The 72,089-nt window shown below is 40.3% G+C and overlaps 5 protein-coding genes, 1 non-coding gene and 1 pseudogene across 6 annotated transcripts; 4 read left to right on the forward strand and 3 right to left on the reverse strand.

The window, feature by feature from the left end:
* Positions 1-24: 24 nt before the first annotated feature.
* On the forward strand, positions 25-990 carry LOC103122825 (olfactory receptor 52N4-like). Its single transcript, XM_007533446.2, has one exon. It carries the CDS (start codon positions 25-27, stop codon positions 988-990), a length of 966 nt encoding a protein of 321 aa, XP_007533508.1.
* Positions 991-16,449: 15,459 nt separating this feature from the next.
* On the reverse strand, positions 16,450-17,412 carry LOC103122898 (olfactory receptor 52N1-like). Its single transcript, XM_007533514.1, has one exon. It carries the CDS (start codon positions 17,410-17,412, stop codon positions 16,450-16,452), a length of 963 nt encoding a protein of 320 aa, XP_007533576.1.
* Positions 17,413-30,875: 13,463 nt separating this feature from the next.
* LOC103122826 (olfactory receptor 52N2-like) lies at positions 30,876-31,838 on the forward strand (annotated as a pseudogene).
* A 4,721-nt stretch (positions 31,839-36,559) lies between these two features.
* Positions 36,560-37,755, reverse strand: LOC103122899 (olfactory receptor 52N1-like). Its single transcript, XM_007533515.2, has one exon. It carries the CDS (start codon positions 37,673-37,675, stop codon positions 36,683-36,685), a length of 993 nt encoding a protein of 330 aa, XP_007533577.2. The 5' UTR covers positions 37,676-37,755; the 3' UTR covers positions 36,560-36,682.
* Positions 37,756-46,062: 8,307 nt separating this feature from the next.
* Positions 46,063-46,278, reverse strand: LOC132534107 (small nucleolar RNA U3). The gene has a single exon (XR_009545791.1). It is a non-coding gene; the product is annotated as a small nucleolar RNA U3 (small nucleolar RNA).
* Positions 46,279-55,963: 9,685 nt separating this feature from the next.
* Positions 55,964-56,926, forward strand: LOC103122827 (olfactory receptor 52N2). Its single transcript, XM_007533448.2, has one exon. The coding sequence runs from the start codon at positions 55,964-55,966 to the stop codon at positions 56,924-56,926; it is 963 nt and encodes a 320-aa protein (XP_007533510.2).
* A 9,191-nt stretch (positions 56,927-66,117) lies between these two features.
* Positions 66,118-67,080, forward strand: LOC132534082 (olfactory receptor 52N2-like). Its single transcript, XM_060177511.1, has one exon. The coding sequence runs from the start codon at positions 66,118-66,120 to the stop codon at positions 67,078-67,080; it is 963 nt and encodes a 320-aa protein (XP_060033494.1).
* Positions 67,081-72,089: the final 5,009 nt, after the last annotated feature.

Raw genomic sequence — 72,089 nt, forward strand, 5'->3', positions numbered from 1 at the left:
TTTCATAGTTACACCAGCTTAATCATGATAATCCTGAACCAGACAGATGTGACACCAGTCTCATTTCTTCTTAATGGGATCCCAGGGCTGGAGCATATGCACCTCTGGATTTCCTTCCCCTTCTGCTTCATGTATGTTGTGGCGATGGCGGGGAACTGTGGATTCCTCTACCTCATCGGCTGTGAGGATTCCCTGCACAGGCCCATGTATTACTTCTTGGCTATGCTGTCCTTAACGGACCTCGTCATATGCACCAGTTCGATCCCGAAAGCTCTTTGCATCTTCTGGTTTCACCTCAAGGAAATCAGCTTCAATGAGTGCCTGGTCCAGATGTTCTTCATCCACACCTTCACAGGGATGGAGTCAGGTGTGCTCATGCTCATGGCCCTGGACCGCTTTGTGGCCATCTGCTACCCTCTGCGCTACTCCACCATCCTCACCAACCCTGTCATTGCCAAGGTTGGGCTTGCCACTTTCCTGAGAGCAGTCCTGCTCATCATTCCCTTCACTGTTCTCACCAAGCGACTGCCTTACTGCAGAGGGAACATTATCCATCATACCTTCTGCGACCACATGTCCGTAGCCAAGTTATCCTGTGGGAACATCAAGGTCAATGCTATTTATGGTCTGATGGTTGCACTGCTGATTGGGGGCTTTGACATCCTGTGCATCACGGTCTCCTACACCATGATCCTCCGCACGGTGATCAGCCTCTCCTCAGCTGATGCTCGGCAGAAGGCCTTCAGCACCTGCACTGCCCACATCTGTGCCATTGTGTTCTCCTATAGCCCGGCTTTCTTTTCTTTCTTTTCCCATCGCTTTGGAGGTCACACAATTCCTCCAGCCTGTCACATCATTCTAGCCAATATTTATGTTCTCTTGCCTCCCACCATGAACCCTGTTGTTTATGGGGTGAAAACAAAACAGATACGTGACTGTGTTCTAAGGATCCTTTCAGGTTCTAAAGACATCAAATCCCAGAGCATATGAGGGGATGACTTCTGGGAGAGGAAACATACAGCAAAGATTACTGCAAGTGGTTCTTTAGGCAGAAACTGACTTTTGTTGTTGTTCTGGAAGTACTATTTCAACTCCAGTAGCAAAGTTTGTTGGTTTCTGCATTTTAAAAATCTTTCAACATCAAGTTTTGAAATTATTAAAAACTTTAATCCATTTAAAGAAACCATTCATCATTTTATACGATTCCTTCTTTGTCACATGTAGGCTGAATAACCTTAAAACAATTCTATCTGGAGCCAAGTGCTGAGCACCTGGCTGAGCACATGTGGTGCGATACTCAAAGACCCAGGTCCAGCCCCTGGTCCTCAACTGCAGTGGAAGCTTCACAGGTAGTGAAGCAGGGCTGCAGGTGTCTCTTTGTCTCCCTCTATCTCCCTCTGTCTCTCTCCCTTTCCTTCCCCCTTCCTTTCAATTTCTCACTGTCTCTATCCAATAAGTAAATACAGATAACAAAAAAAGCTAAAGAAAAAAGTCTTATTTTAAGGTATATAGATACTGTTCAGTCTTTACAGTAAATACTATAAAGAAGAATACTGTACTGTGAGATGGGCTGATACTAGTCAGGTAAGCGTTTCACGCTACAATGCCCATGTCCAGCAGAGAAGCAATTATAGAAGCCAGACCTCCCACCTTCTGCTCCCCATAAAGATCTTTGGTCCATACTCCCAGAAAGATCAAGAATAGGGAAGCTTCCAATGGAAGGAAAGTGTATGGAACTCTGGTGGTGGGAATGGTATGGAATTGTACCCCTCTCATCCCACAACCTTGTTGATCATTATTAATAGTAATAAAATACAAAATAGTAATCGTAAAGAGTATCATGCTAATTTAAAAAAAGAGCTTGTTGAAGAGCCGGGGAAACGTGTCACTGATAAGCTGCATATCTGGAAGGTTATGTAAATACTGCAGACTAGTAGGCTGCTTTTGCTATGAAACTACATTTCTTTCTCAATCTCTCTTTCTCTCTTTGTATTGATTTAATAATGATCAACAAGACCGTAGGATAAGTGGGTACAATTCCATACAGTTGCCACCACCAGAACTCTGTATCCCATCCCCTCCATTGAAAGCTTTCCCAGTCCTTATTCCTCTGGGAGTGTGGACCCAGAATCATTATGGGGTGCAGAAGGCGGAAGGTCTGGTTTCTGCGATTGCTTCTGCACTGCACATGGGCATTGGCAGGTTTATCCACACCTTCAGCCTGTTTACCTCTTTCTCTTATGGGACAGGGTTCTGGAGAGGTGCATGGAACTGCATTTCTAAATATATATCTTGAGGATTTCCACATCGCTGACATGCAGGCCATTCCCTTCAATGGTCATCTTTCCTTCAAACTACTGTGAATGACTAGTTCAATGATTAAGGCTGGTTTCCAGAAACATACTCTATTTATTATATTTTTAATTAAATAATTGGCAGCCAGAGAGGAACCTCAGCAGTAGAATTCGGTTCTTTGAAAGCATGGGGCCCCGAATTCAATCCCCAACTCTGCATATGCCAAACCGATGCTCTGGCCCTCCAAAGAGATAGACACAATGGCAGGTGTCTATCTTTCTCTCCCCCTCTCTGTCTTCCCCTCCTCTCTTGATTTCTCTCTGTCCTATACAATGACAACAGCAGCAATGGCAACAATAACAATGACAACAAGGACAAAGGCAACAACAAGGGCAACAAAATGGGAAAAGTGGCCTCCAGGAGCAGTGGATTCCTAGTGCAGGCACTGAGCCCCAGTGATAACCCTGGAAGTATTATATTATATTATATTATATTATATTATATTATATTATATTATATTATATTATATTATATTATATTATATTATATTATATAGACAGAGAAGAGTTGAGAGAGGAGGGGAAGGTAGAGAGGGAAACAGACAGAGAGACACCTGCAGCCTTGCTTTACCACTTGTGAAGTTTTCCCCCTGCAGGTGGGGACCAAGGGCTTGAACATGGGTCCTTGTGCATTGTAACATGGATGTTTAACCAGAGATGCCACTGCCTAACACCAAAATCAAAGCTTTTGTGCACCAATGAATAAACGGAAAGTGAAAAAACAATGCACAGAACAAGAGAAAACATCAGCAAATCACAAGTTTAAACTGGGTCCACTCTCCACACAATGGGTAGTAGACAGCTGACAGTGTGCTCAAAATCATTCATTTTTCCAGAAATGCATATCAAAACCACAATAAGATATCATTTCACACCTAATAAAGTGGTGAAAAATATTTTAAAATGGAATGAATCAGGTGTTGGTAAATATCTCGAGATACTGGGATATTTGTCTATTGCTGGTAGTAATGTAAGATGATTCGCTCCATGGGAAATACTGTTTGGAAGACACTTAAAAATAAAATTACCACTGTGTATATAGACCACAGCTTTCTCAGCCACTCATCTGTTGTTGGGCACCTGGGTTCCTTCCAGGTTTTAGCTATTATGAATTGTGCTGCTATGAACATAGATGTACACACATGTCTTTTTGATTGGGCATTATGGAATCTGATAACAATGACTATCTATTCTCTTCTTGAACCCTAAGACAGCAGAAACCTCACATTTCCACTATAGAGCCTATATTTTCCCCCAGTTCTAGAACCTAAGGGTGGGGTCCACTTTCCTGCATGCTTCTTTCAATTCATATCCAATAATATTGCATCTGCCAGTCACAACCTAATCAATGCAACAAGTGCTACCCCAGCATGTTTCACTTCAGACTGTATCCAGAGACTTCAGGTGTGGAATGACAACCCTCCAGCTTCATCACTCAGGTGAGACCTTTCCTTTCATAGTATTCTCTAATTCCACTCCAGGTGGTCTACTCCCCAGTAAAGTCCCCAAACCTAGATACAGTCCAGGTCCCCTGAGATAGAGCATATGTTCACACGTGTCCATAAACCAGGGAAAAATATATACCTGAAAGCAAAGTACACAAGAGTCTACAGAGAGTACCCCCCACCCCAACATTTCTTCTGCACTATTCCAGCCCTTAGGTCCATGTTTGTTCAACAATTTGTTTGGCTTTCTATATTAACTCTCTTTTCAGCCACCAGGTTCCAGATGCCAGCATGATGCCCACAGGACTTCCCTGGACTGATGACTCCACCAATGTGTCCTGGAGCTCTGCTTCCCCAGAGACACACCTTACTCGAAAAAAGACAGGCGGACTGCGAGTATGCATCGACCAGTCAATGGCCATGTTCAGATGGGAAGAAATTACAGAAGCCAGACCTTCCACCTTCAGCAATCCACAAGGACCCTGGGTCCATACTCCCAGAGATTTGGAGAATAGGAAAGCTATCAGGGGAGGGGATGGGATATGGAGATAAGGTGATGGGAATTTTCGGGAGTTGTACCCCTCCTATCCTACAGATTTGTTAATGTCTCCTTTCTTAAATAAAAAAATAAATAAATAAATAAATAAATAAATAAATAAAATTACTATATAACTTAATAATTCCACTCTTGTGCCTTTATTGACAAAATTTAAAATAAACCCTACCCAAAAACTTGTATATATGCATTATGCGTAGTGCTCATAGCCAAAAATAGAAACAACCTAACTTCTTTTAACTGCTGGAAGGATTATCAATGATGAGTTCCTCAGTTCATGACTTGGTTCATAAGATTACAGCGAACAGGAAAGCCTTCAGTCTAACAACTAGAGAAGTCCACATTGTAACCGAGCTCAAGCATGGAGACTCAAGCACCAAGAGATATAGTGGCGTAAACTCCAGTGTGAAGGCTGGAGATAGACTATCTCAGTGCAAGCAGTGACAAGATGAAAAGAATGAATTCCTCTCTTCACCTTTTGTTCTCTTCAGGTACGCAGTGCGCCAAGCAGATGTCCACACACACAGAGTAGGGTATGCTACTGAGTGTACCAATTTGAAGGCTAATGTCATCCCAAAATAATCTTTTATAATTATGTTAAACTATCACTTAGTAAGTAGAGCACTAGTGTGCTACCTGGCAGACCAGGTTGGGTTTAACAAATAGGTAAGAAAAAACTACACAACGCAACGATTGCCACCTCAGCACGCTTCACTTCAGACTGTGTCCAGAGACTTCACGTGTGGAATGACAACCCTTCAGCTTCATTACTCGGGTGAGACCTTTCCTTTCATAGTATACTCTAATTCCATCTCAGGTGGTTCACTTTCTTTTTTTTTTTTTTTTTGGCAGGGAAGCTGTATTTCTTTATTCAGGAACAACGATTCATAAACTAAGACAAACTAATCACCAAACAGAACTCTGCTATCTCTTTGCGGTGGCGCAAGCACTCTCTCTCAGGTGGTTCATTTTCTAACAAAGTCCCAAAACCTAGATATACACCAGTTTCTGTGAGAGAGAGCATATGTTCACACGTATCCATAAACTACTGCAAAATATATACCTGAAAGCAGAAGTACACTAGAGTTCGCAGTGAGTACCTCCCTAACACTTCCTCTCCACTATTCCAGCTTAGGGTCCATGATTGCTCAACAATTTGTTTGGCTTCGTATGTTAACTCTCTTTTCAGTCACCAGGTTCCAGATGTCATCAGGATGCCGGCCAGGCTTCCCTGGACTGAAGACCCCACCGATGTGTCCTGGAGCTCAGCTTCCCCAGAGACCCACCCTACTAGGGAAAGAGAGAGGCAGACTGGGAGTATGGACCGACCAGTGAATGCCCATGTTCAGCGGGGAAGCAATTACAGAAGCCAGACCTTCCACCTTCTACAACCCACAATGACCCTGGGTCCATGCTCCCAGAGGGATGGAGAATGGGAAAGCTATCGGGGGAGGGGGTGGGATATGGAGATTGGGTGGTGGGAATTGTGTGGAGTTGTACCCCTCCTACCCTATGGTTTTGTTAATTAATCCTTTCTTAAAAAAAAAAAAAAAGAAAAAAGAAAAAACTACAATAGGTGCCAGATGGCAGCACACCTGGTTGAGCACACACATCACAATGTGTAAGGACCTGGGTTCAAGCCCACAGCCCCACCTGCAGGGACATAGCTTTGCAAGTGGTGAAGCAGTGCTGCAGGTGTCTCTCTGTCTCTCTCCCTCCTTCTTCTTCTAGCGTTTGCCCTTCTTCCGTAGCCAGTCAACAGCGTCAGGTTGAGCCTGATGTAAAGTTTCGAGACCTCCTTTGAATCTGGAGAGGTGGCAGTCGTTGACTATGTGGGTCATAGTCTGTCTGGAGCCGCAGGGGCAGTTCAAGTCGTCTCTGGCTCCCCAGCGATGGAACATAGCGGCACACCGGCCATGGCCTGTTCGATAGCGATTGAGGAGGGCCCGATCATAACGTGCTAGGTCAAAGCCGGGTTGACGCTTGCAGGGGTCTGTGATGAGGTGTTTGTTCTTGACCTCAGCTGACTGCCAGCTCTGTTTCCAAGAGTCTGGAACAGAGAAGTTCAGTGTAGGCGTAGGGGACCAGATTGGGTGACGAGATGTCAAGCGTTGGACAGGGTCGCGAAGATATCCGCGTATATTGGCAGGTCCGGTCGAGCGTAGACGTGGGAAATGAACTTAGATGATGCCTCATCCCGATGAATATCTGGCGGGGCGATGTTGCTAAGAACTGGCAGCCATGGAACTGGGGTGGAACAGATGGTTCCAGAAATTATCCTCATGGAGGAATATAATTTGGAATCGACCAAGTGGACATGGGGGCTACAGAACCATACTGGGGCACAGTATTCTGCAGTGGAATAGCATAATGCCAGAGAGGATGATCGTAGTGTGGAAGCGCTCGCGCCCCATGAGGAGCTGGCTAGTCTTGCAATGATGTTATTCCTTGTACCCACCTTTGTTGCAGTTTTTATGAGATGTTTGTGAAATGACAGAGTGCGATCAAGAGTAACACCAAGATAGACTGGCTGGGCTTCATGCCAGATTCTCGTATCATCTCCCTCCTTACCACCCCCACAGCCTTGATTTCTGACTGTCTCTATCCACTAAATAAAGACAATAAAAAATTTTAAAAAGAAAAGGAAGAAAAAACTACAACAGGGGAATTTATTGCTCTCCCATCCTGGAATAAGTACTAAGCAGGCCTCCAGGATCACCAGAAGAAATCGAGGCAGAGTGTGGGGACAGAGAAAGATGCCTAGGCCACAGGCCTAAATGGGGTTTGTGGGGGAAGTGGTTTGGAATCCCTTGCTTAAGGATAGATTGGTTCATTTTTAACCCAAATGAGTGAGATTTCTGGTTAATTTCACAAGGGTTTTATCTAAGGGCCAATTCTTTGGAGATGGGAGAGAGATTTGTCACAAAGGCTTTTGGAGAGGTCCAGCAGAGAACTTGTATTTGGTGCAATTCTACTAATAGTGATCTATGGCTTCTGTGCTTCACAAAGTGCTTAGTGTCAGTTTAAGTCCTCCACAGATGAAACAAATGGAAGCAGAGGCAAAAACTACCACAGGCAACTTAGCTAAACTCCATTTATTTTTTCCCTCCAGGGTTATAGCTGAGGCTCTGTGCCTGAATCCACTGCTTCTAGCAGCCATTTTCCATCTTATCAGATAGGACATAGAGAAATTGGGGATGGTGAGAAGGAAAGAGACACCTACAGGTTTGCTTCAAGCTTGTGAAGTGTCCCTGTTGAAGGTGGGGAGCAGGGGATTGAACCTGGATCCTTGTTTTTAGTATTAAGTGCACTTAAATGGGTGTGCCACCACCCAGCCCCCACTAAACTCTCAAAACACTTCTTAGGAGACTCTTTCAAGTTGTTTAATAAGAAGTTTCGTGTTTCCAAGGTTCTATTCTCTTCTCATCGAAATATATCCTGAAAGGGGCTGGGTGGTGGCATACTTGGTTGTTCACACTTGTTACAATACACAAGGACCCAAGTTTGACCCCCTGATCCCCACCTATAGAGGGGGGGTAAGCTTTGCAAGTGGTGAAGCAGGGCTGCAGGCCTCTCTCTCTCTCATTCCCTGCCCCCCCCTCGCTCTCATCTACTTGTCAATCTCCCCGTATCCTAGGTGGAGTCTGAGGGCTTGAATTTAGGTCGCTGAGCAGATGCACTCAGCCAGGTGAGCCACCACCCAGCCCTTTCCATCCTTCCTTTTCCCTTAGAGGTTAACTCAATTGCTGTGCCAGCCTCTGTGTTTCTAATGGTCTGAAAATATTCTCTTGAGGCATGAAAAACACCCTTTCTTTTAAAAACTGTGGTTGACAATATAGTTATCAAGGAATAAGGATGTTAGGGAGCTTTGCGCATACATATATTGTGGAGTCGTGATGATTATGGACCAAGATCCTGAACAGCTGAATCAAATCATATTCAACTCTATTGTTCTACAGCAGCTAAGGTATTAAAAGACATAGTAACAGATACTAGTTAACAGGGTTTTTTTGTTGTTGTTATTGTTTTTGTTGTTTTAGGAAGTAAGAAGATAAATGTAAAGAAGTTTTAAATAGGGCAAAGGGACATAGCATAATAGTTATACAAAAAAGACTCTCTTGCCTGAGGCTCTAAAGTCCCAGGTTCAATCCCCCATGTCACCATAAACCGTAGCTGAGCAGTTTTTGGTGAGAGAGAGAGAGAGAAAGAGAGAGAGAAGAAAAATGAAGTGAGAGAAGTTTTGAATGCACATGAATTAGTTATTATTCTCTCAGAAACAGAGATTTGAGTTCTTTAATTTTACTTGAAGAGAGACCTGCAGACCTGCTTCACCGCCTGTGAAGTGACTCCCCTACAGGTGGTTTTAGCCGGAGGCCTGAACCAGGATCCTCACCCATCCTTGCACTTTCTTAACACTGAGCTACTGCCCGACTCCTGCATTCTTTCTTAGATGATCATTTTTATTTTATGTATTTATTTTTGCTGCCAGGGCTATTGTTGGGTCTGTGCACCAGCACGATTCTGCTACTTCCTGTAGACTTTTTTTTAATAGAGGATGAGAAACAGAGGAAAACAGTGAAGAAAGCTACCACAGCACAATTCTTCCATTTGTAAAGACATGCACCTGCTCTACTGTGATGAGCAGACTTGAACCCAGGTCCTCCCACATGGTAATGTGTGAACTCTAGGTGAGCTCACTCCTAGCCCCTTTATCTTATTTAAGATCAAATAGTTGCTGCGGTTCTATGAAGTTCCTTGGGTGATCTTTCATAATCCTTAGTAATTATTTCAAAATGCTGAACAATTATGATTTGTTATAACATTGAATTATACAGAGGAGACATAGTTTTACAAGAACAAAAATTGTATCATAACAAATAAAGTCCAAACTTGAGAATAGACCTTAACTAGCAAGCAATGCTTCAGAGGACATAGTTAAGTAGATCAAATAATTATGGGCTGGAAATGTATAGTTCATCTAATCATTTGACTTGTGCTGGAATATTGTCTAGCCCTGACTTATTTTGCCAATGGTGTTTTACCCAAGTAGAAAAGCTGTTTCTTATAGATCAGACCCCATGTTGCTCAAATTAGATTAATCAAGAGGAATTGTATTGTCATTCAAGAGAATCAAAAAATTTATCTTGGGTACCTATTGCTTTAGCAATAAATATAGTAATTTTCTCAAAGATTCCAGATAACATTTTATCGTGTATTCATTAAGCACAATACTTGCAAAGGAAAATGTTCTTTTAATTGTGCTTATGATCAGTTTTATACTATATTGTGTGGTGTATGCTTAAATTTATACCTAGGATTTTATTCCTTTTGTGTGATTATAAGTAACACTAGTCATAATGTAGTTAAATAATAGTACTTTAAATGTGCTTATTATATACTTTTAATTGAAAATTGAAGAAATTAGTGCTCTAATATTATATATGGCAATGTTCATACAAAAAATATAAATTATCTCCTTCAAAGTGCTAACACTTATTTACTCATTTATTTTAAAAATATTTATTTATTTATTTATTTATTCCCTTTTGTTGCCCTTGTTGGATTGTAGTTATTATTGTTGTTGTTATTGATGTCATTGTTGGACAGGACAGAGAGAAACAGAGAGAGGAGGGGAAGACAGAGAGGGGGAGAGAAAGATAGACACCTGCAGACCTGCTTCACCACCTGTGAAGCGACCCCCCTGCAGGTGAGGAGCCGGAGGCTCCAACCGGGATCCTTACGCCGGTCCTTGTGCTTTGCGCCACCTGCGCTTAACCCACTGTGCTACCTCCCGACTCCCAACACTTATTTATTTTTAAAGATTGTGGAACCAGAGCATCAGGCATATATCATTACACTCCACCCATATCCTGCTTTTCACTTAGCTAAAAAGAAGGCAGGGGGAGACACACCCCATCACCTGAATCTCCCCTGGTCCTACGACTCTCCCGTGTGGTGCTGGAATTTGAAGCTTGGCCTCGGCCACCTATGAAAGATGTGTGAAATCCCTAATAAGCTATATTTCCAGCTCCTCGTTTTTTCTTTTTTAAAATACTAGGAGTGTTAGGCAGGACCCAGAGGCCAGGTGGTGACCTACCAGGTTGAGCACACCTAAATTACCATGTATGAGGACCTGGGTTCAATCCCTTGCACTGGGAAAGTTTCAGGACTGGTGAAGTAGGTCTGCAGGTCTCTCTCTCTCTCTCTTCCCCTTTTTATTGTCCCCTTCCATCTCATTTTCTCTCTGCTCTGTCTAATAGGCAAGGAAGAAATTAAAAAAAAATAAAGCTGCCTGGAATTCATCGTTTGTTCAGGCACTGAGCCCCAACAATAACACTGATGGCAGTAAAAAAACAGCGGGGTCCAAGAAGTGATATACTCAGTAAGAGTACACAGTATTGTGTGTAAGCACCTAAGTTTATGCCCCCAGTCCCTACCTGAAACAGGAAAGCTTCAGGAAAGGTGAAGCAATGCTGTAGATGTCTCTCCTTTCTCTGTATTTCCCTCTCCCTCTCTATCTTTCACCTGTTCTATGTAAATAGGAAGAGAAGAGGGGGGAGGGTGGAAGGGAAAGAGAAAGAGAAGAAGGTAGGGAAGCAAAAAAAAATACAGAGGAAATAAAGAAAGGGAGAGAGGGAGGGAAAGAAAGAAAAGGAAGGAAGGAAGGAAGGAAGGAAGGAAGGAAGGAAGGAAGGAAGAAGGAAAGACAGAGGGAGAAGAAAGGCCACCTGGAGCAGTGGTACAGTCATACAAACACCAAGCCCTAAGGTAACACTGGCATGAAAAAAAAAAAAAGGAAAATAAACACTAAAAGCACATAAGCATTATATTAACTGTATAACTAAAGGATCATAAAACTAGAATTCTACTATATTTTATTACTACTGTTTTCATGAAATCAAATTGCGGGCACCTAAATATTACTAGCTTAACGTGTAGGCATAATAAATCAGAACTTGTGATAGATCTTACAGTGCCACCATATTGACTATCATCTTCACTTCAAAGCAAAAGTCAAGGGAAGGGGCCAGGTGGTGGTGCACCTGGTTAAGCAAACACATTACAGATGTGCAAGGACCCAGGTTCAAGCCCCGGGTCCCCACCTTCACTGGGGAAGCTTTATGAGCAGTGAAGCAGAGCTGCAGGGGTCTCTCTCTGTCTCTCCCCCCCCCTTTTTTTTTTGCCTTCCAGAGTTATTGCCGGGGTTTAGTGCCTGCACCATGAATCCACTGCTCTTGGAAGTTATTTTTTCCCCTTTTGTTGCCCTTGCTTTTTTTTCTTTTTAATATATTGTTGTTGTTATTGATGTCGTTGTTGTTGGCTAGGACAGAAAGAAATCAAGAGAGAAGAAGAGAGAGAGGAGGACAGAAAGGTAGACACCTGCAGACCTGTGAAGCAGGTAGGGAGCCGGGGGCTTGAACCGGGATCTTTATGCCGGTCCTTACACTTCATGCTACGTGCGCTTAACCCACTGCACTACCGCCCAGACTACCCGTTTCTCTCCCTTTTTATCTACCCCTTCTCGCTCAATTTCTCTCTGTCTCTATCCAATAATAAATAAATAAATTAGACATAAATTTTTAAAAATAAGGAAATTAAGCACAGGCAATGTGTTTAATATGTCTGCATGTGGGGATCACACACAAACAGGCAACACTCTCCAGTTGAGGTGATCATATCTTTTCTGTTTAAATGATGGCCTGGATTTTTTTTTATCACTTTATTGATAAAATGTTGATTACAACAATGTTCTTAAGGGACCGTCTTCAAATGGAGGACATTTGAAGACAGAAGCTTTGGTTATCATTTTTTTTGTGATTGTCCTGTCTTTATTGTTTTATTAAATTGTACAAATGAACATATTATTTACACTTAGTGAAATACACTCCTGAAATAAAATGTATATGCTTCATAAATTGTAGACAAGTAGCCTAATGGGCAAGGAAAGAAATGTTTGACAGCTGAGAGAGATCAGAGAACACAATCAGGATGTTATTTCAAATAAATATTGAAGTGTAACATCCATTCAAAAAGGTCAGACATCATCAGTGCACAACTTCACAAACTAGCATTAACTGGACACTCCCTCTGCTTTCCATTCAGGTCAAGAAATAATAACTGTAGACTTGGAGGTTTCACAAGCATTGGATTTTCAAGCATGAGGTCCTGAACACACTCCCTGACAGCACATGTGCCAAAGTGTTGTCTGGCAGGGGTAGATAGCACAATGGTTATGCAAAAAAGACTCTCATGCCTGAGTCTCCAAAGTCTTAGGTTCAATCTCCTGCACCACCATAAGCCAGAGCTAATCATTGCTCTGGTAAAAATAAATAAATACATAAATAAAACAAAATTCCAAAGTGAAGTCTATTTCTCTTATTGTTGCCTCCTCCTTTCTCTCTCGTTGATAAATAAATTAAATCTTTAAAAATAAAAAGAGCTAAATAATTGACGCACCTTCTTAACACATCTCCAACTCTGTCCAGTGACTAGCTGGACATTCATTATCTATATTTATCCTCATTTTTAGCATCTTGAATTAGTTTGTTCTAATTAAAAACTTTCAATGAGTTCATTCACACAATATATAGTACTTTGCATATTTTAATAGACTATATTGATTAATTGATTCATTCATTTTGATATTGATCAACAGAACTTTCTATATTAAGAGTATGCAGGATTGGGATAGATAGCATAATGGTTATACAAAGAGACTCTCATGCCTGAGACTCCAAAGTCCCAGGCTCTATCCCTGCGCCATTATAAACCAGAGCTGAGAAGTGCTCTGGTAAATAAATAAATAAATGAGTTATAGTAACATACATCTTCCACAACTTCTCCAGTGAGCACATATATGCACTAGTGTGCATATACCTGACAGACATGAGGGGTGAAGCAGGAGATAATTTAACTTAGTGGCTGTAGTGGTGCACAGACACCTACCACAGGGAGCTAAGAAGCTGTACCCATGTCTTAACAATATCTGTAATATGAACATGATGGCAGAAGAGGAACTAGTGGGGGTTGTATTATTATGTGGAAATGTTATGCAATTACAAACTACTGCATTTTACTGTTGACTGTAAACCATAAATCCCCCAATAAAGAAATAAAAAATAATATTTATAAACCATTATCCCCTAATAAAATTATTTTTAAAAAAGCTTGGGAAATATGAATAAACTCTAGGACTTCTAAACCAGAGAATGCCAAGACAAATAAGTATACTAGCCAGTAATTAACATGGCTTATTCTTAAAAAGATCAACCCCAGTATTAGTGATCCGAGCAGCATGACACAAAATGGTGCATATTCTCACTCAAAAAAGAACCAACTATGAAGCTGAAATGCCTATGATGGGAAATACCCTTGTGGTTGAAGATTTGAGGAACTTCCGGAGGCGGGGCTACAGAGCAGCAGTAGCTGTGTTTCTCTCCTCTCCTCTCCTGGGTCAACTAGGAATACCAAAGAAGACCACCTGAGACCACACAAAACAGGACTAGAATGACTTCAGGAACCCACAGACTCACCGTTGAGTGCAAACATGTGTGGCTTGTGGACAGAGAGAGGAGCCTAGTAAAGTGGCTGGTAACAGTCTGACAGTTTACCAGTTTAGGCATCATCTCCAGTCTGTTTCACCAACAAAAAGAAGGCTGAAGAAAGGAGAGGACTTCCCTAAGACTCACCAAATGCAACTGTGAGTCTCCATTGCTACTGCCCTCAAAAGCTGCAGCAGCAGGGGGGAGGCCCTGTGCTGACACCAGGGGACAGAGAACTAACAAGGAAACTCAGAAGAAGATATATACCTAGGTTGCCTAGCGGTGGGACTGTGAGAGTCTCTTTGCATAACCATTGGACTGTTTTCCATCTGTTTTCCATCTACACCATGCCTCGGCCTCGCGTGAGCTTAATGTGCAGCTTGGCGATACAAGAATCCGGCATGAAGCCCAGCCAGTCTATCTTGGCGTTACTCTCGATCGCACTCTGTCATTTCACGAACATCTCATAAAAACTGCAGCAAAGGTGGGCGCGAGGAATCACATCATTGCAAGACTGGCCAGCTCCTCATGGGGCGCGAGCGCTTCCACACTACGATCATCATCTCTGGCATTATGCTATTCCACTGCAGAATACTGTGCCCCAGTATGGTTCCGTAGCCCCCATGTCCACTTGGTCGATTCCAAATTATATTCCTCCATGAGGATAATTTCTGGAACCATCCGTTCCACCCCGGTTCCATGGCTTCCAGTTCTTAGCAACATCGCCCCGCCAGATATTCATCGGGATGAGGCATCATCTAAGTTCATTTCCCACGTCTACGCTCGACCGGACCTGCCAATATACGCGGATATCTTCGCCCACCCTGTCCAACGCTTGACGTCTCGTCACCCAATCTGGTCCCCTACGCCTACACTGAACTTCTCTGTTCCAGACTCTTGGAAACAGAGTTGGCAGTCAGCTGAGGTCAAGAACAAACACCTCATCACAGACCCCTGCAAGCGTCAACCCGGCTTTGACCTAGCACGTTATGATTGGGCCCTCCTCAATCGCTATCGAACAGGCCATGGCCGGTGTGCCGCTATGTTCCATCGCTGGGGAGCCAGAGATGACCCGAACTGCCCCTGCGGCTACAGACAGACTATGACCCACATAGTCAACGACTGCCACCTCTCCAGATTCAAAGGAGGTCTCGAAACTTTACATCAGGCTCAACCTGACACTGTTGACTGGCTACAGAAGAAGGGCAAACGCTAGAAGAAGAACCATTGGACTATCTCTGCCCCACCCTGCTTTATCTCTTGGTCAGGAGTCACTGATAAGCTAAGAAGCCTACTTATAGTTGAAAAGCCCTCAGGATCCCATCGCCTACAGGGAAGTAAAAGAACAAAAAAGGCTTTTAAGCCACTGAGCTCTGACTCAGGTCCAACTCAGGGATTAAAATACTATTGAAACAACTGTCAGTTTCCACACCTGTGAACCCTTTAGTTACCTAATTTAGACAAGAGTTTAATAACCAAAATATATAAAGAGCTTGCCAAACTCAACAACAAGAAAACAAATAACCCCATCCAAAAATGGGGAGAGGACATGGACAGAATATTCACCACTGAAGAGATCCAAAAGGCTGAGAAACACATGAAAAAATGCTCCAAGTCTCTGATTGTCAGAGAAATGCAAATAAAGACAACAACGAGATACCACTTCACTCCTGTGAGAATGTCATACATCAGAAAAGGTAACAGCAGCAAATGCTGGAGAGGGTGTGGGGTCAAAGGAACCCTCCTGCACTGCTGGTGGGAATGTCAATTGGTCCAACCTCTGTGGAGAGCAGTCTGGAGAACTCTCAGAAGGCTAGAAATGGATCCACCCTATATCCTGCAATTCCTCTCCTGGGGATATATCCTAAGGAACCCAACACACCCATCCAAAAATATCTGTGTACACATATGTTCTTAGCAGCACAATTTGCAATAGCCAAAACCTGGAAGCAACCCAGGTGCCCAACAACAGATGAGTGGCTGAGCAAGTTGTGGTATATATACACAATGGAATACTACTCAGCTATTAAAAATGGTGACTTCACCGTTTTCAGCTGATCTTGGATGGACCTTGAAAAATTCATGTTGAGTGAAATAAGTCAGAAACAGAGGATGAATATGGGATTCTCTCACTCTCAGGCAGAAGTAAAAACAAGATCAGAAGAGCAAACACAAGTAGAACCTGAACTGGAATTGGGAGACTCCACCAAAGTAAAAGACTCTGGGGTGTGTGTGTGTGTGTGGGGGGAGAATACAGATCCAAGAAGGATGACAGAGGACCTAGTGGGAGTTTTGTTGTTATATGGAAAACTGAGAAATGTTATGCATGTACAAACTATTGTGTTTACTATTGAAGGTAAAGCATTAATTCCTCAGTAAAGAAATTTTTTTTAAAAAAGATTTGAAGAACTTAGGATCTCAGAAAAACTGAGATTTGCCTACAAGAGCTTATCAGTAACCTTTCAAAAGAGGCAGAATTATGCAAGCCATATGAAAAGCTCTCCTAGTATCCAATCTGGCTACAGGAACTCTGACGTCTCAGATAATTCAATTTAAATGTTATGCGATATGTCCTTCCCCTTAAATAAGAACCTAATGACACTATCTCGGATCTGCTTGGTTTTTATGCCATATACAATAGGGTTCATTGTGGGAGGCATAAGAATATAAAGATTTGCCATAATAATGTGGATGTGTGGAGGGATGGTGTGTTCCCCAAAGCGATGTGTAAAGAAATTAAAGAAGGCGAGGACGTAAGTGATAGTGATGGCACAGATATGGGCAGTGCAAGTGCCAAAGGCTTTCTGTCGAGCGTCTGCTGATGACAGGCTCACCACTGTTCTAAGAATCATGGTGTAAGAGATTGCAACGCACAACATATCAAAGCCACCAATCAGCAGGGCGACCAACAAACCATAGACTCTGTTGATCTTAATATTGCCACAGGATATCTTGGCCATAGACATGTGGTCACAGTAAGTGTGGGGAATTACATTGGTCCTGCAAAATGACAGGCGTTTGGTGAGAAAAGCAAAAGGAATAACAAAGATGACACCTCTTAGGAAAGTAATGAGCCCAATCTTGGCGATGACAGGGTTGGTGAGGATGGTGGCATAGTGCAGAGGGTAGCAGATGGCCACATAGCGGTCCAGGGCCATGAGCATGAGCACCCCAGACTCCATCCCTGTGAAGGCATATGCAAAGAACATTTGGGTCAGGCAGGCATTGTATTCGATCTCCTTAAGGTTAAACCACATTATGCAGAGGGCTTTAGGAAGTGTGCTGGTGCACAGGAACACATCTGTGAAGGAAAGAAGGGCTAGGAAGATGTACATAGGTCTGTGTAGGGCTTCTTCATAACAGATGAGGTATATGAGGCCAATGTTTCCTGAAAGGGCGATACTGTACATGGTACAGAAAGGCAGAGATAGCCACAAGTGTACTTCTTCCAGCCCAGGGATGCCATTTAGTATGAAGGAAGCCGGAGATAGACTGGTGCTATTTAGAAAGGACATAATATCTACTGATAGTTCATGGTGCAGCATTCACAGAATTGTCCTGAAAGCAGGAAAAGACAATAAGTTCAAAAAGAAACTAATAGTAGGATTACCCATAACACATTGTCACATCTCCTCTGGAAAAATTGTGACAACTAATTTATGCTATGTCTTTCTTTGACATTAGGCATGAAGAAGACAGTCTGACACCATCTAGTTGGGGTGATATACCTGGATTTGTTTTAAGATGTAGCAACTTCTCCCCACGTAGTTGTCCATTTACTGACCAAATGGACAAAGATTGATTAAATATTTGTTGTATTCCATATGACCATCATCTTAATCAGAGATGTCTATTCTATCCTGAAATGTTAACATTGTGGGCTCACCTTTCAAAGTTAATTTGTCATACATAATAGAAATCCTGATGAAAAATTATATACCCCTTCAATTTACAGGAAGTTCAAATGCAGAAAATGATTTCCTATCAATGATCCCTTCTGTCAAGAGACTTATTTTATTTTATTTACTTTATCAGAAGGACAGATAGAAACTGAGAGAGAAGGGGGATAGAGAGGGAGAGAGAGGGGCCAGGTTGTGGTGCACCTGTTTGAGCGCACATGTTACAATGCTCAAGTATCTGGGTTCAGGACCTTGATCCCCACCTGCAGGGGGAAATCATCACGAGTGGTGAAGCAGGGCTGCAGGTATCTCTCTCTTCCTCTCCCTCTGTATCACCCCCTTTCCTCTCAGTTTCTGGCTGTCTGAGATAGAGATCTAATAAATAAATAAAGATAATAAAAAAAATTTTAAAGAGGGGGGTGAGAGTAGATAGCATAATGGTTATACAAAGAGACTCTTGTGCCTGAGGCTCCAAAATCCCAGATTCAGTCCCCTGCACCACCATAAACTCCCTGGATAACCAGCATATTTTTCACAGTCTTTTTTTAAAATTATCTTTATTTACTTACTGGATAGAGATAGCCAGTAATTGAGAGGGTAGGGGAAATAGGGAGGGAGAAAGAGAGAGACCTACAACACTGCTTCACCATTTCCAAAGCTTTCCCCCTACAGGTGGGGACCAGGTGCTTGAACCTGGGTCCTTGTGCACTGTAACATGTGTGTTCAAACAGGTGTGTCACTGCACCAGCTCCCTAGTCTTTTTTTTCTTTTTCTTTTTTTTTAAATCTTTTTTTCCCTTTTGTTGTCCTTGTTGTTTATCGTTGTTGTGGTTATTATTATTGTTGTTATTGTTGTTGGATAGGACAGGGAGAAATGGAGAGGGGAGGGGAAGACAGAGAGGGGGAGAGAAAGACAGACACCTGCAGACCTGCTTCACCGCCTGTGAAGCGATTCCCCTGCAGGTGGGGAGCCAGGGATCCTTAGGTCATCTCCATCAGGAACAGCATCATATACCCACTTAGGGGCTTCTACAGGACCTTGCCCTCAATGTGGAACAATGGTAGAAACTTCCCCACTCTCTAAAGGGAGGCTGGGTCAACATAATCTGATACTCAAGGAAGACGGGTCCTGAAATGAGTGCGGCCTAGAACGTTCTTAGCCGTAACCATGGAATGTGAGCTCAGAGATGCAGAGGTTACACAGGCTTCTGTGCTAAATTTGAATAGACATGGGCCCAAGGTCAGAGCAGTGGAGTTAACAGTTAACAGTATTTATATACTTTTCCATATTTGAGAGCTACTCTGTTCCTTGATCCAGCTTTCTAGTCCTATTCCCAACTCTGACATCATCTCCCCAGACAATACCTTTAGCTCCCCTGTTAGCTATCAGGCTCAGGCAAAAATTAGTAAAGTTATGTGCCCTTGGAATATACCTAAAATAGACTTCCTAGCTTCTTCCAACATTAAGACCCCAAATATCATCTGTTATATTCTTACCTTTAGGTTCCTGATTATTAAACAATTTGTTCTGCTTTATATCTTAATGTTTTCCAGTCACTAAGTTGCAGATGCCACCATGATGCCAATCTGATTTCCCTGGGCAGACAACCTCACCAATGTGTCCTGGAACCTCACCTCTCCAGAGCACTGCCCTACTAGGGAAAGATAGAAACAGGCTGGAGGTATGGATCAATCTACCAATACCCATGTCCAGTAGAGAAGCAATTACAACTGCCAGACCTTCCATCTTTTGCTCCTCATAAATATCTTTGGACCATACTCCCAGAGGGATAAAGAATAGGGAAACTTCCAGAGTGGGACATAGAACTCTGGTGGTGGGAATTGTATGAATTGTACCCCTCTTATCCCAAATCTTGTCAATCATTATTAAAGCAGTAATAAAAAATTTAAAAAACTGGTAGAACCCTGTAAAAGAATACTAAATGAACAGAGTAATTTCAGGAAAAAAAAACCGAGTTAAGTAAACTCAAGGAATTATATATGATAAGAAGGATGATAAAAACAAAGAAAAACTGTAAGAAATATTTAAAAGGTATTAGATTGTTGTAGTGAACTAAAGTAAAAGACTCGGGGGGTGGAGTGGGGGGATGGATCAACCTGCCAACATCCATGTCTAGCAGAGAAGCAATTACAGAAGCCAGACCTCCCATAAAGATCTTTGGTCCATACTCCCAGAGAGACAAAGAATAGGGAAACTTCCAGCAGAGGGGACGGGATATGGAAGTCTGGTGATGGGAATTATATGGAATTGTACCCCTCTTAAACCACAATCTTGTCAATAATTATTAAATCACTAAAAAATAAACTCTAAAAATTAAAATAAGTAAATAATATAATGTTTTTTAAAAAAAAGACTCTGGGTGGGTGGGGAGAGGGGGAGAGTTCAAGTCCTGGAACATGATGGCAAAGGGGGTTAAATTGTTATGTGGAAAATTGAGAAATGTTACACATGTATAAACTACTGTATTTTACTCTTGACTGTAAAATCATTAATCCTCCAGTAAAGCAAAAAATATATATAAAGTAAAATAAAAATAAATAAATAAATAAATAAAATAAAAAGGTATTAGAGAGAAATGACATTTAAAAAGACATAGAGGACTGTATTCCTGTGAAGGTATTCGACATCAACATTTCATATATAAATACATTATACATAAATAAACACATCTAAGAGAGTCTTTTAAATATTTTAACTGTGATATGGATGAAATATTAACTGTGATGTGCAATTGAGACAATTCCTTGAAAGGAAAAATAGACAAAAATAAATAAAATAAAATAAAAGCAGAAAATGATGAAATAAGGGTCACTGCCTTACCACAGTGTGGTCTTCTCTTTGAAGTGCCGTGGCCAACTTCCATGTCTATTATACTGAATACTTCCCTATGGAATGCTCCCCACCACAGTTATATTAGCCATGGAAATGTGACTATTCTCTCCACTGTGAAAATGAAGTGCCCAAGTATGTAGAAAGAATCTTATAGTAGGACAAATTGTGACCTCTCACAAGTTAGGAAAATAGCCTTCTAAAAGGGCATTCTTATTGTTCCTCCCTCTAGACTAGCATAACTTTTCACTCTCTCCTTTAAGAAGCAGAAGGCTCCCTCAGTTCAAATATCTGTTTACCCTGAAAGTTACGGATATTCTTCAAGAAACTGAAATCGAGTTCAGGAGTCAAATCACATTCATGTCTGTATGTGCTGCTGCTCTGCCCAAGAAATACAGGATCTTTACTGAGAGTATAGGGAGGCCATGGGGCAGGGAGAGGAAGGGACATTTATCTCTCTTTAGAGCTCTTTCTCTCAGTGTACACTGTGTGCGTGTGCGTGTGTGTGATTTTTCTGAAGCTAGGGATTTTGGAAAATGTAATTGTTACTATTGGTTTCTACTACAGTCTCAGAGGACAACTGATTTCCTATAAATATGTTTATAATCTAAGTAAACAGGGCACCTAGGAATTAGGTATCTCTAGGGCCAAGGACCCAGATTTGGCTGTTGGCAAATGTCTTAGGAATTACTTTAATCTTTAGTTGAGGAATCCTGGGAGCATACTGTTTACAGACACAACAGAGAATAAATGATGTGTGAAATCATTTGGAAATTTAGAATAGAATCTTTCTGAGAGACAGACTTGCTTTCTGGTCCTCCCACCCCCAAATTCAGCACAAAGTCATGCATTAAACTGGTACCAATAGATACTTCTGGAGGGAAAAAAAAATAATAGCACTATTCCAACAATTAAACTTTGTATGTCCCTTTGTGTCTATAGTGTCTGATAAATTTGCTTGTCAAATTTAACAATTTTCCTACAGAGTATTTAGGATCCTCCAGATATATACGAGCTCATTGTGATGTGAAATATTTTGTTTACCCTTTTCCATTTTTCCTTGTTTTATTGTCTTGGCTAGTATATCCTTGTATCTTTTTGTGCAATGTTTAATGGAAGGAGTGATAGGGACATCTTGGCTCCATCTCTGTTGACTGGATATAGTGAGGTCCACTAGAGAGGGCAAACCTGCCTTCAGTCCTGTGAAGATAATAATTTGTGCTACGGGAGTCGGGTGGTAGCACAGCAGGTTAAGTGCAGGTGGCGTGAAGCGCAAGGACTGGAGTAAGGATGCCGGTTCCAGCCCCCGGCTCCCACCTGCAGGGGAGTCGCTTCACAGGCGGTGAAGCAGGTCTGTAGATGTCTATCTTTCTCTCCCCCTCTCTGTCTTCCCCTCCTCTTTCCATTTCTCTCTGTCCTATCCAACAATGAACAACATCAACAATGGCAATAATAACTGCAACAATAAAACAACAAAGGCAACAAAAGGGAATTAATTAATTAATTAATTTTTTAAAAGAATGCTACAATGTAGAAACACAGCTATGCAATGATGAAAAAAAAAAACACTACATGGTGGACATCTAATCTTTGATAAGGGGGCCCAAAGTATTAAATGGAAGAAGGAGGCTCTATTCAATAAATGGTGCTGGAAAAACTGAGTTGAAACAAGCAGAAGAATTAAACGGAACCACCTAATCTCACCAGAAACAAAAATCAACTCCAAATGGATTAAGGACATGGATGTTAGACCAGAAACTATCAAATACTTAGAGGAAAACATTGGTGGAACACTTTCCCACCTAAACCTCAAGGACATCTTTGATGAAACAAACCCAATTGCAAGGAAGACTAAAGCAGAAACAAACCAGTGGGACTACATCAAATTGAAAAGCTTCTGCACAGCCAAAGAAACTATTAAACAAACAAAGAGACCCCCCATAGAATGGGAGATCTTCACATGCCATACATCAGACAAGAGACTAATAGCCAAAATATACAAAGAGCTCAGCAAACTCAGCAACAAAAAAGTAAATGACCCCATCCAAAAATGGGCAGAGGATATGAACAAAACATTCACTACAGAGGAGATCCAAAAGGCTAAGAAACATGAAAAATAGCTCCAGGTCGCTCATTGTAAAAGAAATGCAAATAAAGACAACACTAAGATTCCACCTCACTCCTGTGAGGATGGCATACATCAAAAAGGACAGCAGCAACAAATGCTGGAGAGGTTGTGGGGACAGAGGAACCCTTCTGTACTGGTGGTGGGAATGTAAATTGGTCCAATATCTGTGGAGAGCAGTCTAAAAAACTCTCCAAAGGCTAGACATAGACCTTCCATATAACCCAGTAATTCCTCTCCTGGGGATATACCCCAAGGACTTCATAACACCCAACCAAAAAGATACATGTACTCCTATGTTCATAGTAGCACAATTCGTAATAGCTAAAACCTGGAAGCAACCCAGGTGCCCAATAACAGATAAGTGGTTAAGAAACCTGTGGTATATATACTGTTGTATGCTTTACATTGGGTAGTTCTCCCCCGCCAAGAGAATTGGATCAGTCCAGTTAGTTTTGCGGGCCTGCTTGGCCCCACCCCGAAGGAACCCCGCCAGAGTTCCAGGGTTCGAGAGTTGGAGAGTTGCAGAGTGACAGAGTTGGAGAGAGTTCCAGAGTTGGAGAGTAAGAGAGGGTTTCAGAGTTCCAGAGTGAGAGAGAGTGCTTGTGCCGCCGCAAAGAGACAGCAGAGTTCTGTTTGGTGATTAGTTTGTCTTAGTTTATGAATCGTTGTTCCTGAATAAAGAAATACAGCTTCCCTGCCCAGCCGTATGTCTCTGGTTGTTACCCGCCCGTGAAGCTAGCCCGGCCAGCTGGAGCCGCTGAATTTTAACAACAAATGGCGCCCACGTGGACCTGACCTGCGCATCTCTCAGATAAGTGAAAACAATTTGGCTACCTATGCACTATGGCCTTCTCTTCTGCTTGTGAAGAGATCTCCAAAGGCCTCTGCTCTTTCTTCACGAGACTGTTTTGCTGTTTCTGGAACATTTATCTCTGGACCACTCTGGTTTCCACTCGCTCAGGCAAACTCAGAACAGCCAGCGGGAAGAGCCAGCAGGCGGGAGGCGAGGCACGGAGCTGCCGTTTCCACCTGGTTAAACAGCCAGCCAGCCGGCTGCGCCCAGACAACCCCGCGCACCGCGCCCGCAGCCCGCAGGAGGCCGACGCCTGCACACAAGAGCCCCAAGAGCCCGACGCCAGCACGCAGGAGGCTGACGCCAGCACGTAGGAACCCGATGCCAGCACCCTGGAGCCTGATGCCAGCACGCAGGAGCCCGATGCCAGCACGCTGGAGCCCGATGCCAACACGCTAGAGCCCGATTCCACCACGCAGGAGCCCGATGCCAGCACACAGGCCAGCCCACAGGAGCCGGCTCTCCACCGCATGGCGCAGGGCACTGGACGCGTGATCCCTCCACGCTGCTCGGCCACTGCAAGCAGGGCAGCAGACATGGCAGGGCCATGGGGCAGGGCTGCAGCGGCCTATCATGGCCGCCACCCCTGGGCACCTAGGCCCACGCCTTCTACAAAACTGGCCCGCCTGCCCTCTTGCTATGAATTCTGGAACGATCCCGGACCTCCCGGACCCCCAGGCTCCCTGCCAAAACTGGGCACACGAGATCTCCAGCTGCCGGTCCGGTCTGAAGGCAGACAAGCTGGAGTACGCAGAGATTTGTACAGAGATTGCAACCTGCAATTCCTAGAAGTGAAGCTGCACGGGAAGCCACCTCCGGATGGTGAATCCCTCCCCAACAACTAAGACAGTACATATCTAAATTCGTGTTTAAAATGACATGTCTTCGTAACAAAGGTTTCTCTCCTTGTGTATTAATGACCATGTTTATGTGTATGTTTAAAGTTTGGTAAACAGTAACTTTAAGGCTAAATTCTTACTAGTCAAAGTTAAATGAAAAAGGTTTTCAACATAATTCTCATAAAGATAAAATTAACTTACATTTAAAGTCTGAGGTAAAAATTAGTTAACAAGCAATATATTTCAACTAAGTTGGTCTAAACAAAAGGTTAAATAGACTTGTTGATGTGTAAAACTCTTGATTACCTTCTCTATTAGAAATGGTAGATCTGAACAATGGCTATGCTAATTATTCTCATGCCTGAGGTTTCCTTTCCTGACTCCATCTTGAATGGGTGTAACAAAAGGTTAAAAGACGTTGTTGATATGTAAAAGTCTCAAATTCCTTCTCTATTAGAAATATGCTAATAACAAGTTTTGTTTCATAGTAAGTAAATTGCAGCCAGCTGCCTTTGGGACTCTAGGCCGTTCCCCACCCCCATGCAAATGCCCATCGAGGAAAGTACGCCCCCCAGAGGCAAGAAATGTTTTTTTTTAAGCTGATAAAGTTTTGCCCACAGAGACAAGATAAGGCCCCCTCAGGCCTTCCCTTGGCAGCACACTGGTTCTTGTTACTTGCTTACATGTTTCTCCATGTTTGTGCCAGTTTCTTTTTTAAAAATGCCTGTATGATATATGTTTCTGTTTACCCCACACCCTTGATACTGTAGTCATTTAGTTAAAAAGAAAAGGGGGAATTGTTGTATGCTTTACATTGGGTAGTTCTCCCCCGCCAAGAGAATTGGATCAGTCCTGCTAATTTCACGGGCCCGCTTGGCCCCGCCCCAAGGAACCCCCGCCAGAGTTATAGAGTTTGGAGAGAGTTCCAGAGTGAGAGAGAGTGCTTGCGCCGCCGCAAAGAGACAGCAGAGTTCTGTTTGGTGATTAGTTTGTTTTAGTTTATGAATCGTTGTTCCTGAATAAAGAAATACAGCTTCCCTGCCCAGCCGTATGTCTCTGGTTGTCTCTGTTACCCGCCCGTGAAGCTAGCCCGGCCAGCTGGAGCCGCCGAATTTTAACAATATACACAAAGGAATACTACGCAGCTATTAAAAGCAATGAACCCACCTTCTCTGACCCATCTTGAATGGAGCTAGAAGGAATTATGTTAAGTGAGCTAAGTCAGAAAGATAAAGATGAATATGGGATGATCCCACTCATCAACAGAAGCTGAGAAAGAATAACAGAAAGGGAAACTCTTAACAAGAGAGGTACAGAGGGAGAGGTAGAGAGGAAGAGATAGAGACCAGAGCACTGCTCAGTTCTGATTTACAGTGGTACTAGGAATCAAACCCAAAGCCTCAGAATTTCAGGAATGAAAATAATTTTGCATAATCATTATGTTATCTCCCGGGGCCTTCTTTTTTTTTTTTTCTTCTTTATTCCAGATAGATGGTGAAAGAACAAAAGGGAGAAACCCCACCACACTTACAAAGTTTCTCCTTTTTTATGGCTCTCCCCTGTGGTTGTGGGCTCTCAAGCCTGGGTCCTTGTTTGGGAAAGTGTGCACTTTAAAAAATGAGCTGTCTCCCAGCCCCCTACCTGCACTTTATTTTTTAAATCATATTTTTATAGGCTACCTTGAAGTTGTCAATAAGTTTGACTAGGTACATAAAATGGAGAAAGTCACTGAAATATACACTAACCATGAATGGCCATAGAACAAATGTAAAACACACACACACACAAATACTGTTGGATAACAAGGTCTTTCAATTGGTGAAGCAGTGTTGCAGGTGTCTCTCTTTCTCTCTATTTCCCCCATTCCTCTCAATTTCTCTCTTTCTTCTATTAAATAATGAATATATAATAAGGAAAAAGATCCCAGTATTTCTAGTGAGATAGATAACAATACTTTGAACAGTTTAATATTTCAAGTGAATATAAACCAAGACCTTATTTAATGAATTATATTTTAATGAATTTCCAACACCACAAAATAATCCAAAGGGGCCGGGTGGTGGCACACCTGACTGAGCGCTTATGTTACAATGTGTAAGGGCGGGGGTTCAAGCCTGGGTTCACTTCCACAGGGAGAAAGCTTTGTGAGTGGTGAAGCAGTTCTATAGGTGTCTTGTTTGTTTCTCTCCCTCTCTCTTACCCCCTTCCATCTCAACCTCTAGCTGTCTCTATCCAATAAATAAGTAAAGGTAATCTTAAAAAATGAAAGTGTTTAAAATTTTAAAAATCCAAAAACTATAGTCATTACTGATGAAACAGTTTTAGATTCATACATGCAATGTAGGTTAAATATGCAAAAGTGAGACTTGAAGCAGGGAGTCAGGCGGTAGTGCAGCGGGTTAAGTGCACGTGGCGCAAAGCACAAGGACCAGAGTAAGGATCCCCACCTACAGGGGAGTCATTTCACAAGCGGTGAAGCAGGTCTGCAGGTGTCTGTCTTTCTCTGCCCCTCTCTGTCTTCCCCTCCTCTCTCCATTTCTCTCTGTCCTATCTACCAACAACAACAACAATAACAACTACTACAATGATGAAGGGCAACAAAAGGGAAAATAAATAAATATTAAAAATTTCTAGAATTGAAGCAATAGGATTCTAATATATACTTCAGCGGGTGCCCAGCATTGTTCACATGCACCATCAGAAAATAATGCTAAATTTGAGGGTAATCAAGGCATTTTTCTCCCTGTGGAAGTGCATTCTAAATATGGATCTAGCTGCATCAAAGATAAATCTCCCTCTCCACCTATCAAGACCTATGGGACATCTATTCAGTGTGATCCAAACAGATTCTGTTTTCTAAATGGAAAATCCCACGAGAATCCATATGGTGCTCTTATATAAGCTTCCTAAGCAACAAATTGCTTGATTTTCAAGCAATATCAATCATGAATGGAGATTTTAAAACACCTGACCTCAGGTGAGAAAAATACATACCCTATGCACCAAAAATTTGCCACTAAATTAAGAGAAATTTGAATCTGACAGTAGTTGAATAATTTCTCTCTGTTTCTAGACAATAAGTAAAATATATTTTTTATTTATTTTTATTAGATAGAGAGAAATTGAGGGGGAGGGAAGATAGAGATGGAGAGAGACAGAGAGACACCTGTAGCCCTACTTTACCACTTGTGAAGCTTTCCCCCTGCAGGTGGAGACCAGGGGCTTGAACCCGGGTCCTTGAGCACTGCATTGTGTGCGCTTAACTAGTTGTGCCACCACCTGGCCACAGTAAAATATATTTTTTAAAAGACTGTGACTTTCTCAGAGTAAGATGTAAGGATGCTGGAGGCTAAAGTAAGGCAATTATGTGTTCTCTCTTTAGTTACTGATTTTCACTTTTGTATTGAAAACTAGGCTTCTAGTGTGTACCACTGAGAGTCCACATGTATTTTTATTTATATCTATTTTAAACATCAAGATAACGTATAATACCAACAATATGCCAATATTATGCATTGCATTTTCTTGTGTTTTAATGTCTGGTGAAAAGTTCTGAGGTAAAAAAACCAAAGGGTTTTTTGTTTGTTTGTTTTACTTAGCATAGAATTCTTATTCTATGTTGTGACTGTCAAGATTTCATCTTTAGTAGTTGAATAGCACTGACTTGTGTATTCACACATATCTTCATTTCTCCTTGATATTTATTCATCAGCTGAGGGTCACTTAGATTTTTTTTAAAAAAATTATTGAAGAAATGTTTTACAAGTATGATTTTATGTTTATGTATCTCATCCAACACCAAAGTCCCATCTCCTCCCTTCCCACCTTTTTACTAGACTCCTCCCCCCCCACCCCGATATAAAGCCCAAAGCTGCAGATCAAGGGTTTATGTATGTTTCATCTTGTCTGTTTCTCTGTTGTGTCTCTTAACTCTCCCACACAAATGAGATCATCCCATGCGCACCCTTCTCATTCTGACTTGTTTTTAGTTAGTATGAAACAAGTATGATTCCTTCCAGTTCCATCCATGTTGGAGCAAAAGGTAGGAATTCATCTTTTTAAAAAACTGAATAGCATTCTATAGTATACATATACCTCAATTTCTCCCTGATAATTACTGGCAAAGATTCATTTGGAAGTTCAGCTCCAACAGCAAAGGAAGCCAAAGCAAACATGAACAAATGCAATTAAATCAAATTTAAAAGTTTCTGCACAGCAAAGGAAGCTACCACCAAAATAAAAGTGCTACCAATGAAAGAAAATATTCATAAAGCACACATCTGATAAAGGGCGAATAGCCAAAACATACAGATAACTCGTCAAATTAAATTACAACAAAATGAGTACTTGGTTAAGGGCACATATCAACATAAAGATCTGGGTTTAAGCCCCCATTTCCCACCTGCAGGGAGGGGAGAATGCTTCATGAGCGGTGAAGCAGGTCTATAGGTGTCTGACTTTCTCACTCTCTATCTGCCCTTCTTTCTCAATTTCTGTCTGCCCTGTCAAATAAAAGAAAAATAAAAAAAACTACAACAAGATAAATTACTGCATAAAAAATAAAGAGTAGATCAGGACCAGCACTTTCAATAAGAGGACTTACAGGTCACAAATAAACACATGAAGAAAGTGTTCGTCACCACTTCCATCAGGGAAATGCAAACCAAGACAACACTAACATATCACCTAACACTAATAAGAAAAAGATTTGAGGGTGCCGGGCAGTAGTGCAGCAGGTTGAGCACACATGGCAAAGCGCAAAGACGAGTGGAAGGATCTTAGTTCAACCCCCAGCTCCCCACATGCAGGGGGGTCCCTTCACAGGCGGTAAAGCACGTCTGCAGGTGTCTATCTTTCTCTCCCCCCTCTCTTCCCCTCCTCTCTCCATTTCTCTCTGTCCTATCTAACAAGAATGACAGCAATAAAAACAACAATAATAGCAACAACAATAAATAACAAGGGCAACAAAAGGGAAAAAACAGCCTCCAGGAGCAGTGGATTTGTAGTTCAGACACCAAGCTCCAGCAATAACCCTGGAAGCAAAAAAAAAAAAAAAAAATGGTGGCGAAGATGTAGAGGAAAGGGGACTCTTGTACAGAATTTTAAGAATATAAAATAAATTGCTATAGACTTGATAGAAAACAATAAATAAAACAAAAAAAATCTACTTTTTGCCACAGCAATTCCTCCACCCAGTATCTATTAGAGGAACACAAAATATACGAATATAAATAGATATACACACCCCTATGTTCATTGCAACACTGTTTACAATAGACAAAATTTGGAAATAGCCCGTATGCCCCAAAACAGATGAATGGATAAAAAGTCCTGTCATCTTCAGATTTTAATAAAAAAAACTACCATGATAGAATTATTTCTCCGAATAAAAAAGATAAGTAAACATCTTCTGGAAAAAAAAAAAGCAAGAAGGCAAATTAACAAATTAATATTCCATATTTCCCAGCTTAATTTTCATGACTTATGGAGGCTAAAGATAATACACAAAATGAAGACCTAAAGTTATACTCCTATAGAGGTTATATGCCATGATTTTTTTAAAAATATTTTTATATTTATTTATTTATTCCCTTTTGTTGCCCTTATTTTGTTGTTGTAGTTGTTGTTGGATAGGTCAGAGAGAAATGGAGAGAGGAAGGGAAGACAGAGAGGGGGAGAGAAAGATAGACACCTGCAGACCTACTTCACCACCCCCGAAGCGACTCCCCTGCAGGTGGGAAGCCGGGGGCTCGAATTGGGATCCTTACGCCTTGTTCTTTGCGCCATGTGCGCTTAACTACCTGTGCTACCACCCAACTTCCTATACCATGATTTTTCTACCTATAGATTTGGGAAAATAGAATCTCCAACAATTATTTAAAGCCTAGGAATATGATAGACTAAATGAAAATACCAAGATGTGTCAGATCTAACAACAAGAAATTATTAAAAATAAAATTTGAGCGCATGTAGCCATGCTTAGTATGTTGCAACAGTTATTAATAAATTGAGGGTCTCTCAAGATCTTCTGTTCTTGCTTATTCTGACTTGGAAAAATCCAGATTTTCTTTAGATATATACTTGTGGAGATAAATACTTGTCATATATTGTGGAGAAAGCCTGCTCACACATACACCCCCCAAATACCTGTGATAAAACTGAATTGAACCAGTGGGCATATCTCATTGTTGCTGTATTTACATCCTTCTGACGCTATACCAGACTCAAGACCAACCAGTGTCATCAAACTACACAATCTGGGTGTAGTCAATGATTCCCATCATAATTATTATTTCCATTATGCAAACTACTTATCTTCTGTCTCTGACTGAAAATAATTGTATCAATCTCTTCTTTTACAGAACGTCTTTATTGGCACAAAAAATAACATGTCTTGCAATTGACCGTCATGCACACAGCCAACAGCTCCAGCCTGATGCCAAGGTATTTCATCCTCAATGGGATTCCTGGGCTGGAAGCTGCACATGTTTGGATCTCCTAGCCATTCTGCTTCATGTACATCATTGCTGTAGTGGGTAACTGTGGACTTATCTACCTAATCAGTCATGAGGAGACCCTGCACAGGCCTATGTACTATTTCCTCGCTTTACTATCCATTACAGATGTTAGTGGATGCACGTCATTCGTCCCCAACATGTTATGTATCTTTTGGTTCAGTCTTAAAGTAATTGATTTCAATGCCTGCCTTGTGCAAATGTTTTTCATCCACATGCTGACAGGTATGGAGTCAGGGGTGCTCATGCTGATGGCTCTAGATCGCTACGTGGCCATCTGCTACCCTTTACGCTATTCCACCATCCTCACCAATGCTGTCATCGCCAAGGTTGGCCTTGCCACCTTCAGTCGAAGTGTGTTACTTATGATCCCATTCGTTTTCCTGATCAAGCGTCTTCCTTACTGCAGAGGCAACCTCATCCATCACACCTACTGTGACCATATGTCTGTGGCCAAATTATCTTGTGGTAACATCAGGATTAACGCCATCTATGGTCTCATAGCTGCCATTTTGATTGGGGGATTTGATATGTTACGTATCTCCACATCTTACATCATGATTATTCATGCTGTCATAAATTTATCTTCTACAGAAGCTCGCCACAAAGCCTTCAGCACCTGTACGTCACACATATGTGCTATTGTCATCACCTATGTCCCAGCCTTTTTCAATTTCTTCACTCACCACTTTGGGGCACACACCATACCTCACCATGTCCACATTTTCATAGCCAACCTCTACCTGTTGCTGCCTCCCACCTTGAATCCCATAGTTTATGGAGTGAAGACCAAGCAAATCCGTGAAGGAGTGACCAAATTGTTTTGGAGAGAGAAAGAAATTTTGAGTGTGAGATAAATTTACAAAGTGTACTTTTGTATTTAGCAGATAACAAACATGTTAGAAGGGCAATCGATTCAAATTTTAATAACCATTTGGTTAATACTCAGCTCTAAAATTTATTAAACACTACTAAAATTTTGAATCTGACGTGTATAATTGATTGTAGATAAAGAGTCTCACAACAATGTTGACCATCTTTTGACTGTAGTCAGGTGTTATGAGATAGACTTTTATGGTACAGAAGCACAAAATAGAATTGTTGGGATATCCAGTGTTAGGTAAATGCTTAGTGCACTTTGGTATAGGTACCGTGCTTGAAGTAGAGAGAAAGATTAATGAAGATTAGATATCTTTGAGACGATCCAGAAAAGTAAGGAAGACATATATTGGGTTGATGGGAAAAAGTCGTGATGTATTTTTGCATGTGTTACCAGAAATAGAAATATATTGTCCCTAAATGTCAGCCCTGAATTACAGACATCTCGTTAACTTTTTAGCCCAAATTTGTAGGTTTTAAAGAACTTTAGAAAAATCTTTATCTGCTCATTTATTTCTAGTATTCTGATAGCTGTGTAATCGAGATGATTTCTGTTTGGGAGTAAATATTACTGAACGGTTGGAGTCTGTCATAATCTAGGAAGTACAATTTGAAGTTGATATCTAGAGAAATTTTGAAAAACACAGGGGATCATGTAGGATAGCTATTGTGGGAAGTCCTTTTTTTTTTTTTTTTTTTAAGAAGGCTTTATTTAATACTTTAGAAAGACAATGTCAGAATTTGACCAAATGGGGAAAAAGAGCTGAGTAATCAGGGACAATGATGAAAGGAGAACCTAAAAGGAAATATAAGTAAATTGATAAATATGGTGTTCACAGATAGCAAGACTGATTTAAATGAAGGAGAAAAGGGATAATCCAAGAAGAGTCTTAGGTAATAGGATATGGGGCCAGGCTGTGGTTCATCTGGTTAAGTACACACTTTACCATGCATGTCCCCACCAGCAGGGGGAGCTATCACTATCAGTGAAGCAACTCTGCGAGTGTCTCTCTTCCTGTCTATCTCCTCACCTCTCTCAGTTTCTCTCTGTACTATCTAATAAAAAAAAAGGGGGGTCGACCACGAAGATCCCTTGTGCAGGCACCAAGCCCTAACGATAGTCCTTGTGGCAACAAAAATAATTTTAGAAAAGTAATAGAATATAGTCAGAATATGGCTACAATTTATAAGAAGGTAAAGATATTATTAACACTCATAAAAGTTGTATTCTTATCTGAAAATATCATATATATATCATGCTGTACCATCAAATGATTGTGAACTCTGTTATAAACCATATATTTTTACATTATAATTTAAATATGTTAGGAAAGCAAAATTTCAGCTTTTAAAAATTATATAAAAAGGGGATGGGTGGTGGTGAACCTGGTTGAGTGGACATGTTACAATGCTCAAGGACCTGGGTTTGAGCCCCTGGTCCCCACCTGCAGGGAATAAGCTTTGTGAGTGGTGAAGCAGGGCTGCAGGTGTCTCTCTGCCTTTCTCTCTCTCTATCTCCCCCTTCCCTCTCAATTTCTGACTGTATCTCATAAATAAAGATAATAAAAAATGTAAATGATATAAAATATTTTGATGTGATATAAATATAAATTTATAATCAGTAAAGTTGCTATCTCTTAGTGTTAAGTTTTTTATTTTGATAATTTTGCTCCTTGGGTAATCTGACTTAAACATAGCAAAACATTAGTAAACAGATCAAGAGACTAATTTTACTACAGTGCTAAAAAAAATCATTTATTTTACCAGATGTTACAATGTTTTATATGTGATGTTTCACTGAACCTTTACTTCAAAAATATGTGGCAATTATGAGGCTCATTATTTTATAGAAGAGGAATATAAAGCCTATCAATAGTAGGTCTGAATGAGACTTACATAATTAAAGTTTAAATTTCATTATAGATCTGGGTATAGTATATATCTTATCACCTGTGAGACTGGAGTATAATTCCCAGCACCACATTGGAGTACACTGGACCCAAACTAGGGGAATTCGTGGAAGGGAGTTCCGTGAATTTTTTTCTCTTCTACCCTCTATGTTCCTCTCTTTTGGTAGTTAGATGATAGTACATTACATAGTTGATAGATAAATCAATAGAGGTGTATTGCCCCAAAGTAAAAGACTCGGGTGGGGAGAAGGGTTCAGGTCCTGGAACATGATGGCAGAGGGGGCCATGGATGGAGTTGAACTGTTATATGGAAAACTGAGAAATGTTACACGTGTACAAACTACTGTATTTTACTGTTGACTGTAAACCATTAACCCCCCCAGTAAAGAAAAAAATAAATGTATAAAAGGAAAGGAAAGAAAGATCAATAGATGTATTTTACACACAGAGAGAGAGTTGGACCAAGGAAACAACTCAGCTGTAATGTGTATGAGCAGTTTCCTCAGTTCACCCCCCTGTACTGTGGAAAAATGTAAATAGAAAACAATAAAACATACATGAACATGTTTACAATTCTTTGCTATAGGATGAGGGTATGAGGGTATGAGGAAGGAAGCAGCCATACCAGTAATGGCGATCAAGTAAAAGATAAACTTAAAAGTCTGGAGAAATAGAGGGGGATAAGAAGAGAAAAACAAAGAGATGAGGAGAGGGGCTAAAAGCACAAGAGAGGAGATATGAGGGTTGGAAAGAAAGACATCACTTCAAATCCCATCTTCTTTCTTGAGAGAAGGCTATACAGCAGGGGGAGGGCAGGGTGGTGGCACACCCAGTTAAGGGCACATAGTACAATGCAGAAGGAACCGTGCAAAGACCCAGGTTCGAGTCCCAGCTCCCCATCTGCAGCAGGGATGCTTCACAAGTGGTGAAATAGGGCTGCAGATCTCTCTGTCTCTTATCTCTATCTCCCACAAACCTCTCACTCTCAGTTTCACTCTGTCTTGTCCAATAAAATGGGGGGGGGGAGAAATGGCTGCCAGTAGCAGTGGATTCATAGTGCCAGCACTGAGCCCCAGTGATAAACCTGGAGCCGATAATTTAAAAAGCTCACACCCGCCCCACTCAAGCACAAATACTGCAGCCACCATTCCTAGAATACTGGCTTGAATCAATCATCCTTAGGCACAGACTTAACAGTGGCAGAAAGTAAAGTCAGGGTGCCATCTACTGGAAAAAGGGATCTAGCCACTAAGCCATTAAGCTGCAATTAATGCAAACAAAGGACTTGAAAATAAGTGTTGCTTATGGGTGGGAACCAGCTCCCCTGGCAGAGCACAAGGTTGCGTGTCTGGAATTCTTAGCAGATGCTACGCATGCCTTTTGTGAAGTAGTGCTATGGTTTGTCCTCCCCTTCTCTGATCTTCACTTTCCCTTCCCTCTCTCATCCTCTTTCTTACATATATCTGTCCAGTCCCGTGACCTTCAACGTGGGTAAACCTAGGAGAGGGAGTGAGGACAAGGACAAGAGGGGAGAGGGAAGGGGACAAGACACGCGAAAGAAATGAGACAAGTCAAGATTCGGATCAAGTCTGTTTATTAGCACCAAAGGTGCTGCTTTTAAGGCCAGGGCAAGGGGGGAGTTAGCAGCTGGGGACTGTTGATTGAAGTGGTGTGTTGCCATGGTGATCAGCATTATCTGGAAGGTCCTGGGTGATTCATGGGGAAGTGGAGTTGGGAGACAGAAACTTATCTCTTGAGCAAGGCCAGCTGTGAACAAAGACTCTAAGGAGTAGAAAAGCAGGAAATTATCTTTTAAGCAAGGTCTTCTGTGAACAGAGACTCTGTGGCCATGCCAGTAGCAACCTTGAGGGCACATGTGGCTCCCCACATATATCAAATTCTGAATACATCTTAAAAAAATAATAAAAGGCAACCACCAAAGAAAATAGAGTGCAGGAAATCATAGAAGGTTAAAATGAAGAATGTGGAAAAATCACTATGGAAACGATCCACCTGAGTTTCAGAAATAGGAATATATGGAGATGTAAATATCAAAAATTAATAAAACAGAAAACAAAACACGGGTGTTGAGTAGTAGCACAGCGGGTTAAGCTAAGCACGTGGCGCAAAGCACAAAGACCTGCTTAAGGATCCCGGTGTGAGCCCCCAGCTCCCCACCTGCAGGGGAGTCGCTTCACAGGCGGTGAAGCAGGTCTGCAGGTGTCTATCTTTCTCTCCCCTTCTGTCTTCCCCTCCTCTCTCCATTTCTCTCTGTCCTATCCAACAACGACGACATCAATAATAACTACAACAATAAAACAACAAGGGCAACAAAAGGGAAAAATAAATAAATAAATATTTAAAAAATAGAAGAAAACATAGAATGATAGTAAGGAAAGCATATACAGGGACCCAGTGGTGGCAGACATTCTGCTTACCATGCAGGTCGAGAACTAAATCACTGATAGCACATTAGCTGTCTCTGACGCTGTCTTGACATTAGTTGGACTGTAATTATGCACATTATGTTCACTTCTAGTACCTCGAATTAGTTTTATTTATTTGGAGACCTAATGCAAGCTCCCTTATATAGTATGTATTACATTGTCTTCTTCTCATCATTATAGTTTCATAGAGCACATTTATTTATTCATTTTGATATTGATGGGTCGAATGTTTCTAAATTGTGAGTATGCTGTAACATCTGCAAGTTTTTTGGTGAACCACAGCTGGCAGGAGTGGTGCACTGACACCTATCACAGAGAGATGAGAAGTTGTCCCATGTGTCAGCAATGGCCCGTAAACTATTTTATCCTCAATAAAATTATTTTTTAAAAAAACTTGGGAAATAAGAATAAACTCGAGTTCTCAGTTTAGGTAAAAAGAACTCTTGACGTCTCAGGCAACTCCATTTAAATGCCATGAGGATTGTCCTTCCACTTAAACAAGAACCTAATGACACTGTCTCGGATCTGCTTGGTTTTTGCACCATACACAAGAGGGTTCATTGTGGGAGGCATGAGGAGATAGAGATTTGCCATAATAATGTGGACGTGTGGAGGGATGGTGTGTTCCCCAAAGCGATGTGTAAAGAAAGTAAAGAAGGCTGGGACATAAGTGATGACTATGGCACAGATATGGGCAGTGCAGGTGCCAAAGGCTTTCTGTCGAGCATCTGCTGATGACAGGCTCACCACTGTTCTAAGAATCATGGTGTAAGAGATTGCAACGCACAACATATCAAAGCCACCAATCAGCAGGGCGACCAACAAACCATAGACTCTGTTGATCTTAATATTGCCACAGGATATCTTGGCCACAGACATGTGGTCACAGTAGGTGTGGGGAATTACATTGGTCCTGCAAAATGGCAGGCGTTTGGTGAGGAACGCAAAAGGAATCACAAGGATGACACCTCTTGTGAAAGTAATGAGCCCAGCCTTGGCGATGACAGGGTTGGTGAGGATGGTGGCATAGCGCAGAGGGTAGCAGATGGCCACATAGCGGTCCAGGGCCATGAGCATGAGCACCCCAGACTCCATCCCTGTGAAGGTGTGCACAAAAAACATCTGGGTCAGGCAGGCATTAAAATCAATCTCCTTCAGGTTGAACCACAATATGCAGAGAGTGTTGGGAAGTGTGCTGGTGCACATGAGCACATCTGTGAAGGAAAGAAGGGCTAGGAAGATGTACATAGGTCTGTGTAAGGCCTCTTCTGAATAGATGAGGTACATGAGGCCAACATTTCCTGTAAGGGCAATACAGTACATGGTTCCCAAGGGAAATGAAAGCCACATATGTACTTCTTCCAGCCCAGGGATGCCATTTAATATGAAGGAATCTGGAGTTAGGCTGGTGCTGTTTAGAAAGGACATAATATCTGCTGATAGTTCATGGTGCAGCATTCACAGAATTGTTCTGTAAGCAGGAAAAGATAGTTAAGTTCAGAAAGTAATAAACAGAATTCTCCCCATTGTGACCGATTTCTCTTTCATGTAGATTAACTATAATACATGATCTCTTATGCTGAAAATATGTGACAAAAATTTTACTTAATTTGTGTCTATGTCTTCAACATTATGCATTAACAAGACAAACTGGCAATCTAGTTGATGTGACAGATCTGAATTTGTTTTATAATGTAGTCAGTTCACCAGGTTAAAGTTGACCTTTAATGGACCAAGTGGACAAAGATTGATTAAACATTTGGCTTGTTCCATGTGACTACAAGTTTAACCAGAGACAACTATTCCATCCATTGTGGATTCACTTTTCAAAGTGAATTTGTTTTACCTCATGCCAATACTGACAATAGAGGACTTCTGGGGCACACCTATGGTGGCCTAGTGGCAGGAAGTTGGCTCTCCCCAGAAACCAAATATTAAAACAGAACATTTCAATGAATTTCACCAGAGCACAGCTGGAAATTATGGGAAAGAAACAGCATCACTGTCTGAAGGCTGGAGATTGTGCATAGACGACAGCAACAGGAGGGGAGAGACAAAGACAAAGACACTACAATTCTGAAAGGTGTCATTTGTGTAATTGTTTCAAATGCAAACAGCAGTTTTATAGGGCCTGCATAGAACCATTCAGGAGCTAAGTGGTTTTAAAAGACCTTTTAACTACAAAAGCTGTATATTCTTCCAAGATCAGAGGAGATAGGGCCTGTTCAGGGTGGTATGGCCATAGACTAGCTACATGTTCTTAAGTGAACCCCATATGAGCATGGGAGATCCAGGACACTGAACACTGTATCCTTCCAGCAACTGGAAAGCCAAAAAACCTAAGGTGTTCCAGATGCCATAAGAAATGTGTCCTGCACATAAGAAATGTGACTCTGACCTCACAGCAGAGTTCTCACTTTTAGGAAACCATCTGGGAAGAGACAAAAGAGCTCTGTGATCCTTCCACCTCCCAAGACTAGGATTCTATATAAGTGACATCAAGCATCATAAGACTATGTCACTTTTTCCTATAATACTATGTTACTATGTCACTACCCAGCCTTGCAACCCACATACAAAGCTGAACCCATCAAAGTTTTATTTTTAAAACTAAAAATGAACAATGTCATCAAAAAGTTCCCCATGCTTTCTTTTCATTAGTATTATTAACTTGATGATAAGGAATAGTAAGAAATGTCCTACACTGTGCGGGGGGGGGGGGGGGGGGGAGATAGCATAATAGTTATGCAAACAGACTCTCATGCCTGAGATTGAACCTAAATCCCAGGTTCAATCCCCCATACCACCATAAGCCAGAGCTGAGCAGTGCTCTGGTGTTTCTCTGTGTGTGTGTGTGTGTCTCTCTCTGCATTTCTCTCAGAAATAAAATAAATAAAATACATTTTTTTAAATGTCCTACATTACCAGAAGTAAATGTTTTATCTAAGGTTATCAGCTAGTCTAATAACTACATACTAGTCAAAGAAAAAGAGAGATAAGCCTCATCTTAAATGAGAGCAATTTCCTCAGCTTCCCCAGAGACCCACCCTACTAGGGAAAGAGAGAGACAGACTGGGAGTATGGACCGACCAGTCAACGCCCATGTTCAGCGGGGAAGCAATTACAGAAGCCAGACCTTCTACCTTCTGCAACCCACAATGACCCTGGGTCCACGCTCCCAGAGGGATAGAGAATGGGAAAGCTATCGGGGGAGGGGTGGGATATGGAGATTGGGTGGTGGGAATTGTGTGGAGTTGTACCCCTCCTACCCTATGGTTTTGTTAATTAATCCTTTCTTAAATAAAAAAAAAAAAAGAAAAGAAAAAATTGAGAGCAATTTCCTTTATAAGATAATACTTTATTTTTAACTCATATCACAAGTTCAAAGTCATCAAATCAAACATTTTTTAGACTAAGTCATCTCCAAAACTATTTTTCTAGATGAAAGACGTTCAAAACATTTTTGAAAATCAGATGGGAAGCAGCTTTGAGAAAGTTTGAACTGAAAAATAATTCTGAATAGTAAAGAAGAGATTCTTTGGTGTGATAGGACACTGTGAGAAAATTAGAACAAAGTTATGATCACAGGATGGATACCAAGAGCGTGCCCAGTGGACTATGGGCCATTGGGTATGTTCCTTCAGAAAAGAAATGTGTAAATAACTTGAGTAGAGAGATAAATTTATAAGAATCTGTTGGAAGAAATAAATGGTGTTTTTGATATTTTTGATTTCCACAATGAAATTTAAAGTAGTTCACCTGCCAATCCAAAGGGTGGCTCCATGTGAATTTAAGGTTGTGTAAGACTGGTTCCTTCGATTAACTCCACACTTTCTCTGTTCTTACTCATAGCCTTATTTGTAAGGGATGAGTAGATAAATCTAATCACCTTTACTGAGAAATGATTTAAGAATTTTTACTGCAATGTACAAGTGAGGCAATTCCCTGGAAAAAAAAAAAAAAGACAAGAAACATTTCCTTTGTTTTCTCTTACCACAGTGTGATCTTCTCTCAGAAGTGCTGTACTTAACTTCCACAGCTAAGTACATACCGAGACCCTCTGTTTGGTGTGCTCTCCACAAGGATTGTCGGAAGTTTGGGAATGTGACTATTCTCTCCAATGTGAAAATGAAATGGATATATACACAGAAGGAACCTGACTGTAGGGTAAGTTGTGACCTTTCACAAGAGAATAGCCTTATGAATAGGACACTCTTATACCTCCTCCCTCTCAGCAATCATAATCTTTATTCTCAAACATCTTTAAGAAGAACTCATAATTCAAAAGTCTGTTCACCCTGAAAGCTACTGGAGTTTCCTCAGGAAACACAATGCATTCATGAATGAAATCACATTTATGTCTGTGCATGCTCTTTGCACTGCTTGAAAGATGTGAGGACAGAACAAAAAACAGCACCCCCCCTTCCTCTCTCTCTCTCTCTCTCTCTCTCTCTCTCTCTCTCTCTCGTGTGTTTTCTGAAGTGTCAGAGGACAACTTATTTACTATGCAGGTGTTTATAACTGGACTTATTGGCCCTGGCACAGTCATTTGGAAATGTCTTAGGAATTTTTTTAACCCGAATTATAATTGAGCAATCCTCAGGGCATACTTTTTTTACAGGCACAGCCAAGAATAAGTTATGTGTGAAACCATTTGGGCATTTAGAATGGAATCTTTTCAGGAGAGACACATATTTCCTGTCTTTTCCAAAATTCAGCACAGTATCAGACATTAGACTGGTACTGAAAGATATTTTTGGAGAAAAATATGATGGCATTAAACAGTTGGGTTTTGTATGTGACATTGAATTTATAGGGTCTAACCAATTTGCTTATCGAGCTTAACAGTTTTTCTTGGATTATTTTTTGGATAGTATTATGGATAGTATTTTGGATTCTCTAGATATATCTCCTATCTCTCTGTGAACATGAAATATTTTGCTTATACCTTTCAATTTCATACACTTTGTCTTAAGTAATTGCACTAGCTAGGATGTCCCTAGTGCAATGTTTAACAGAAGGAGATCTATGGACTCTTGGCTTCTAACTGATGGCTGGATACAGTGAGACCTAGAGAGACCAAGCCTGGTTTCAGTTCTATGAAGAAATGGATTGCTTCTAGACTGCAGAAGTACAGCTATGTAGCGGTAAAAAATTATCTGGTAAAAACATCACTTGCTAAGAATAAATTACACTTGACTAATTCCTTATGGTTACATACAACAACTTGTGATGATGTTCTCATGGCCACTGATAAAATATACTTGGATTTCAAATATGCAATAACTGACCTGATGCATATATTCTTCGCAAAATAATTTCCACTATCATTAGGTAGCACATCTTTCATTTCATATAGTAGCCATTTTGCCATTACTGTTGTCAAGATGAGAACACCAGCTCTTATCTCCTAGTAACTTGGATGAATTCCAGTGCTGACCACATACATATAGTCAGTAAACAATGTTAATTATTAGATGCCCATCAGTGAATACTCTCACAAACTACAAGTCTGTCGCTTCGATTGGCATCTTCCATTTTTTTCCAAAGCATAGTCCCTGGCAACCTCCATTATACTCTCCATCTCAATGTCTTTGTGTTTTTATTTTATTTTATTTTGGTTGTTGTTTGTTTGGCTGGCTGGCTGGCTGGCTGGCTGACTGGTTGGTTGGTTGGTTTAGTGGGCTAAGTAACAAATATTTGTTTCTCACAGTTCTAGAGGCTGGTAAATCCAAGATTAAGGCCCCTTCATGTCTTCCAGTCCATAGATGGCTGTCCTTCCACTGTATCCTTATAGGGTGACACAGCAGTTTGAAGTTTTAAGATTCCATGTATCAGCCTGGTGAAATAACTCACAAGACAAAGTAGTGCCTTGGCACACATATGGCTCAGGTTCTACCCTAAGTTACACATGAGAGAGGCTATCCTGTGGTCTCTCTCTCTCTCTCTCTCTTTAGAAATGAAATAATAATGATGATGATAAGTGGGCCAGGAATGCTGAAATTAGTTCCAGCTCTTGATTCTATGTTTATAATAAACTAATATTTGGGATTGGGGAGACAGCATAATGGTTATGCAAAAACACTTTCATGCCTGAAGCACCAAAGTTCCAGGTTCAAACCCCAGCACCACCATAAACCAGAGTTGAGCAGTTCTCTGGTAAAAAAAAAAAAAAAAAAGAAACTAACATTTGAAAATAAATACAAATTCTCAGAGTGAAAAAAAAAGAGCAAGGTCATCCAAGCCAATAATACAGAAAAGTAAATACAGAAAAAAAAAAAAAAAAGGTGGGTGTTGGTGACACAATCAATTTTCAGTAAAAAAAAAAAAAGTGATAATAGGCAAGAGGAAATAGATAGAAGAAGGGGGAGGAGATAACACCATGGTTACGCAAACAGACTCTCATGGCTGGCTCATTTAATGGTGGCCATTTTGGACAATGACAGGCCACTTCATCACCCAGGGTCCTAGTCAGAAAATCCTTGCATTCCCCCATAGGTACTAAGGGGCTACACTATTAAGGGATCCCTCTGGTTGTCACCACTGGTCACTGCTTTTGGGAATGTCCTCATTAGCACTTTTTGTGGACCTCTCCCAGGCCTATGCCTCACTCCAAACTAGCAATAATAAAGGAGGCTGGGTCATCCTATTCTGTCACTCGAGGAGGCGTGGTCTTACAATATGTGCAGCCTAGAATCTTCCCAGCTGTGACCACAGACTTTGAACTCAGCCTGACAGGAAGGTTATAGAGGTTCCTGTGCTAAATATTAATATACAGGGGCCCCAGTCAGATCAATGTGGTAAACAGTTCATTGCATCTATATATTTTCTCAAGAGCCATACTGTGAGTTACTTAGAATTATGGTGCTTGTGGGGATGGGAGTGGGGCACAGAACTTTGGGGCAAGGCTATAAGTACCACATGTGGGTGTGAAACTCTCAAAATCTTAAAACAATGGTAAACCAAAAGAAGAAATTTAAAAGAGGGAATGCTAATGTAGAAAACTAAACAAGACAATAGCAAAGTTAAAACAATAAAGTTATATTAAATGCCTACCTGAGAACCTTGTGGAGCTATGTTAATCCAATTTTTTTTTTTTTCTTTCCTCCTCCAGGGTTATTGCTGGGCTCGGTGCCTGCACCATGAATCCACCGCTCCTGGAGGCCTTTTTTTTTTCCCCTTTTGTTGCCCTTGTAGCTTCGTTGTGGTTATTACTATTGCCCTTGTTGACGCAATTCGTTGTTGGATAGGACAGAGAGAAACGGAGGAGGGGAAGACAGAGAGGGGGAGAGAAAGATAGATACCTGCAGACCTGCTTCACCGCCTGTGAAGCGACTCCCCTGCAGGTGGGGAGCCGGGGGCTCGAACCGGGATCCTTACGCCGGTCCCTGTGCTTTGCGCCACATGTGCTTAACCCACTGCGCCACAGCCCGACCCCCGTTAATCCAATTTTAAAGTTTTTTGTTTGTTTTTCCAGACCACTGCTCAGCTTATGGTGGGTGATGCGGGGGATTGAACCTGGGACTTTGGAACCTCAGGCATTAGAGTCTCTTTGCATAAGCATTATGCTATCTCCCCACCACCCTAATTTCAGGTTTTCTTAGTGTTTACTTTGGAAGGCTGAAGAGTATGATGCAACTTAGTTTTTCAGCTTTACATTATTGCCTACAAGAGGGTTGAACCACAAAGATTTTTCTTTTTTAGATTTACTTTTTTTATGATAGAAAAGAAGGACAAATGAGATGTCAGAGCACTGATCTGCTCTGTCATATGCTGTCAGATTTTCAGGCAGAGAGACTGGACACATTGAGGCTTTAATGTAGAAAAGTGTTTATTAAAACAGTATCCACAAAAAAAAAAAAAAAAAAAAAACTGGGCCCAGAGCACAGTGGTGCTCCGTCTTTTTATAGTTTGTAACTTTCTCAAAGTGACTCACAGAAAAAAGCTTAACAGGTTACTTTTTCTTTTGTGTATACAGAGTCAACTTCTTTAGGTTATAAGCAGACTCTTAAACAGAAGTAGATTTTAAGGTCACTTTCATTACAGTAACAGATAAGCCCTATTTGTGCTGGGAAAAGGGGAGTAAGATTGCTGCTGATCGAAATTTTTTTCTCTCTAGTCTCTGGCAACATTTTCATTCTTATAATTTGGGTGCCAACAGGTTCCAGATGTCATCAGGATACCGGCCAGGCTCCCCTGGACTGAAGACCCCACCAATGTGCCCTGGAGCTCAGCTTCCCCAGAGACCCACCCTACTAGGGAAAGAGAGAGGCAGACTGGGAGTATGGACCGACCAGTCAACGCCCATGTTCAGCGGGGAAGCAATTACATAAGCCAGACCTTCTACCTTCTGCAACCCTCAATGACCCTGGGTCCATGCTCCCAAAGGGACAGAGAATGGGAAAGCTATCAGGGGAGGGGGTGGGATATGGAGAATGGGTGGTGGGAATTGTGTGGAATTGTACCCCTCCTAACCTATGGTTTTGTTAATTAATACTTTCTTAAATAAAAAAGTAATAATAATAATAATAATTTGGGTGCCAAAATGGAAATACTCATTTGTAATGTTTACAGAAATGATCCCCAAAGCACAAACTTGAGCCAGTTCTTGGTGAAAGAAAGTTTATTACACAGGTGTGTAGGAGACTCCAGATCTCTCTGGGAAGTTCTTGAACCTGGAAAAAGCAGTTTTATTGAGGTCCCCCACCCCAAAGGGGTGGAGGGAGCTGGTTTGTTTCACTATTACAAAGTAGGCAGAAATAGACAAAGGCAGTCTTTCATGTAGTTGCTATACATCTTCCTTATCCGTGGGGTGGGTAAAGAAAGGGGAGAACTAGTGCCTGGTATGTGTCAGTCTTGAGACAACTGTATCACTCCCTAGTCATCTTTTACCTTAGCACTGATGTCTCAGGCCCATTAGCTTAGGAAAAGGACAGCCCCTCAACATTAAGTTGGAGGACTCGAAGAGCAGGACCAACAGCTTGAAAGCTGTCAGGAGCTGCTTGTTGCTGGCTTTGAAAGTGACTGGGATCCATGAGGATTCAATTGGCTAAGAAGGATCGTCAGTTTCCCCAATGAATGGGTACTCACGGGATGCACCACGGGAAGGTCGATCCAATGCATCCCAAACTGCCCCTGCGGCTACAGACAGACTATGACCCACATAGTCAACGACTGCCACCTCTCCAGATTCAAAGGAGGTCTCGAAACTTTACATCAGGCTCAACCTGATGCTGTTGACTGGCTACAGAAGAAGGGCAAACGCTAGAAGAAGCTTAGGAATGTGGAGGGGAGAAGGGGTAGCAACTACAGTGTGTTTTAATTGCCTTAAGAGCAAATACCAAGGAAATGCAGTCTTGGGCTTTATGTCTCCGTATCAGAGAGGAAAGGCATTTCTCCATCAGGCACAGACTAAAATGTTCACATAGGGTAAATCAGGAAAGCATGCACTCTGTCCATCTATTTCCCATAATACTAATAGCTCACTCACAAAATCTTGAGTGATCTACCTCCCAAGGAAACTAGCCAATTTTTCTGTGCTTGATTTTTATTTCATGCTATGGCATGAGAAGTGCTCTAAAGGTACTAATATAGTTGACAATAATGACGATAACAAGTACCTTCTGGCCACGTCTATTCCACAAAGAAAGCTCTGATGCTGTGATACCTTTATAATGTTAAGTCATGTTACGAGAACATGCGCAAACAGTACATGCACATATGAGAAAACTCACAACCAGCACGTACTAAAAAGAGCAGAAAACAGCGGAAATAGAAAAGAAAAAATATATACCCACAAGGCTATAAAGTAACACTTAACTACTATTAAACTAGTTAAGTACAAAACCACTCAGATTGTGTTCTTTCCCTCTACCTTTCCCAAAGAGAAAGGAGAACGATCATCAATGGCACCAAACAGCTGCAAGAAAACAGCATCTGAAGCCAGCTTCACGCTCAGGAAAGAACACTGCACCTCCTCCTCGTGGTTTCGGGTGCCCTACACGTTCAGAGGAACTTCTCTAGTAAAGAACTATAGAAATGATCCCTGAAAGTATAGTCTTGACTCGAAGCCTCCAAAGTCTGTTGGGTCTATGACAGTTACACACTTTACAATGAGGGTGACACAGTTGCCCCAATTCCGGTTCTACTAACCAAAAAACAAAAAGGGGGTTTTCAACACATGTTATCGCTTAACAACACATTTTATTTAAGTTATTTCTTTTTAACCATACAGTCTAATGTTTTAAGTGGAAATATCAATATAAATCAAAAGAAAAAAAAAAACCCTTCAGCAGTCGCATTCAATTAACATAAAGCTGAGCGGCAGCCAATCATATAAGACTTCGTAAAAGCGCTGGTAAAGTAGCCACGCCCAGGAAAGCCTTAGAGCCTTTGCTTTTTACTAGTGACAGGAGCTGTTTCGAAACTGGTCTCAGCAGTGCACTTGGTAAAATGTAAAAAATAAAAAGAGAGAACAAGCTATAAGATTTGAAAGTAAAAAAAAAAAACAAAATAAAAGATTTGAAAGTAAAAGAGTCATTGTATAAGTTATAATACGGCAGGGAAATCAGCTTCATTTTTAAGCCTCTTTCAGAATTTGAAAGCAGTAAACTTAAATTGCCAAGCAAACAGTAAAACAAAAATTAACAGTTTCACTAAAGATTTTTAAAACATTTCCTCAAAGCATGAGGAAATCAACTGACTGAAATTACTTGGGAAAACATGTTTGTGATTACTAACAAATAAAAATACCAAATACATAGGATTTTATCAGTCCTGCCGAAGGACAGAGAAATATATATATATAAATCAGTTCGCATAAGGGAATTTCCTATTAGTTGTGCATGGAAGTGACAAAACACAAGTTGTTAATTTGTTTCAGAGCACTGCTTAGCTTCTTCCTGTGGTGGTGAGGATAGAACCTGGAGCCTAGTTGGAGCCTCAGGCATGAGAGTCTTTGTGCATAACCATTATGTTATCTCCCCTGTCCAATCAACAGTTGTATTTTTTTTTCTTGGTACTCTGATAGCCAGAGTATAACATAGGTTTTTAAATTTCTTTATTGGAGAATTAAAGTTTTACAATAGACAGTAAATACAATAGTTACATGCATACCATTTCCCAGTTTTCCATATAACAATACAACCCCCCACTAGGTCCTCTGTCATCCTTTTCCAGGACCTGTATTCTCCCCCATACCCACCCCAGAGTCTTACTTTGGTGCAATACGCTAATTCCAGTTCAGGTCCTACTTGTGTTTTCTGATCTTAACACTAGTATTATAGAGATTATTTTTCTATATTTACTGACACAATTAAATTTGCATGTATATACTGATCCCACAAACTTAATCATCTGAAAAGAGGGGAAAATTAGTAATGTATAGTGGTTAAAATGAAAATGTGTTCAGCAGAGAAGCACTTACAGAAGCCAGACCTTCCGCGTTCTACACCCTGTAATATTCCTGAGTCCATGCTCCCAGAGAAATAAAGACTAGATTAGCTTTCAGTGGAGGAGATGGGATGCAGAACTCTGGTATGATGGGACTGTGTAGGATTTTACCACCACTTTCCATCCCTTATCTTATGGTTTTGTTGACATTTTCTATTTTTTATTTTATAAATAAATTTTTTAAAATTTTAAAAAATGAAAATGTAATTAAAATTTTGCAATTTACAGTTAGCACTAAATATGTAGTTAGATTTGATATTGTTGCAGGTTCGAGAATCAGTGCCAGCCAATGGGGTCAACAAGGAGAAACTTCATTAACATCAGTGGGCTACAGAAAGAGCTGTGCTCTTTTTTTAAAAAAAAATTTTTTTGTTTGTTTGTTTACTTATTGGATAGAGACAGTCAGAAATCGAGGGGGAAGGAAGGAAGAGACAGAAAAGGGGAGAGAAAGAGAGAGACACCTGTATCCCTGCTTCACCGCTTGCAAAGCTCTGCCCTTGCAGGTGGGGACCAGGGGCTTGAACTACGTCCACCTCAATATATTGATAGCTATAGGGATAGGGTGACCTACCTATTGAAAGTTCCCAATATTAAGTCCAGGGAGGTGGTTCAAAAGTAAAGTATATGCCTTGGGTGTATGAGTCGATGGGTTTGGGATCACATAAAAACAGGAAAGAGAACAACAAACAGAACATCATAAATGGTAGAATGGTGCTTTGAGCTCTCTCTGTCTCACACATACAAAATAAGTAAATAAAATGTTATTAGAAAAATCCCACTTCAAGGCTTTCATAATGACACCAAAATGTACTTTAAGTACAGGGTAGAAAAAAATATACAAGGTTCCCTATAGTTTAAAATTTATACATAAACAGAATATCATACATAATAATTATAAAATGTTAGATGAAGTAAAGAAAGCTTTGTCTTTCAAAAACATCTGAATTCATTCTCTAAGGGTGAGAGAGATCTAAGACTTACTCAGGTATAATACAATGCCTGTATTTGAACCCTGGATCCTATGAATGCAAAGACATGAATGGATGCCAGAAAACTAAAAATGATGAGCCTGATGAGGCTCCGTGTTAGAATTACAAAATGATTTTTTTTTTTGTGATACAAGAAAAAGATATTCCTTAAAATAATGTTCATTTCTAATAGAGTTATAAGTTACATTGCCCATTTGGATAAGGCATTGAAGTTGTTTTTTTTTTTAAGCCATTTTTAAATTTGTAATGAATAGTGGTTTATAAAATTGTTAGATTACGGGAGTTGGGCTGTAGCGCAGCGGGTTAAGCGCAGGTGGTGCAAAGCACAAGGACCGGCATAAGGATCCCGGTTCGAACCCCGGCTCCCCACCTGCAGGGGAGTCGCTTCACAGGTGGTGAAGCAGGTCTGCAGGTGTCTATCTTTCTCTCCCCCTCTCTGTCTTCCCCTCCTCTCTCCATTTCTCTCTGTCCTATCCAACAACGACAACAACAATAATAACTACAACAATAAAACAACAAGGGCAACAAAAGGGAATAAATAAATAAAATAAAATATTAAAAATAAATAAATAAATAAATAAAATAATAATAAAGATTGTTAGATTACAGGGTGTAGAAGTTCCACACCATACTCAAAACCAAAGTTCTGTGCCCCAGGCTCCCAACAATAGCCACTATAGTTCTCATAATGTCTTAGACACTGTTGGCTAACTTCTGGGTATTTTTGTTTTGAAATATTTATTTATTTATTTACTTGTTATCAGAGCACTGCTCAACTCTAGCTTATGGTGGTGTGGGGGGGGCGGGGGGGGGAGTTGACCTGGGACCTCAGAGCCTCAGGCATGAGAGTCTGTTTACATAACCATCATCCTATCTTCCCCCTGCCCTGGGTGTTTTGTTTGTTGGATTGATTGTTTTTGTGTGTGGTGGAGGTGTTTTGGTATGTTTTTTTTTTTTTCACGTACATGTGTTTCAATTAAACCATCCAGTGGTAGGCCTTTGATGTGTTGTTTTGTTAATGATGTTTCAATTCAAGCTAAATATGCAATACTTTAAGAGTCAGAGTTTTGTCTTGAAATATATCCCTCTGAAACTTCTGATTGCGGAGGCCAGTCAACTTGGGACATATGTCTAGAGAGTCTCAAGGGAAACTAGCAATCATATGTAAGAAGATTCTATTCCAGGTGTCAAATGATTCTGAAGGATTCTCAGCCATGCGTAGAGATTTGATTGTGGCTAGCACTGAGGTAAGTAAGGAGAATTTTCAAAAATACCTATTTGATGAAAGTAAAAACAGTTGAATAAGAAAACAATGATGTGTACTATGAAAACAGTTCAGGAGAGGCAATTTCAGGAAAAGGTAGTGCTTTTTTAATAAAGAAATTTCTTTCTTTTTGTTATGCTAGAGACAGAAATAGGAAAGGGAGGAGGAAAGTATGATAAGGAAATAAAAATTTATTTATTTATTATATTTCCTTCTTTGTTTTTAATAAAAGCCACTTATTTATTTTTCTTTTCTTTATTGGGGGATTAATGTTTTATAGTCAACAGTAAATACAACAGTTTGTACATGAATAACATTTCTCAATTTTCCACATAACAATACAACCCCACTAGGTCCTCTGCCATCCTGTTCCAGGACCTGAACTCTTTTTCCCTCACTCACACCAGAGTCTTTTACTTTGGTGCGATACACCAACACCAGTCCAAGTTCTGTTAAACTATTTATCGATCGCTGTTCACCAGTATTTACAATAAAATAAACGATATACAGTTGGATAGCGTTCTGGCAACTACAGGGTATTGTTTTTGCTTGGTTTGTGCAAAATCACTCACCCAAATACTGAGAAGAGACCACATGTGTGGAATCAGCTGGGCTAAAGAAGAAAAAAAACATCCAGGCCTGGGGCTATGCAAAAAGACTCTCATGCCTGAGGCTCCAAACTCCCAGGTTCAATCCCCAGCACCACCATAAACCAGAGCTGAGCAGTGCTCTGGCCTCTATCTGTCTTTCCCTCCATATCTCTCCCCCTCATTGAAATAAAATAAAGTATTTTTAAAAACTTTAAAAAAAGAAAAAATATGCAGGTCAAGAGTTTAGATTACAAAGGGTTTGTTCACCCAAAATTGCCAACATCACTAGCCATTAGGTTTCCATGACTAAAGTCTCAAGTCCCATGAATCGAAAGTTCTCAGTCAATACTAGAAGGAACATAACTTCTTATAAATGATAAACTAGAAAGAATTTTTAAAATAGCCACTTTAATAACTTTTTCTTGTGGAATCAAAAATACTAAAACCTAATCTACTTTTGTAATTTGAATGAAAGTTTGTTGGTAGTAATTTTTCTTTTTGGAATTTTTTTTTTTTTTTACCAGAGCACTGTTCAGCTCTGATAGACGATGGGACCCGAACTGAACCTGGGACTTTAGAGCCTCAGGCATGAGAGTCTCTTTGCATAACCATTATGCTAGCTACATTTGCCCTGTTTTTTTTTTTTTTTTTAATGCACAATTGTAGATATAGATAAGGATTTTGATACAACAATTTTAAGTGGTTCAATTTGAATAGTTTACATTATACTTAAAGTTTCCAATTACAAAATTATTTTTTCATTTGGAAGTTAAAGCTTCAGGAAAATTTTCAGTTTAACTAAAAGTGTTAAATACACACAAACCAAGTCCTTTTCTTTTTTTTTTTAATTTTTTATTTAAGAAAGGATTAGTGAACAAAAACATAAGGTAGAAGGGGTACAACTCCACACAATTCCCACCACCCAATCCCCATAATCCCCCCCCTCCCATGGTAGCTTTCCCATTCTCTATCCCTCTGGGAGCAAGGACCCAGGGTCATTGAGGGTTGCAGAAGGCAGAAGGTCTGGCTTCTGTAATTGCTTCCCCGCTGAACATGGGCGTTGACTGGTCGGTCCATACTCCCAGTCTGCCTCTCTCTTTCCCTAGTAGGGTGGGTCTCTGGGGAAGCTGAGCTCCAGGACACATTGGTGGGGTCTTCAATCCAGGGAAGCCTAGCCAGCATCCAGGTGGCATCTTTCCCTAGTAAGGTGTGTCTCTGGGGAAGCTGAGCTCCAGGACACATTGGTGGGGTCTTCAATCCAGGGAAGCCTAGCCAGCATCCAGGTGGCATCTAGAACCTGGTGATTGAAAAGAGAGTTAACATATGAGGCCAAACAATTTGTTGAGCAATCATGGATCCCAAGCTTGGAATAGTGGAGAGGAAGTGTTAGGGAGGTACTCACTGCAAACTCTAGTGTACTTCTGCTTTCAGGTATATATTAATCTAAATATACACCAGTTTCTGTGAGAGAGAGCTTATGTGCACACGTATCCATAAACTACTGCAAAATATATACCAAGTCCTTTTCTTAAGAAGTATTGGCTCTTGGGTGGAGGTAGATAGCATAATGGTTATGCAAAGTGACTCTAAGGCCTGAGGCTTCAGAGTTCCAGTTTCAATCCCCAGCTTTTACCAGAGCTCTCTTTCTGGGTGGATTCCACTGGTTTTAGTGTCATTAAAAATTCATTTGTGGTCCGGGAGGTGGGGCAGTGATAAAGCATCAGACTCTCGAGCTGGAGGGCCTGAGTTTGATCCCCGGCAGCACATGTACCAGAGTTATGTCTGGTTCTTTCTCTCTCCTCCTATCTTTCTCATAAATAAAATCTTAAAAAAAAATTCATTTGACCATAATGTAAATATAAACAACAGTGGACCAGATAGATGTTAATCTTTAGTCTCTGTGGTTTAAAGCTAATGGCATTTCTGAAAACTCCCCTATATGAATAAAAACCAGATCTTGTGCGTGAAACACTAAAATTTTATTGTTTTTTATGAATTCTACAGTGACTTTCATAAACTCTGCTCAGTATTAGACACAGCAGTGATTTCTAGGATATTAAATGACAGGACTCTATGCCTTGTGCTTCACAGTGACATGTTATGACACCACAAATAACATCTACTAGATGGTCGGAATATATTGCATCGATTTTGAGGGTATAAGGAAATTGAAGTCTAATCCAAAGCTTAAATATAACTTTATTTGGGGGCTGGGAGGTGGTAAAACTGGAAAATCATACAAGTTACCATGTGCCAGGAGCCAGGTTTGAGCCCCTGGTCCCCACCTCCAGGGGAAGCTTCATGAGTGGTGAAGCAATACTGCAGGAATCTCATTCTCTCTCTCTCTCTTTCTCTCTTTATGTGCATGTTTTTTTTTAATTTATAAAATGGAAATATTAACAATACCATAGGATAAGAGGGGGTACAATTCCACACAGTTCCTACCACCAGAACTCGTATCCAATCCCCTCCCCTGATAGCTTTCCTATTCTTTATCCCTCTGGGAGTAGGGACCCAGGATCATTATGTGGTGCAGGATGTGGAAAATCTGGCTTCTGTAATTGCTTCCCCGCTGAACATGGGCATTGACAAGTTGATCCATACTCCCAGCCTGTCTCTCTCTTTCCCTAGTGGGGCAGGAGTCTATGTAGGTGGGGCTCCAGGACACATTGATGTGGTTGTCTGCCCAGGGAAGTCAGGTTGGCATCTGGAACCTGATGGCTGAAAATGAGTTAAGATATAAAGCAGAACAAATTTTTGACTAATCATGAACATAAAGGCAAGAGTATTGCAGATGAAGATTTGGGGTCTCCATTTAGGAAAAAGCTGGTAGGTTCATTTTGAGTATATTCCAAGGGGCCCATGACATTACTTGTTTTTGCCTGAGGCTGACATCAGGTACGCAGGTGGGCCCAAGTTATTGTCCAGGGAGATGGTATCATAGTTGGAAAAACAACTGGAAAGCTGGATCAGAAACAACTGGTGGTGTTACTTTATAAGATACAGCTATAAGTAAATAGTCTAATAGGACATAAACTACAGCGAAGTCTTGTATGATACAGCAAATCCTAACAATGAGGTTTTCAAAATTAACGCAATTGCCAAATGATTTGGTTATAGCAATAACTGTCTATTGCCTTCTTAAACCCTAGGAATCTCTCTTTTCAACCCCCTCTCTCTTCCTTTCTCTCAACTTACTTCTCCTTGTCCCAATGGAATAAGTAAGTAAAATAAAAAGAAATAACTATCCAAATTTTGGCTTTATCTTTTATAGTATTACTTGATTAGACAAAAGAAAGATTTAAATTCACACAGTATAATCAATAATTTATTATTAGGGAATTGGCGTATTGCACCAAAGTAAAAGGCTCTGGGGTGGGTGGGTGGGTGGGTGGGAGAATACAGGTACAAAAAGGATGGCAGAGGACCTAGTGGGGGTTGTACTGTTATATGGAAAACGGGGAAATGTTATGCATGTGCAAACTATTATATTTACTGTCGAATGTAAAACATTGATTCCCCAATAAAGAAATTTTAAAAAATTTTTAAATAACTTATTATTAGAACTTCCAAGGTTTCCAGGGTGTGAATCTAGTGTAGGAGTGGATATGGAACTTATTTCAAAAGAGCAAAGGTAGAGAAGTCAAAAGGAAAAGATTCTGTATCTGAATGAATTCAAATATTTAACAGCATTGCTACTACATTTCTATAAATATACTAGTGGTTTAGAGGTACAGAGACTTTTTTCTTCTCCAGAACAATGGACTATCTTTAATAAACTATATCAAACATTGTTGGCAAGTTATTGATGGAACATTATATTTCTTCATGATCTTCAAGAAAGAACAGCATGCTAATTTTTGATCTGCTATTGAAGTTAGAAAATTAAACTTCTGCTGAGAAATGGTCTGATTAGGTTAAATTTATAAGCACCTGCATTTTAGTTACAGGACTCAGATATAAAAAGACTGGACAGAGTCTAAAAGGAGGGACTAGAAATCACTTATTTAAGGAAAGAAGGCAGTTGTAGCTTAGCTTACAACTTAGTTATTGAGAAGTTATACAGTGCAAAAGGTGTGTTAGGAAGAATTGTAGAAGGCGAGGATAGTTATATGACAAAATATGTAGTAGAAAGGGAAGACTAAACTGTTAAATAGAGTAGAGTAAGATGATACTGTTTGGCTAGGGGTATGGATCAGTCTGTCAATGCCCATGTCCAGCAGAGATGCAATTACAGGAGCCAGACCTTCCACCTTCTGCACCCCATAATGACTCTGGGTCTATACTCCCAGAGGGGTAAATAACAGGTAGTTTAGGGGAGGATATAGGATACGGAGATCTAGTGGTGGGAATTGTGTGTGAAGTTCTACCCCTCTTATCCTATGGTTTTGTTATGTCTCCTTTTTAAAATAAATTTAAAAAATTTTTAAAAAAAGAATAGAGAAGCTTCCAATGGAGGGGATGGGATACAGAACTCTGGTAGTGGGAATTGTATGATATCCCACAATCTTGTCAATAATTATTAAATCATCATTAACAAATAAAAAGAATTTTAAAATAAGAAAACACAAAACAGAACTTGGACTACGTTTTCTGTATTGCACCAAAGTAAAGGACTTTAGGGTGGAGGAGGGAGAAGGTTCAGATCCTAGAACATGATGGCAGAGGACCTAGAGGGGACTGAATTGTTATGTGGAAAACTGAGATATGTTATACATGTTATAAAATATACTATATTTTATTTTTTGTTACTGCATTTTATTGTCGACTGTAAGCCATTAATCCTCTTAATTAAAAATATATATTTTTTAAAAAGATGATACTGTTTATTTTTTAAACACCACAGCAAGACAAGATGGTTTCTGGGATTTGATTTCACACCTCCTCAAAATAAGCGTTAACACAGAATGCCTCCAAACACCAGAATGCCGTCCGTCTCCCTCACCAGGAGACACTGACCTCCCTTCTCACTGTCAGCCCATTCACCACACTGCCTATAATAACTCAGATCTGCAACGACGATGAAAAGTTTGCTTGTGCTTCACCTCTCTCTTTGCTTTTCTACTACACACTGCATATTCATGAGATCACATGGGATTCATCTTTTGTCTTTCTGGCTCATTCTGTTTAGCAAGATTTGTCTCCACTGATGTTGTAGCTAGAGGTGAGACTTAATCATTTTGCTGATTTCATTGTCTTACAACTGGATAGTTTTCAGCAGTGTAAATACACCAAAGCTTTCTTAGTCTGTCATTTATAATTGTATACTTGGATTGTTTCCAAATCTTTTCTATTACTTATAGTGCAGCACAAACATAGATGTATATTTTAGGCTTACTATTCCAAACACCACTTTTTCATTTCAAACTCTTTCATGACCTCTGAATAATTCTCTTGTCCAGAAAGCAACTGCTGATAAAGACCGTAAAATGCTGCCCTACCTGCAGACATTATGTCTGAGCTCAACAGCTCCAGTCTGACACCCAAGTTCTTGCTCTTGAATGGGATTCCTGGGCTGGAGGCTGCACACATCTGGATCTCCCTGCCATTCTGCTTCATGTACGTCACAGCTGTCGTGGGCAACTGCGGCCTCATCTACCTCATCAGCCATGAGGAGGCCCTGCACAGGCCCATGTACTACTTCCTGGCCCTACTGTCCTTCACAGACGTCACCCTCTGTACCACCACCGTGCCCAACATGCTGTGCATCTTCTGGTTCAACCTCAAGGAGATTGACTTCAATGCCTGCCTGGCCCAGATGTTTTTTGTCCACATGCTGACAGGGATGGAGTCAGGTGTGCTCATGCTGATGGCGCTGGACCGCTATGTGGCCATCTGCTACCCTCTGCGCTACTCCACCATCCTCACCAACCCTGTCATTGCCAAGGCCGGCTTAGCCACCTTGCTGAGGAGTGTGGCGCTCATCATGCCCTTCACCTTCCTCACCAAGCGCCTGCCCTACTGCCGGGGCAACTTCATTCCCCACACCTACTGTGACCACATGTCAGTGGCCAAGATGTCCTGTGGTAATTTCAAGGTCAACGCTATCTATGGTCTCTTGACAGCCCTCCTGATTGGGGGCTTTGATATGTTCTGTATTTCTGTGTCTTACACCATGATCTTGCGGGCAGTGGTGAGTCTGTCATCAGCAGATGCTCGTCACAAAGCCTTTAGTACCTGTACAGCCCACATCTGTGCCATTGTCATCACCTATGTCCCAGCCTTATTCACCATTTTCACTCATCGTTTTGGGGGACGAAACATCCCCCATCATGTCCACATCATAATTGCCAATCTCTATTTGATGTTTCCTCCTACCTTGAACCCTATTGTTTATGGAGTCAAGACCAAGCAGATCCGGGAAGGAGTAATCAAGTTATTTTTTAAGGAGAAAGATGGCTTCCCTATGAAATAGAGTTATGAATTAATATCCACAAATAAGGAGACAAACAATGCTTCAGTATCATGACTGTTAGTGTGTAACCAACTGAACTCATTACAGAAAGTGGTATTTATTGGATATCTACTAGAAGATTCAATTTTGTAGATAACATTGGTGATGGGAATTAGTTAAATAAATAAGAAGTACACCTTCTAAGTTTGAGATGTGTGTCTTCAATTAACTGGACATTGATGTAATTTCTAGATAGCATAGAAACAAATACATTGTTCACAACTCTCCCATATTTTGCCTGTTGGACAAATTTCAAATGTGATTCACCTCTGCTCCCTACATAGATAATTTCTGGATTGTATTTTGTAAATTTTGCTGTTCCTTGGCAAAGCCTATTAAAAAGTCTTAGAATCTGTTTCATAAGACCAGTATCAGTGGTTTTACTCTCCATTTATCCCATCATCACAGGGCAAGTAAACTGGGATGAGAACTAACATTCTGAAAAGAATTTTACTCAAATAACCTCAGTGTTTGGAATGTATTGCCAATGTGCAAATGTTGAGCAACATATAAAGCTTTCAAACTGGACCAGATGATTCTGATCTCTCTGGTGTAAGGTTGTAGGTAACTCAAAGACTCAGGTTCGAGCTCCAGTTTCCCATCTGCAGGGGGAGAAGCTTCACTAGTGGTGAAGCAGGTCTGCAGGTGTCTGTCTTTCTCTCTCTTGCTTTATCTCCCCTCCCCTCTCAGTTTTTCTCTGTGCTAACAAATATTACCAAAAGGGGACAACAAAAAATAAAAGGAAAAAAATGGTTGCCAGGAGTGGTGGATTCATAGTGCTGGCAAGTGAGCTCCAGTGATGACTCTGGTGGAAATAAGAATAAAATAAAATAAAATAGTGGTCCAGGAGGTGGCACAGTGGATAAAGCATTGGATTCTCAACTATGAGGTCCTGAGTTCGATCCCCAGCAGCAAATGTACCAGAGTGATGTCTATTTTTTTTCTCCTCCTATCTTTCTCATGAATAAATATATAAATTATTTAAAAATAAATAAATAAAATAAAATAAGGGGTGGGGAGATAGCATAATGGTTATGCCAAGAAACTCTCATGCTTGAGGCTCCACAGTCCCAGGTTCAGTCCCTTGCACCACCATAAGGCAGAGCTGAGCAGTGCTCTGGTGAAAAAGAAAAATTAATTAATTAAAATATCTGTGCTTCTTAGTCCAAAGACATAGAAAAGATATTATTATTATTTAGTTAATACAATACATTTCAATGTAGCACATATGACTATAAGTGGAAATCAAAAGAAACGTACAAAGGCATTTTGTGGCAGTACTCTCTCTCTACACATTCAGTTATTACTCTGGATGGTGGTAGGAGTCTTCAAAGCACATATCTGGTAAGCCCCTCTGCTCCCATAGGCAAACACACCTGTCTTCAATATATAAGAGCAAACTGCAAATGTAACAATTTCCAGCAGTTAGAGAGGAAGTAGGAATTGAACAGGAGGGGTAAACATAGGGTATACACTACTATAATTAGTCCATATTGCCCAATAATATCTACCATAGGTGGGGATATGGGTAGAATGGAATAGGATTTAAGCAACTGCTGGCGACTATACACTCTCCATTGTGGCAGTCATGGGAAGAGAAGAGAATTCCCTAAGGAGAGGGAGGTGTTGATCAAGCTTGCTAGAGACTGAAAATTAGTGGGAGAAACCACATATGATTCCGTCCACTATGTCTAAGTATGGGAGGTAGACAGAGGAAGCAAAAGTACTTCTACTACATGCTTATTAAAAACATGCCCACAATGAGGGCCTAGAGGTGGTGCATCCAGTTAAGCTCACATAGTACTAAGCACAAGAACCTGTGCAAGGACCCAGTTCAAACCCCCGGTTCCCCACCTGCAGGGGAGTCATTTCACAAGCTTCGACATAGGTCTTTAAGTGTCTATCTTTCTTTCTCCCTCGCTATCTCCCCCTTCCCTCTCAATTTCTCTCTGTCTTATCCAATAAAATGGACAAAAATGGCCGCTAGGAGCAGTGGATTCATAGTACAGGCACTGAGCCCCAGCAATAACCCTGGAGGCAAAACAACAACAACAATATAAATAAAATAAAGGTAAAAATCCCCAGAATACACAACTCTATCTGATTGAAAGTGAGTAAAGGGGGAAAGCAACACCATCATAGATAATAACACTGACTTTGGGTTTATAAAAATGTCTTTAAAGAAGAGAAGAGAAATAACGTGGGAAAATATAACAATTATATCAGATGTGTTTATTGTTAGGTTAGAAAGACTGAAGAGATTTTAAAATCAAGGATGGAAATATCCTTAGATGGGAGTCGGGCAGTAGTGCAATAGGTTAAGCACAGGTGGCGTAAAGCGCAAGGACCAACGTAAGGATCCCGGTTCAAGCCCCTGGCTCCCCACCTGTGTTAAGAGGTTGGTGGTAGTACACCTGATAGAGTGTACACATTATCACTCTTGAGGATCCAGTTTCAAATCCCCTTAACGCCTCCCTACAGTCTCTTTGTATAACCATCATATCTACCCCCATCCACCTTATGCCATTTTAAAGTCTCAGAATATAAGAATCTAATCTTCTTCCTCCTATTTTCCTCATTCTAAATGAAAGCTGTAATATGTTTTTCATTGTGTATGATACAAATGAAGGGCAAAGAAACACTTTATTTCGTGCATGTTAAGTTCATTTAGCACTATTTAATGTAATAAGGGCCTTTTCTCCACTTAGAAGTTACAAATCTGAATATAGTTACAATTCATGTGTGTGCAAATTTGTTTCTAGATACTTTTTTTCGTATTCATCAGCTTTATTTTGTTACAGAACTACATCACATTTACAGCTACACTTTGTATTTTTATTTATTTGAGCCTCCAGGGTTATTGATGGGGCTCAGTGCTTGCACTATGAATCTACTGCTCCGGTGGCCATTTTTTCAAATTTTTTTATAGGATGGAGAGAACTTGAGAGGGAGAGAGACAGGTACACTTGCAGACCTGTTTTAGCACTTGTGAAGCGACCCCCCTGCAGGTGGGGACCTGGGGGCTTCAACCATACAGCCATATTCTTTGTAGTGTAGCTGATATTCAGTAGACAAGGCAATTAAAGTGTTTTCCTCTTCTTTTTTTTTTTAATTGATGTTATTGATGTCATCATTGTTGGATAGCACAGAAAGAAATGGAGAGAGGAAGGGAAGACAGAGGGAGAGAAAGATAGACACCTGAAGACTTGCTTCACGGCTTGTGAAGTGACTTCCCTGCAGGTGGAGAGCCAGGGGCTCGAACTTAGGCTGGTCCTTGCTCTTTGCGCCATGTGCACTTAACCCACTGTTGCTACCACCCAACTTCCATGTTTTCCTCTTCTAAAAGTATAGTGAGAATTTCACACACACACACACATACTTATTTACAAAAAAAATGAATGACTAAATTATGGTATTTCCCAGTAATTGTGTATTCCTCACCCATTATTTTGTTTGCTTGTTTTCCTTTAAAATTTTATTTATTCTTATGAATGATAGAAAAAAAGAGAGGCTAGAGTTCTTGCATATGGTGGTATGGGGAAATTGAGACTTCTACCATGTAAATGCTATGCTCTTCCATATCCCCAGAGCTGTCTGATTATTTAACTTTTTTAAAAAACATTTTTTTTCAGGTATTGTTCTGTCATGCTTCAAAGTAAGATGTTAACACTTCTTAACTTTTATTTTTTCCCAGCTTTACTGAAGTATGAATGACAATATTTCCATTTTACAAATTTTAAAAAATTGCATGAGTAGGATATATACATATGATGATACATATAAAATACAAATTGTGCTTTTGGTGTCAGATTTGAAATATCATTGCCAGGCTGAGGAGATGCCACACTGAGAACACACCAGACTTTCAAACTGGAGGCCCATCGGTAATCAAATATATGCAGTGTGTTAAACTGTTTTGATCACAGTCTGAAATATATGTATACATACTGTGTGTAATTTTTGTGTATTCACATATTTATTCAATAAACCCAGGACAAACTATCAACTAGACACAGAACTAATTTATTAGGCTTATGTAACATATACTACTCTGACCTTTCATCTTTTTCTGTGTCTGTCACTTTCACTTTCAGCCTTCAGTATATATATATATATATATATATATATATATATATATATATGACTCAACACACATTAATGTGTACATAAACATACAAATCCACAAAGCACTCATACACATACCTTGAATATATTTGTGGATGGTGAGTGGTGAGAATGACATTGTAGCTGTTTTAATATATTTTTGGAATTTTATGATTATATACTAGGACCAATTATTTTATAAACAAAAGTCAATGGAAAATAAGTTCGTTAACTACCATATCTTTTAGTCAGAGTCTATATCTGGGAGAAAACATTTTACTTTCATATCCTAATTGTTTTATAGTTTCACTCTTGCTTACAAAGTTGATAAAAAATAGACTCAACCTCAGAAGTCCCAGCGAATCTTTACTCTCATCAGAGCCCTCTGAAACATCAGCTGTGAGGACCTAATCAGGTGCAGACACTCAAGACTGTATCCTCCAAGGGGACAGCGTTGCTATATATAGGTGGAAACTGCTGGTTGCAAAACCCTTTGCTATTCCGTCACCTTAGTCATGACCACAAGTCTGATATTTTCTGACACTGAGGTGAGTGTTGGTGACCTCCTAACTTTATACTTCCCCCAAGTACTAAGCATGTAGTACAAGAAACACAAGATTTAAAGAGTTGGTTGTTGGAATTTCAGGTTTTCTTTTTGACTCTGACTAGAATAGATGACCATTGGAGGGTAAAGAGGAAAAACATCATTCCCCTAACTAGTTCATCTGAAGGCTAGACCAGAGTGGGCTCTGAATGGGAGGAAAATGAGAATTTTGGGATGTTAATTCATGGTGATCTATTTTCATAACTTCTGTCTGTAATAGTGATCTTTGTGGACAAGTAGAAAGTAACAGACTAGTCTTGAATCTTACATATAGAAAATTCCTAGAGGAATTTTTAAAAAATATTTTATTAATTAATGAGAAAGAGAAGAGAGAGAAAGAACCAGGTATCACTCTGGTACATGTGCTGCTAGGGATTGAACTCAAGACCTCATGCTTGAGCGTCTAATGCTGTGTACACTGAACCACTTCCCAAACCATGAGGAATCTTCATTATAAAAATGTTCCTGTTTAACTTCCCTAACAGGTGCTATATCATATCTATGTGAATGAGTACAAGAACAGGAATTCATTTATCTTATCAATGAGTTCTCTATAGAGAATTCCCTTAGCTAGAGAATGACTTCTGATTTGGATTCTTTTTTTTTTTTTTAATCAGAGTACTGCTTAGCTCTGGTTTATGGTTGTGTTTGGTTTGGGGAGGGGGGAGTTTGAGCTTTGATGCCTCAGTCATGAGTCTCTTTGCATAACCATTATGCTATCTACCCCCTCAAAGACTGACTTTCTGTGACCGACTTTATGCATTTGTTCTATCTCTTCCCTGAAGTATAACTTAGAAAATTTTTCCTACTATATCATCACCAGTTGCTTAATTACCAGTATACATAATTATATCCCAGAATTATGATCAGTAAGTTAGGTCGACAGATGAATATTTAATAAGCATATAACTCCAAGGTTCAACAAACATAGACCTGAATCTTGTCTCTACTAGCTTTTATTGTTTGAACTTGGACATTTTTTTATATTTTATTTATTTATGTATTCCCTTTTGTTGCTCTTGTTTTATTGTTGTAGTTATTATTGTCATTGTTGTTGGATAGGACAGAGAGAAATGGAGAGAGGAGGGGAAGACAGAGAGAGGGAGAGAAAGATAGACACCTGCAGACCTGCTTCACTGCTTGTGAAGCGACTTCCCTGCAGGTGGGGGGCGGTGGAACCGGTATCCTTAAGCTGGTCCTTGCACTTTGCGCCACGTGCACTTAACCTGCTGCACTACCTGTCGACTCCCAGAATTTGGACATTTTATTGAGTCATCATCCTGCACTTGCTTTTCCTCATACATGAAACAAGTAAAGTAATGTAAGTTCCTGACATTACTATAGATTTGATGACAAAAATTAATCCTCTTGGAAACATTAACTCCATTATTTAAAAGGATTTTGTGTGATTGACTAATGTATCCCTACAAACTCTGCTAATACCTGGCATATCAAAAAATGCCTGCTAAGTAAGCATTACAGGTTCCAGCATATAATCTGATAATTATTATCTGTGGTTATAACAAATAAATTACATTGTATCAGATGTCAGACACCACTTGTACGACTAACTTCTGTCTCCTTGATCCAAAACTTACTTAATATGTACTAATATGTCCTCCCTTTAAAAATCATGAACAGTGTACAAATGAAGGTTTAAATTTTTTCTCAAGTCCATCCATAGAATTAGTATTGGCGTGGTCCAGGAGGTGGTGCAGTGGTAAAGCTTTGGACTCTTAAGCATGAGGTCCTGAGTTTGATCCCTGGCAGCACATGTGCCAGAGTGATGTCTAGTTCTTTCTCTCTCCTCCTATCTTTCTCATAAATAAATAAAATATTTTAAAAAAATAATTAATATTGGAAGCTCACAGAGTCTGAATGTCCATGTCTTTATAAGTAATTATTGTTAGCAAGCAGAATCAAACCACCATCCACTGCAAGGAAGCAAAAGATGTTTATTCACGAATTCGAATCCAGGCTGAGTGGTGACTGACAGCAGTCCACCAGCTCAACCCTGAACAAGGCTCAAACCACACAATTTATAGGAATTCAGACTACACTCAGGGAGGGGGAACACATCACCTTATCAGCCTATATCCAATAACATGCTATAGAAAACGCAAAATCCAATCATTTCAAACTCAGCAAAAGCATGATCCATTCAGAGCAAAGCATGAGCTAGTTCTAAACATCACACCATGAACCAGGCCAATAGTACCCAGCCAAAGTGGGGGTCACCACATTCTTTTGCCATCTGCTGGGACCACCGGCCATCTGTTTGCAATTTTATCCGGGCATCTGCTGTAACTATTCGGTAAGAGCGTTCCTCAAACCCTATGCAAAGGCCCTGATAAGGCTTGCCAGGTGCAGGGTCTTTCAAGCAGCTTGCAAAATAACTGATGGCCTTCACTGTTTAGGTCCTGTTTGTCAAGGGGAAAAGGGCAGGGAATTTTCCATCTCACACTAAGCAGAAAAGCAACTACACTTAAAACTTTAAAACTACTGCATCTAACAAGTATAAAGTAAAACTAGATGTACATATTATTAGTCAGAAGATGCTCACCTTTCCTGTTTTCCTTCTTTTGAACATATTCTAAGTTTAAGAGTATGTGTGTGGTATGTAAAGTAGGGTGGATGATATCTTTTCTTGCAACTGAAGAAAAAGAACTGGTACTAAATAAATCTATTCATTTGCCTAGTTTTAAATAAATATGTATCAATCTCTTTAGTTACATGATGTAGACGTTGGAAGAGCCCACGAGAAGTAGTCAAATCTAGCTTGCAAATCAGGTGTACAGTCCACTATTCTGTGTCTTCTGATTTCCTAGTATCTCTGTCTTTTCTTTTAGATCCTGTGGCTCCAGTGCCTTCAGGCTATCTACGAAGGACAGACTCATCAGAGGTGGCATCCCATGGACACAAGTTCCCTTTGCAGATCAATGGCTAGCCATATGCTTAGTTACCTAGAGTTACAAGGAGTGTCGCGGGTATTTTAATGGAAGGGAGGTACCTGGATTTCTCTCTAGAGTTGAGAGATTTGTATGTTTGTATTTTTTTTTTTGTCTAAAATATGGAAATATATTTTAATCTTGTAGATGGTCATATTAAAATTCACTTTTTAAGATTCACTTCTCAATTATAGTTAAGTATAATTAAGGTTTGGCAAAATGTCCTACTAGCTTCCCATTTCCAAAGTGTGCATATGGCACTTAACTCACAGCAAGACTAAGCAGCCCCATTTGGATTTATATTCAGCCAGGTAAGCTTGGTGTTGAGACACACTTCATACAGAGAGAGGGCACAATAATAATAGTAGATACAACTGTAATATTAATGCTGATATTTACTCAGTCCCCAGAAGGGGACTCTGCAGTTTTAGTTTATGATATAAATTACCTAACTGAATAATTTTGACAGTCTTCTGGATTGGCACAGATATTTTCTTCATTTTACAGCAAAGCAAAAAGTGAACAAACAACTTGTCAATATAGTATGCTATGTGAGAACTGATGGTAGAACAAAAAATAAAATGATAAATAATCTTCATTTTGTAGCATTTTTCTTATTTATTAAAGTTTATTTATTTATTTATTTATGTGGTAGGAGGAGAGAGAGAAAGAAGCAGACATCACTCTGGTACATGTGCTGCCAGGGATCGAACTCAGGACCCCATGCTTGAGAGTCCAGTGCTTTATCTACTGCACCACCTCCAAGACCACACTTTTTTTTTTCCTCATAAACGAATAAATGACACAGTGTGAATCCAGGAGAACGTAATCAGCATGTCTTATTCCAAGTCCTTTTTGTAAAATTTATTTTAATTAGGAAATGCATATATATTTACAAGATGGTTTCTGGGATTTGATTTCACACCTCCTCAAAATAAGCGTTAACACAGAATGCCTCCAAACACCAGAATGCCGTCCGTCTCCCTCACCAGGAGACACTGACCTCCCTTCTCACTGTCAGCCCATTCACCACACTGCCTATAATAACTCAGATCTGCAACGACGATGAAAAGTTTGCTTGTGCTTCACCTCTCTCTTTGCTTTTCTACTACACACTGCATATTCATGAGATCACATGGGATTCATCTTTTGTCTTTCTGGCTCATTCTGTTTAGCAAGATTTGTCTCCACTGATGTTGTAGCTAGAGGTGAGACTTAATCATTTTGCTGATTTCATTGTCTTACAACTGGATAGTTTTCAGCAGTGTAAATACACCAAAGCTTTCTTAGTCTGTCATTTATAATTGTATACTTGGATTGTTTCCAAATCTTTTCTATTACTTATAGTGCAGCACAAACATAGATGTATATTTTAGGCTTACTATTCCAAACACCACTTTTTCATTTCAAACTCTTTCATGACCTCTGAATAATTCTCTTGTCCAGAAAGCAACTGCTGATAAAGACCGTAAAATGCTGCCCTACCTGCAGACATTATGTCTGAGCTCAACAGCTCCAGTCTGACACCCAAGTTCTTGCTCTTGAATGGGATTCCTGGGCTGGAGGCTGCACACATCTGGATCTCCCTGCCATTCTGCTTCATGTACGTCACAGCTGTCGTGGGCAACTGCGGCCTCATCTACCTCATCAGCCATGAGGAGGCCCTGCACAGGCCCATGTACTACTTCCTGGCCCTACTGTCCTTCACAGACGTCACCCTCTGTACCACCACCGTGCCCAACATGCTGTGCATCTTCTGGTTCAACCTCAAGGAGATTGACTTCAATGCCTGCCTGGCCCAGATGTTTTTTGTCCACATGCTGACAGGGATGGAGTCAGGTGTGCTCATGCTGATGGCGCTGGACCGCTATGTGGCCATCTGCTACCCTCTGCGCTACTCCACCATCCTCACCAACCCTGTCATTGCCAAGGCCGGCTTAGCCACCTTGCTGAGGAGTGTGGCGCTCATCATGCCCTTCACCTTCCTCACCAAGCGCCTGCCCTACTGCCGGGGCAACTTCATTCCCCACACCTACTGTGACCACATGTCAGTGGCCAAGATGTCCTGTGGTAATTTCAAGGTCAACGCTATCTATGGTCTCTTGACAGCCCTCCTGATTGGGGGCTTTGATATGTTCTGTATTTCTGTGTCTTACACCATGATCTTGCGGGCAGTGGTGAGTCTGTCATCAGCAGATGCTCGTCACAAAGCCTTTAGTACCTGTACAGCCCACATCTGTGCCATTGTCATCACCTATGTCCCAGCCTTATTCACCATTTTCACTCATCGTTTTGGGGGACGAAACATCCCCCATCATGTCCACATCATAATTGCCAATCTCTATTTGATGTTTCCTCCTACCTTGAACCCTATTGTTTATGGAGTCAAGACCAAGCAGATCCGGGAAGGAGTAATCAAGTTATTTTTTAAGGAGAAAGATGGCTTCCCTATGAAATAGAGTTATGAATTAATATCCACAAATAAGGAGACAAACAATGCTTCAGTATCATGACTGTTAGTGTGTAACCAACTGAACTCATTACAGAAAGTGGTATTTATTGGATATCTACTAGAAGATTCAATTTTGTAGATAACATTGGTGATGGGAATTAGTTAAATAAATAAGAAGTACACCTTCTAAGTTTGAGATGTGTGTCTTCAATTAACTGGACATTGATGTAATTTCTAGATAGCATAGAAACAAATACATTGTTCACAACTCTCCCATATTTTGCCTGTTGGACAAATTTCAAATGTGATTCACCTCTGCTCCCTACATAGATAATTTCTGGATTGTATTTTGTAAATTTTGCTGTTCCTTGGCAAAGCCTATTAAAAAGTCTTAGAATCTGTTTCATAAGACCAGTATCAGTGGTTTTACTCTCCATTTATCCCATCATCACAGGGCAAGTAAACTGGGATGAGAACTAACATTCTGAAAAGAATTTTACTCAAATAACCTCAGTGTTTGGAATGTATTGCCAATGTGCAAATGTTGAGCAACATATAAAGCTTTCAAACTGGACCAGATGATTCTGATCTCTCTGGTGTAAGGTTGTAGGTAACTCAAAGACTCAGGTTCGAGCTCCAGTTTCCCATCTGCAGGGGGAGAAGCTTCACTAGTGGTGAAGCAGGTCTGCAGGTGTCTGTCTTTCTCTCTCTTGCTTTATCTCCCCTCCCCTCTCAGTTTTTCTCTGTGCTAACAAATATTACCAAAAGGGGACAACAAAAAATAAAAGGAAAAAAATGGTTGCCAGGAGTGGTGGATTCATAGTGCTGGCAAGTGAGCTCCAGTGATGACTCTGGTGGAAATAAGAATAAAATAAAATAAAATAGTGGTCCAGGAGGTGGCACAGTGGATAAAGCATTGGATTCTCAACTATGAGGTCCTGAGTTCGATCCCCAGCAGCAAATGTACCAGAGTGATGTCTATTTTTTTTCTCCTCCTATCTTTCTCATGAATAAATATATAAATTATTTAAAAATAAATAAATAAAATAAAATAAGGGGTGGGGAGATAGCATAATGGTTATGCCAAGAAACTCTCATGCTTGAGGCTCCACAGTCCCAGGTTCAGTCCCTTGCACCACCATAAGGCAGAGCTGAGCAGTGCTCTGGTGAAAAAGAAAAATTAATTAATTAAAATATCTGTGCTTCTTAGTCCAAAGACATAGAAAAGATATTATTATTATTTAGTTAATACAATACATTTCAATGTAGCACATATGACTATAAGTGGAAATCAAAAGAAACGTACAAAGGCATTTTGTGGCAGTACTCTCTCTCTACACATTCAGTTATTACTCTGGATGGTGGTAGGAGTCTTCAAAGCACATATCTGGTAAGCCCCTCTGCTCCCATAGGCAAACACACCTGTCTTCAATATATAAGAGCAAACTGCAAATGTAACAATTTCCAGCAGTTAGAGAGGAAGTAGGAATTGAACAGGAGGGGTAAACATAGGGTATACACTACTATAATTAGTCCATATTGCCCAATAATATCTACCATAGGTGGGGATATGGGTAGAATGGAATAGGATTTAAGCAACTGCTGGCGACTATACACTCTCCATTGTGGCAGTCATGGGAAGAGAAGAGAATTCCCTAAGGAGAGGGAGGTGTTGATCAAGCTTGCTAGAGACTGAAAATTAGTGGGAGAAACCACATATGATTCCGTCCACTATGTCTAAGTATGGGAGGTAGACAGAGGAAGCAAAAGTACTTCTACTACATGCTTATTAAAAACATGCCCACAATGAGGGCCTAGAGGTGGTGCATCCAGTTAAGCTCACATAGTACTAAGCACAAGAACCTGTGCAAGGACCCAGTTCAAACCCCCGGTTCCCCACCTGCAGGGGAGTCATTTCACAAGCTTCGACATAGGTCTTTAAGTGTCTATCTTTCTTTCTCCCTCGCTATCTCCCCCTTCCCTCTCAATTTCTCTCTGTCTTATCCAATAAAATGGACAAAAATGGCCGCTAGGAGCAGTGGATTCATAGTACAGGCACTGAGCCCCAGCAATAACCCTGGAGGCAAAACAACAACAACAATATAAATAAAATAAAGGTAAAAATCCCCAGAATACACAACTCTATCTGATTGAAAGTGAGTAAAGGGGGAAAGCAACACCATCATAGATAATAACACTGACTTTGGGTTTATAAAAATGTCTTTAAAGAAGAGAAGAGAAATAACGTGGGAAAATATAACAATTATATCAGATGTGTTTATTGTTAGGTTAGAAAGACTGAAGAGATTTTAAAATCAAGGATGGAAATATCCTTAGATGGGAGTCGGGCAGTAGTGCAATAGGTTAAGCACAGGTGGCGTAAAGCGCAAGGACCAACGTAAGGATCCCGGTTCAAGCCCCTGGCTCCCCACCTGTGTTAAGAGGTTGGTGGTAGTACACCTGATAGAGTGTACACATTATCACTCTTGAGGATCCAGTTTCAAATCCCCTTAACGCCTCCCTACAGTCTCTTTGTATAACCATCATATCTACCCCCATCCACCTTATGCCATTTTAAAGTCTCAGAATATAAGAATCTAATCTTCTTCCTCCTATTTTCCTCATTCTAAATGAAAGCTGTAATATGTTTTTCATTGTGTATGATACAAATGAAGGGCAAAGAAACACTTTATTTCGTGCATGTTAAGTTCATTTAGCACTATTTAATGTAATAAGGGCCTTTTCTCCACTTAGAAGTTACAAATCTGAATATAGTTACAATTCATGTGTGTGCAAATTTGTTTCTAGATACTTTTTTTCGTATTCATCAGCTTTATTTTGTTACAGAACTACATCACATTTACAGCTACACTTTGTATTTTTATTTATTTGAGCCTCCAGGGTTATTGATGGGGCTCAGTGCTTGCACTATGAATCTACTGCTCCGGTGGCCATTTTTTCAAATTTTTTTATAGGATGGAGAGAACTTGAGAGGGAGAGAGACAGGTACACTTGCAGACCTGTTTTAGCACTTGTGAAGCGACCCCCCTGCAGGTGGGGACCTGGGGGCTTCAACCATACAGCCATATTCTTTGTAGTGTAGCTGATATTCAGTAGACAAGGCAATTAAAGTGTTTTCCTCTTCTTTTTTTTTTTAATTGATGTTATTGATGTCATCATTGTTGGATAGCACAGAAAGAAATGGAGAGAGGAAGGGAAGACAGAGGGAGAGAAAGATAGACACCTGAAGACTTGCTTCACGGCTTGTGAAGTGACTTCCCTGCAGGTGGAGAGCCAGGGGCTCGAACTTAGGCTGGTCCTTGCTCTTTGCGCCATGTGCACTTAACCCACTGTTGCTACCACCCAACTTCCATGTTTTCCTCTTCTAAAAGTATAGTGAGAATTTCACACACACACACACATACTTATTTACAAAAAAAATGAATGACTAAATTATGGTATTTCCCAGTAATTGTGTATTCCTCACCCATTATTTTGTTTGCTTGTTTTCCTTTAAAATTTTATTTATTCTTATGAATGATAGAAAAAAAGAGAGGCTAGAGTTCTTGCATATGGTGGTATGGGGAAATTGAGACTTCTACCATGTAAATGCTATGCTCTTCCATATCCCCAGAGCTGTCTGATTATTTAACTTTTTTAAAAAACATTTTTTTTCAGGTATTGTTCTGTCATGCTTCAAAGTAAGATGTTAACACTTCTTAACTTTTATTTTTTCCCAGCTTTACTGAAGTATGAATGACAATATTTCCATTTTACAAATTTTAAAAAATTGCATGAGTAGGATATATACATATGATGATACATATAAAATACAAATTGTGCTTTTGGTGTCAGATTTGAAATATCATTGCCAGGCTGAGGAGATGCCACACTGAGAACACACCAGACTTTCAAACTGGAGGCCCATCGGTAATCAAATATATGCAGTGTGTTAAACTGTTTTGATCACAGTCTGAAATATATGTATACATACTGTGTGTAATTTTTGTGTATTCACATATTTATTCAATAAACCCAGGACAAACTATCAACTAGACACAGAACTAATTTATTAGGCTTATGTAACATATACTACTCTGACCTTTCATCTTTTTCTGTGTCTGTCACTTTCACTTTCAGCCTTCAGTATATATATATATATATATATATATATATATATATGACTCAACACACATTAATGTGTACATAAACATACAAATCCACAAAGCACTCATACACATACCTTGAATATATTTGTGGATGGTGAGTGGTGAGAATGACATTGTAGCTGTTTTAATATATTTTTGGAATTTTATGATTATATACTAGGACCAATTATTTTATAAACAAAAGTCAATGGAAAATAAGTTCGTTAACTACCATATCTTTTAGTCAGAGTCTATATCTGGGAGAAAACATTTTACTTTCATATCCTAATTGTTTTATAGTTTCACTCTTGCTTACAAAGTTGATAAAAAATAGACTCAACCTCAGAAGTCCCAGCGAATCTTTACTCTCATCAGAGCCCTCTGAAACATCAGCTGTGAGGACCTAATCAGGTGCAGACACTCAAGACTGTATCCTCCAAGGGGACAGCGTTGCTATATATAGGTGGAAACTGCTGGTTGCAAAACCCTTTGCTATTCCGTCACCTTAGTCATGACCACAAGTCTGATATTTTCTGACACTGAGGTGAGTGTTGGTGACCTCCTAACTTTATACTTCCCCCAAGTACTAAGCATGTAGTACAAGAAACACAAGATTTAAAGAGTTGGTTGTTGGAATTTCAGGTTTTCTTTTTGACTCTGACTAGAATAGATGACCATTGGAGGGTAAAGAGGAAAAACATCATTCCCCTAACTAGTTCATCTGAAGGCTAGACCAGAGTGGGCTCTGAATGGGAGGAAAATGAGAATTTTGGGATGTTAATTCATGGTGATCTATTTTCATAACTTCTGTCTGTAATAGTGATCTTTGTGGACAAGTAGAAAGTAACAGACTAGTCTTGAATCTTAC

The sequence above is a fragment of the Erinaceus europaeus genome, chromosome 17 (genome assembly GCF_950295315.1).
Source record: "Erinaceus europaeus chromosome 17, mEriEur2.1, whole genome shotgun sequence".
In the NCBI taxonomy this organism is placed as follows: Eukaryota; Metazoa; Chordata; class Mammalia; order Eulipotyphla; family Erinaceidae; genus Erinaceus; species Erinaceus europaeus.

What these genes read in the sequence shown, in the direction of transcription:
- LOC103122898 (XM_007533514.1), bottom strand. Translation starts at nt 17,412, where the DNA reads ATGTCCTTTCTAAATAGCACCAGTCTATCTCCGGCTTCCTTCATACTA.
- LOC132534082 (XM_060177511.1), top strand. Translation starts at nt 66,118, where the DNA reads ATGTCTGAGCTCAACAGCTCCAGTCTGACACCCAAGTTCTTGCTCTTG.
- LOC103122899 (XM_007533515.2), bottom strand. Translation starts at nt 37,675, where the DNA reads ATGCTGCACCATGAACTATCAGCAGATATTATGTCCTTTCTAAACAGC.
- LOC103122825 (XM_007533446.2), top strand. Translation starts at nt 25, where the DNA reads ATGATAATCCTGAACCAGACAGATGTGACACCAGTCTCATTTCTTCTT.
- LOC103122827 (XM_007533448.2), top strand. Translation starts at nt 55,964, where the DNA reads ATGTCTGAGCTCAACAGCTCCAGTCTGACACCCAAGTTCTTGCTCTTG.